This window comes from Haemaphysalis longicornis, unplaced genomic scaffold (genome assembly GCF_048455015.1).
Source record: "Haemaphysalis longicornis isolate Haplotype H1 unplaced genomic scaffold, Haemaphysalis longicornis Haplotype H1 scaffold_5, whole genome shotgun sequence".
Lineage (NCBI taxonomy): Eukaryota > Metazoa > Arthropoda > Arachnida > Ixodida > Ixodidae > Haemaphysalis > Haemaphysalis longicornis.
In genome coordinates this window covers 57,647,107-57,718,675 of record NW_027526385.1, presented here as the reverse complement: position 1 = coordinate 57,718,675, position 71,569 = coordinate 57,647,107, and the positions used below count along the sequence as shown (strand labels likewise).

Sequence of the window (71,569 nt, the reverse complement as noted above, 5' to 3'; positions counted from 1 at the left end):
AGAGGATAGCGAGTAGAAGAAAAAGCATCAAATCAAAGAAATCAAGTCAGGATTCACAGAATTAAACATTTGGTTCATCAAGATCTAAGGTTTGGAGGTAATCAGAAGGCAAGTTATTCCATTCTGTGACGGTTCTCGGGAAAAAGGAAAACTTAGATAAATTTGTCCGCGCAAAACAAGATACGACATGAGAATAAAAAGTTTGCCTGGTCGAAACTGGGGCAACGTAATCGGATGGGTCTAGCCCAAGTTTGTTGTTAATTAGTGAGTTCAAGAATTTTAGACGGAGAAGCTGGCGTCGCGATCGCTGTGTCTGGAATTCATTATCTCGCATTAGCTTAGTAACTATTCATCTCCTCCCCCTCTTTCCCGTATTAAGTTCCTCCTCTCCCCCTCATGTGTTCTAATGTAAGGTAAGGTAAGTGACTTATTGGAATAGAAAGTGGAAAAGAAGTGGACGGGGGATATTTTGAACTAATTTGGGAGTTCAGCCGCATACAACCAAGTCCGGAGAAGGGGAGAAGGGGAATGAAAAGGTATAGGTGAGAACAAGTGGGGACAGAGAAAGAGGGAGAGAGAGAAAGAAAGAGATAAGGAGTGCGTAAGGCTGGCCGGAAGGTATTGGGCCACAGCCGTTGTATGAGGTCGGTCTCCTCGAGGAAGGCCAGGACAAGTCCGAAGGCTTCCCGCCGGATGGCGTTCGGACCCGTCGGGAAAAGCAGGTTCATCAGGGTGTGCAGGGCAGCCCGAGACTCCTCGTTATGCGCGGCGTTTCTCTCCCTCAAACATCGCGCAATCTTCGGCGGCCCCCTGCGCACTAAACCCTGAGCCGTGATTGGCGTAGCCGCTGCCACGCTACAATTAAACCTCATTGTCTCTACGCACAAGTCGTGGATAGCCCCACTGTGCTCATTATTGAACATGGCATATCCCCAGTATAGCGAAGTCCCAACATAGCAAGTCCCCAAGAGCGCCACCTTCGCTTGACTTCCCTCTTCACCAGATAGAAGGGCTCTGGAATTTTCTCGTTGTCAACAAAAACGCATCCCCTCTCTTTCAGTAAGAAGGCGCCCTTAGACAGCCTTGGCTCTCTCAATTCTCCTTATTGACTGAGAAGATCTTCGGGTCTGTGTCGTGTTTCAAACGGGCTATCATTTCGATAGCGACAGCGCAGTTGCAGCAGTTGCTTTCCTCAGAGAACAAGCTCGGGGCAACGACCCGAACGCTTTGAGAAAGAATTTGAAACAATTATGGTACTTAAATAACATTAGGAAGTGTTCCGAGTGTGGGACAGACATCACGGCTACCGGCCTAATCATGGTTACCGGCCTGTGTTCCGCGCATTATTGCTCTACTTGTGCGAAAAACGCCTTGCGGCACGGCCAACTTTATTCGCAAATGCCGCAACCCTTATTAAAAACCGCCAAATTATATCTCTTTGCAAAGACGAATCTGTCATTACGCCGAGCTTATTTACGTGTCATAATAGTTATTCCAAAGTGAAGTTTTAAGACTGGATGAAAGCCCTAAGAACGCCCTCGTGCTCACGAGTATATTACATCTCTATCTCTATCTTCCTGCCTTTATCTCTCTTTCTCTCCATTGCTCTCTTTCTATCTCCCCCTCTCGCTCTTTCTCTATCTATCTATCTATCTATCTATCTATCTATCTATCTATCTATCTATCTATCTATCTATCTATCTATCTATCTATCTATCTATCTGTCTGTCTGTCTGTCTGTCTGTCTGTCTGTCTGTCTGTCTGTCTGTCTGTCTGTCTCTCTCTCTCTCTCTCTCTCTCTCTCTCTCTCTCTCTCTCTCTCTCTCTCTCTCTCTCTCTTGCTCGCTCGCAACGTCAACGTTTACTGCGATATCGTTCTCTCTGCACCCGTGACTAAATTTTCAACGTGCCTTTGCAAATACCAATAGCAGCAGTACTGATGATGATAATAGTAATAGTTACTAGCAATAACACGGCACTGTAGCTGGTTTGCATAGAAACGCTGGGGCCAGTACTCTGAGCGTCGGCTAGGCAGCCGCGCAGAGCAAGCAGGAACTTGCATGACATGACATGGAACTGTGATTAAAAGTTGTTCCATGCAAAACGAAAATCCTCGCGAAAACCACTGACAAACGCGGGACTTTCGGAAGTGTAGGCGTCGGGGTTTGGCAATGCCACTAAGCTACTATCATCGTTCAGGATAGAGCTTTCTGTCTTTGAGACTTCTTCGGCGGCCATTGCGCATTCATTTGTGCCCGCTAAACAAGCAACACTCCCTCCTCAACCTCCAACAGCGCTGGTTACCAGGGGCCAGGTGGCGAAGGCAGCATATGGAATCCTGTGAAGAGGGATCCACTCTCATCCAGCGCGTTTTGCGCTGACATGCTGTGCAATTAAAGTTGTTCCTCCTCCTCAACCTCCAACAGCGGGATGAAATCAGAAATGAAATCAGAATCACGCACATGGTTACAGATTTTGGATGTGTTTATTTTTCTCAGCATTGTTGTCAAGGCGGGAAAGAATGCTTGGTGATTTGTTGAAGAAACTTACAAGGATTACCGCATTATCCTAGCGTAGAAATTTGGTGTGGCAATCCAGTTTCCTCGCGTAGAGATAGAGAGAGAGAGGGGGGAGAGAGAGAAAACATTTTAATGAGCTGGAAAGTGATAGTGGAACCATCGTCCGAAAATCCATGCGTTTCCCCAGCCGTCTTCGCCCGTGTAACGAGAGTTTGGTCCTCCAGTTGAAGCTGTACTCAAATGTCGGTCGTTCCGTTCAGAAATTTGCCTTGGTTGTCTGGAGCGGCTCGTGTTCATATAACAACGCGGCCTTGATTCAGTGTGAAAAAAAAATTAACGGTGCAGAAATTCCTAATGTCGAATATCGAATTGTCGAGTAAAAGCTTTTCTGAGCATACACCACACTCCTTAATGTCGGCATCAGTGCCACAAATTTCATCGCTGGGAAAAGATTTCCACGCGCGGCATATAACAATTCTGATGGTGAAGTAGGAAGGCCTTGGGGCTTTTTATTACATATCTCCATAATACTCCATTTATAATCACGGCGAACGGCGTAGTTGGAATGGGTTCCTCTTGCAAGATAACGCACGCAAATGAAGACGAGAAAGTAAAACACGGACAGGCGCTTCTGGCAACCGATAATTTAGTCGATAAAAATATACCTTTTTATACCTCGCACCACTGCGCACAACAATGCAATAACAATCGACAGCGCACACTTTAACACGTGTTCACTCCCAATGCTTCATGCGGACGAGGACTTCAATGATATCTCCTTATCTGACAACGATAACGATGGGTGGCTTACACAGTGAAGAGTCTTCACAAATGTGCAAAGCCTCCACAATTTATCCTTGATGTTTTATTACAACGTTTGAACAGGATGACAGTGTTATCAAAGAAGGGTGTGCCTCCACACCTTAGCAATGTGAGTCCGAATGTGTGAAAGCGGGCTTCCTTTTAGGTTGGACAATTGTTCTCTGCCCGTTTGCCCAACGTACACGTGACCGCACGACATCGGCACCCTATACCTATACGCGACATTTTTTTATTGTCATGACTTTATTGTCATGACTTATAGAATATTCATCCTTTGCTTCATTCTTGTTCTCATTTTTTTGTTTTATCCTGCGGCAAACACTTACTATTTTGTTCTTGTTTTTTTTTTTGCTGAAAAGGTCACTCTTAGATTGCAATTTCATGCCGCCTTCTAAAGGGACCCTGCAACATTTTTTTCAGCTTTTTTTGAAATCTTAAATGCTAGCAGAACGTAGTCACCCAACACACCCAGTACTTATATATAGATTAGGGGGTCGCAAAGTACCCCAGCCAAAAATTACTGCTCTATGCCCATCAGATAACTTGGAAACTCGCTCGAAAGATTTTAGATGCAAAGCTTCTCTTGCTCTCGGCTCCGTCGTCCATCGTCCGTCGTCCGTCCATACACCGGCCCAGGAAGACACCGGCAACACTGTCGCTCCAGCATCTCATGGCCGAGGCTATGTCCCTCCCTTGTTGTGGCGCCGTCCACACCCCCACTGCGCATGCTCGGCTCATCTCGGGCCGGCCCAGGAAGACACCGGCAACACTGTCGCTCCAGGAGCCATTAAGGGGTAAGACACCACCCGGCGTTCAGCAAGCCCAGCATGCGCAGTGGGGGTGTGGACGGCGCAACAACGACCAGGGAGGGACATAGCCCCGTCGCATCTCATAAAATTACACCGTCTTCCCGTAGGGGCACCCTGAGTAGTATGCGAAACAGCCATGGGCTCAACGCAATTTCCCATTTCGTAGTTCCGGTAAGTGAAAAGTGTGGTAGCTACCATGGAAACAGAACTGTAAATATAACGGTAGCTACGTACCTCAACCTAACGGAAACGACGAACTGAAAACTGATGGGCACTTGAATCGACCCCATGGCTGCTTTGCATACTACTCAGGGTTCCCCTACGGGAAGATGGTGTAATTTTTTAAATGCAGAGCATTTCTTTAACTCACGATGTCATCCGTTCTAGTTGTCCATCGTCGTCCGCACCCCTCCCCCTACACTATATATAAAAAAATAATACTTACCGGCGCCTGGTTTCGATCCCACGACTCTCCGGGCGGAACGCAAGGGTACATGGTGCTCTACCCACTGCGCCACAAAGCCGACACAGAATGGAGGTCTACGAACGCGCCTTATATCCTTGACTCATTCAAACTACGTCAAGAAGCTGCTGATACAACGCATTCACTACCTGTGGGCGGAACGCGAGGTACATGGTGCTCTTCCCACTGCGCCACAATAATCATACCCACCTGCTAATAAATGATGTCATACCCACCTGCTAATAAATGATGTCACGTGACCACGTAATTACGTCTCCTCATTTAATTACAATACAACAACCAACAGCAACAAGTGCAACAAAACGTAACGCAAACTACTTAACGTCGTGCGCCCCCGGAAATGCTCTGCATTTGATCGTGCCCCTCGCGAGGGGGATGTCTAGTTTCCTGCCGCAGCAAGAACCAGGCGGCCTCCTGCGCAGTTTGTGTCACATACCCACTTGGGGGATTGGCCAGGATCGTTTCACTTACTACATGCCGGTTACGGCAGGATTTACCCCGTGGATGGAGTTGCGACACCAATAATACCGCACTTTTTTAAATGCGAATGCATTTCTTAGTCGAGCCATGTCAGGCGGCGTGCGGCGTCCACGCGCCCGCAGGTGTTATCTCTCCGCTCTCACCCCCTCTCCCATAGCAACAGCTGCGAGCACGCGCGCTCCTCCTCTCCCCCTAGCAACCGGAACAGGTGGTGCGGGCGGATCAGCGGCGAGTGAGTGGAGAGGAGGAGCGCGCTCGGGCGTGTGAGGGCGCTCGCATCGCGGGAGCTCGCCGGAGCTCCCGCGTGGTGTTAAATAAATGGTTACGCTACAAATCACCGTCTCCTCATTAATTATAAATTCCGCGCACTCTCGCGCAAAAGAAATGCATTCGCATTTCCTCACGATTCCCTTCGGGGAGGTGGGGTGAATTTTTCCGGGACGCGTTTCCAAACGCTCCGCTGCACAGCGCCCCACGTGACATGTGCGATGTCGCTGCGTGTGCTTTTATCTCTTTCCCGATCTTGACGTTCTTCGACGGCCCGAAATACGTCACTGAGGCCATGTAGCGGCTTTTGGCCGATTTTCCTTCACTTGCAGCAATGAACGCTTTTCGATAGCAACTTTAAAAATAAAGCCACAAAAACAATGCAGAAACGGAAGGCGCATCTGGAGCGACGAACAAATCATGCAGTGTCGCTCCGTACTGGCGATAACTGAAGCTTTCGTAGTGCTTCGAGACGCAAAGGAAAGAGTGAAAGCGTTTATCGAAAGTATTGCACGGTCCTTAAAGGGACGATGAAGACAAAACACAATTTCCGTACAATGGTATTAATTTCATTGCAAACTCCAAACAAATATTAGATATATTAAAGAAAACATGTGAAGCTGTGGCAACTCCCTAGACACTTTGCAGCAACTTTTCTATGACGTCACAGAATCTTGTTTGTGCGATTGGCGGCCGTCAACCTAAAACCTAAATCCGCTAAAACACATGACTGGAGGACTGCAGTGAGGCCTCTGCTTCCGTTTGATCGCATCACTTGAATGCTAACATTCAGTTACCACACTGATAAAATTTTTGTTAGTGCTGGCCCATATGACGTCACTCCTGCCCATAACACGTCACAGCGCGAGATTTGAAAGTTTCTTGACACCTCTTAAGTTTTTTCGGTTAAAAAAGACTTTTGTGGCTGGAATGGAGCTGAGTGAAGTACTGATCAAGCATACTTCTTTCAAATTAGACCCCGTTTAGTCTATGAGATAGTCCATGCAGTACATTGACTATCCCAGTACATGATAGTACATGGCATCGTTTAGTCTACAGTCAAACCCGGCTATAACGAACCCGGATAGAGCGAATTATGCTATTTATCTAACAAAAATATTTCAGTTACGGAAACACATGGGAAACATATTCCTTATAACGAAGTTGACATCAGATATATCGAACTCTGTGCGCCTAGAATGGCCGCCGAAATGCATGGTCTCGAAGCGGCGATTGAGATGTTGATTGGCCGCGACCACGGAGCAAGAGCCGCGACTGAGACATTGCGCCTCGCACGGAGCGACGTGACGCCCGACACTTTCCGTAACTGTTTCCGACGCGCGGGACTCACGACGGAACCCGCCCAGTCAGCGAGTTCGGACCAAAACAGCAGCATTGGTGAACTGTGGGAAGAGCTCGCCAATGTTCCCGATGATGTCGCGAGTGAAAGCCGTCCGACGCTTACAATGAGGCGCTTTCGGCAGTCGATGTGCTCCGCCAATGCTTCTTCGATTTTGGAGGACGCGGACTCGAACTGGTGCAAACAATGTTTCGTGTAGAGAATGCTATGCTAGTTGAAGCCGCCAAAACAAAAGTGAAAACAAAAATCACCGCTTTTTTTGCAAAGTAAGCAATTGGGGCAGAAAGTAGCTTTATTACTTGCAATAGATGGATTATTTTGGTACGGTAATGGCTACATTACTGTGTTCGTTTCTGCATGCGGGTATGGTGGAGTTGGGTAGGGGGCAGGGCTCCCGCGGATCATGAACTCGTAACAATCAACTCGTTATAGGCGGGTTCGGCTATATCGAATTATTGGATATATCGAAGTAATCGAAGTGCATATTGCAGTTCGCTATAAACGGGTTTGACTGTATAGGATAGTTTATGCACATACGGAACTACATTAACCTTCGACCGTTCTTCGCTGGGCCTACTTTCCTCCGTTGTGGGTTGTTCTTATTCTTGTTTAAACTTCCTCTATAGCCGGCCACGCCATGCCTGCAAAACATTTCGCGGATAACCGGCGTCCCGCAAACGGCGCATCTCTTGTCCGAATGCCTGGTTGACCGAGTGAAAACAAGACTTAACCGAATCTGACCGCAAGCAACCGGACGCTATTCCATTCTTGACCAGCTTAGAGTGGTCTGAGGCATAGCTAATAAGGGGCTTCCCCGTACGGGGAGAGTAGACCAACAAATATGATTCTGCTGAAACGTCCGTTTGACGTCGAAGAATCGCAGCTTGTTTTCAGCGGGTACTTCAGGTACGAACGCCAGCTCCTTGCCTTTTAACCAGAATGCTTCTAGCACACACCCCGTGAACTATTCGTATACGTTTGTCCAGTCGTCAACGTGTCTGAACACGTTCGCAGCGACGCCTTCTAAATCCCTCGCCAGTTCTCTGTCCGCACTACTCAAAAAAATGGTGCTGAGGACAGGGGTCACCTTCGAGCCAATGCACACACCTGTTGTTTTCATGGACGTCTTGTCACGGAACCGACGTGTGCGCTGTTCAGGTAAAGTAGCTCTAAAAAAGATTCCACCGTCCTTTCACAAGTGATGCGGGAAACTATCTTATCTTCCGTGTTATGCCTTCATTGACGCAGTACGTTAAAACATCATGAGGAAGTGAATAAAAAATTGGCGCAGCTTGCATTAATGGTGCAAGGCTGGAGAAACAGCAGAGCTGGCGGCCCCTCTCTCTTCGTCGGAGACCCGGCTGTTGCACTTCACATGGATTTCCGAACTTACCGCTGCAAGTTCTCCATGACTGGCACGCCCGGGTCTTTTTGTCCGCAGCCTTTCACATTTCTCACAAAGTGGACCGCGTCAGCACGCGCTAGAACCCGCGGCAACCGGCTTCGCGAACTCGGCGTCTGTGCTCCCCACTTCAGGCGCGAACTCATGTGAACTGGCGAGGAGAACAGCACGCGAGAGATCACGTCACGAACGCTGGGCAGTGTTTCCTCGAATGTCGAGGCGGCCGATGCCGGGCGCCCCTCACGAGGCGCACCGTCACGTGCGCCCGCTTTTTCGCTTGGTATTCTTTGCGAGCTCCTCACGTGACGCAAGCCCACACGCAAGCCTGGAAGACGCTGCTGTACACGAGCCATTATATCGTGTGTTTCGCAGTGACGTCATGTCTTGGCGGGAGCCGGTGAGGCTCGGCGGAGCCATGCCGAAGCGACCGCGAGGCTTAGCGCAGCCGCGCCAGGGGTTAATAGGCCACGCGAGGCGACGTCATCGTTCCGGGAGGTTTTTTGGTACGATGGAAGAATAACGCTCGGCTTAAACAGCTCTGCTGCAAAAAACAAATCTTGTGCATCAATGCTAAAGCACCAGCTATTATTTGTGCAACCGGCCGTCAGAAACTCGACCAGAGCCTCGGAGTTAGCCACTTCGTACGGGTCATGTGCACTTAACGAATTCAACATTTTCTGTAGAAACCTGCAGAAACAAGTATACTTGCCATGACCCTCGCTCAAAAACTGGCCTAAACGGAACATTTTGCTTCTGTGTTTTAGCGGAGAAAAACCCATCCAGCTTCTTTCCTTTCGTGTTCTTTACAGATGATGCTATAGTCTTTCCTGGTTACTTCGTTTCAACAGCTTTACCGCCAGTGTTTTCCCACGTTCCACGTTGACATTACTTTCGCTGAAGCATTTTTCGACAGCCATGGATGAAGAAGAAGAAGAATATGATGATGATGAGTGGCTCTCCCTTTGAATCGGGGCGTCGGTTGTCAGCAACCGACTTGCCTGTTTTATTCCGCTTACTTGCCCTACTCCTATCTAACCTAATAGATTTGCTTCCTCCCCCTCATCTCCCCTTCACCCCTAATTTAAACTCTCATCGCTCCCAGCCCTCTCTTTTTTTCCCTCGCTGTTTTAAACTCTCATTCGTACGACTACTCCGCCTGCGTACCCATCCCTTCCGAAGCCTTTTCTAAGTACACGCCATCCGGTGGAACAACGAGAAACCATTCTTTATCAGAACAACACGCAGGTAGTTCTCGACCAATTAGCTACCTTACCAACGCTAACCCGGTCCTAACGCGCACTGGAGCTATTACCGCTACATCAACACATTCTACCGCACATCTGTCTGTCTATTTTCAAGGTACCCGCCGCGGTGGCTCATTGGTTGTGGCGTTGTGCTGCTGAGCACAAGGACGCGGGTGCAATTACCGGCCGCGAGGGCCGCTTTTCTGGTGGAGGCGAAAAGCAAAAACGCCCGTGTGTTCGGGATTTCGGCGCACGTTAAAGATCCCCAGGTGGTCAAAATTTATCCGGAGCCTTCCACTACGGCGCGCACCATCGCACGTGTAGCGTCGGCGCGTTAAACCTTACAATCAATCAATCTTTTTCAGGCACATACCAAGCGACGTTCCTTTTTAGTGCCAGCCCGTCGACGATGTCAAATTGTGGCTCCACACAAAATTTGGGTCCTAACCTCAGGACCTCATGCCGGCGCTCTTCCACCACCGCGTCCGCGAGCGCTAAGAGGCGTCCCTCGGTGGTCACTTTTGTCTGCTTCTTCGGCATAGTTGGATGCACGTTGTTTCACAGAGCCTCGGTCAGAACGTTTCCTGCCTACGCCACTCATGGGATGTCTTCATGTTCGAGCGTCCATCCGAAGGAGAAGCGCACATCACCTTAGGCACTGTGTGAAATGGTTAATGTCTCTGGCACTCACACGTCAGGGTTTCACTCATCCTTCACCCATGCCCATCGGACGGCGGCTATGCTAGCCACCATACGGCGGCGGCCACCCGGACAGTAGCTGGATTTCCAAAGGGAACTTCCCAATCCTTGAATGAACCCTGCAACACTTTCTTTCAACTTTTTTCCAATATCCTAAATTGTTTTAGAGCATGGTCAACAAACACATCAAGTCTTTAGAATAAGGGGTCACAAAGCACCTCTGCCAAAATTTACTGCTATATGCCCATCAGATAATAACTTGGAAACATTCGAAAGAATTTTTTCTCTTTCCCGAGTCTTGAAGTTTTTGAGCGCTCGAATTACAGTGACTCCGTGTTTGTGCTCGCCACCTAGCGGCCGTAGCGAGAATCGCCCTAATCAGGTCCGGTTGCGGACTTCCCCATGGCGCACCGCACTTGTTCATCGCCGTAACTGCGTAGTTGGCGCGAAACCGCCGAAAGAAGACCCGGAGACAATTAGGCGGACGCGTATGGAGTTTTGTTGCATCCCCTCCGATGTGTCGGCGCGATGAAAGTAAAACAGTGGATACTTTTACCGCTTCCCGCGAGAAGCAGACGATGAGCCTAGCAAGGCGTTGTGGTGACGGAGCCTACGCATTGGGAAAAAAGTGACGCACGCCATGCATGTTTTCTCAAAGCACTTCGCTCAAGACGACTACTACCTTTCAGGTCAGTAGCCACTTGCTTTTTCATGTAATGGAGCCACATTGCATGCTCGCGCCGTACTTTCTGTCGGCGCGCTTCCCCGTGTGCTCTGCTCGAGCATGTACCTGCCCTCTTCAGATATTTGTAAGGCGCTAAAGATATCTGTTAGGTGCTAATTATGACAAGATACTTGTTTGAAATGAAGCCTTGATTTCAATTAGCTGGGAACATCGTTTTTTAATCCGTGCTTGAAGCGGGCCTCAAATGCCCATCTGCGCCGTAGTCCCGCGCGCAGCTCGACGTACTTCACGCTCAAGTCAGTGGTGCTCAAGTCAGTGAATGGCAGGACTCCCGCAGCCTCGACAGTTCCAAGCAGCGAGCGGACGACGCTATCTTATCGGCGCACGCTGTGTCGCCTTTTAAATGCAGAGCATTTCAGTAACTCACGATGTCGCCCGCGTTGACGTCCGTAGTCCGCACCGTCGTTGTCCCTACTATATAAAAAAAAATACTAGCCGGCGCCCGATTTCGATCCCTCGACCATGCGGGCGAAACGCAATGTACGTGGTGCTCTACCCACTGCGCCACAAAGCCGACACAGAATGGGACGCTACGAACGCGCCTTATATCGTTGACTCATTCAAATTACTGCTGACGAGCGCTCTCTCGTCAGCAGTTGCCACAAGTGCAACAACATTAACGTAACGCAAACTACTTAACGTCGTGCGCCCCCGGAAATGCTCTGCATTTGATCGTGCCCCTCGCGAGGGGGATGTTTCACTGCGTCTTCTCTCGGTCGCGGGAGCCGTGGCGCAATCTGGCGGAGGCGCGGCACAACTCGTAGCACTTTTTTGTTTACTCTTATCGCACGTGAGCTTCTATAGTTTAGTCGTTTTAGCCGGGAGTAAATTGTGCATGTTCCAAACGCCAGCAGTGATTCGCGCGCCTGCTAACCAAGTAGTACGAATTTGTACTTATTAATTAGCAAACGTCGCGGGCGCCTGCATATGAAAATAGTTAAACTTGAGTCTCAAAGCGCAAAATTACGAACATGCTAGCAAAAAATGTGCCGGAAATTTAACGTGCGCCCCGAATGTCGAGCCATTTAAAGCACGGCCCGGTTGCATATATCCTGATTTCACCGGCAGCTATACCCAACGCCCTAAGCAATTATGCCACTGCTTAAACAAGATGTTCGGTTCATAAGTTTATCCAGCACATGTAAGCTGCATGCTGTAATCGTTGACACAACAAGCCACATATGTTTGGGAAAAACGTTTACAGCAATTCGATATAAGCTAAGTTGTCCTAAACCGACCTTTTTTCAGTACTCAGCAGATATGGGCAATAGCCGCGTTTACATGAATGCGACAGAATGCGATGGGTGCGCGTCGCATTTCCAAGCGCATCACGAGTAATGCGATGCGCTAGCGTGTACATGTAGCGCATTACCCCTGGTGTGATGGTGGCGCCATACGGTGTCGCACACCGAAGGTAAAGTAGCGTTTCTGGCGCTTCCAAAGCTTCCGGCACGGCTGGTTTTTGTTCTTTTTTTCACGACTCGCATTTTCCACCGTCTTACACTCGATTTAGACGTTTTTAAATGCAAAACTGCGTTGGCAGGGCTTACTTTTCTTGTCGGCATAATTCCTAATGCGATGCGCTCGCGTTTACATGCACTTCGAAAGTCGACTTACGCGTCTCAATCCACGCCTCTCTGGCGCATTAGTGCGACGCGCTTTCCTAGCGCATTAGCCCAGTTTACATGGATGCGATGCGCTAGAAAATTGATGCGAGGCGATGCGATGCGCCACTTGTCGCATTCATGTAAACGCGGCTAATGGTCTGTATTTAAATTTGCGTGTTGTCGAGGCTAATGATATCCTGCACTGGGTTTTCATGCTAAGAATCGAAAAAGAAGGTTAATTCATAAAGCTACGGCGAAGCTCTATCACAGCCCGAACAGTGGCAGTCAAAACTGTACGTCTTAACAGTTGATGAAAGCCGCCACAAGGTGCTTGTACTTTTCTGAGAGCCTTGGTGCGTGCGAGCACCGCCCTTTCTCGATTTTTGGCTCCCTAGAGAGGCAGCTCATCTTGAGCGAAATGCGATGCAGTGCCTCGGTCGGCCCCAACGTTTGCACGCACATAGCGATGATCTTGGCGTTTTCACCGCTCCGGTCATTGGCCCCGATCAATATAAGATCGTCGGCTGAAATCCATGCTCTCGTACTCGCCAAAACAACGCGAATCAACGCTGCAGTCTAAGAATCTTAGTACGGCCGCAAGCGAAACTGCGGCGGAGGACCTGTTTTTTGACGCCATATTGAGTGTTTTGACTAGTGTTGCCAGACTGCTTCGCGGAACTTGGAGTTGCCGATTGCAGCGGTGTATATAGCAGCTATTGGGCGCTTCCTTTCTTTGAAGTAACAAACGCATTAAATAGCCACTTTAGAAAAAAAAAAGCCCCAAAGCAAAGCAGAAGCAGCAGGGGTATCTGCTGCGACGAGCAAATCACGAAGTTCCGCTTCGTGCTGTCGATAGCTATTGCATCGACGACGCTTCCAGATGCGAGGGAAAGAGCGAAAGCGTTTATTGGAAGTGTTGCCGTGTCCCTTTAACGATGTTCAAGCATAGCTTGTAATAAAACTTCAAGAGAAATTGTAGGTGCTTTGCAGATTTTCCGTCACAATGATGAAGATTGTGTAAGCCATACGTCGTTAGCATAGTCAGATAAGAAAATATCATTACTGCCCTCGTGCGTATGAAGTACTAGAGCGAACACGTGCTGATGTGTGCACCGTCGAATGCCTTTGTATTGTCGTGCGCAGCACAGTGGGGTGTAAAAGAGTCTGTTTTTTTATTACATTATCTGTTGATAGGAGCGTTTGTCCGTGTTTTGTTTTCTTGTCCCCGTTTGTGTGCGCTATTTTGCAAGATACGTACCCATGTACGCCTATGGAGTGCTAGATACCGAGCCCCTCAGGAGGCTTTACACAAATGATTTGCTGGGAGGTCATTTTTTAAAGACAAGATAAGATGGGTTATATAAGCCCATAAAAATAACTTCCAATAAAAGCTCATAAATGTATCCTTTAGAGACGCTACGCCCCAACTCCTTTAGCATCGGCTTCAATATCAAATACGAATGCATTGCTTGGAAGCTAGGCTATTTTTAAGGGCATAAAAAATATCAAAGCCAGCTTATACAATGGTGCAAGCATGATGTCACGGCAGCGCTGTGTTCGTCTCACTAGGCTAAACTCGACGAGCGCTATATGTCCCCCAGAACAGTTTACCTTGTGTGTAAATAAATAAATAAATAAATAAATAAATAAATAAATAAATAAATAAATAAATAAATAGCGCTCCTCTGCAGAAGACCAGATCAAACGCGAAGTAAACTATACAAAAGGGTCATTTGTACAGTGCCCACCTCAGTCCTAGTATACTTCATCGAGTTCAGCCGCGAAGCCTTCGTCGAGCGCTCCCTCACCGTAGAAGACGCACCACAGTCACTTCTTGTTCTGGGCGATTGCATTCTCGCCTGGCAGCGCAGCGCGCTCCTGATAAGCCGCCTCTTCTTGGGGCATCCGGATTTTCTTTTGTCGTCCCATATCTTTGTAATTTGGAGTGGAAAGCGGCGTACCCACTTTTGCGTCATTTCCAGGTGCAGGACTAATGCTCTGCGAACCACGTTACCTAGAAATTTCTTGCCGAGCGCGGCACGTGGTGGGGAGGCCTTTGGGAAAGGATGTACGTTGATCAGTCAAAGGCTGCCTCCGGAAAATGCTAGGGAAAGGTTGCTTCAATTTTGAGCAGCTTGCTACCATTCTCACAGAAGTTAAGAATGTGATAAATCCTAGGCCGCTGACCTACATCTCGACGCTACTGAGGAAGTGGTACTTACGCCTTCACATTTCCTAACTGGTAGGAGGCCCGCTGCACTACCTTGCTCCAATACTGCTGAACCATCTTCCAATCGCGCTGATACCCTCAAGCATGGGAAGTTCAGGCAACAAAAAGTTATCGACTTTTGGAAGCGCGGGTATCAACAAACAATATATTTTGTCCCTTAGAAGCGCGCATATCAGAGGAGTACAGCCTGAGAGCCAGTTTAAAGGGACCATGAAGATAAAATAGAAGAAAACAAGATACAAAATACAAGCGGAGAGACCACTTGCTGCATTGCCTGCGTGACTGGTTCCAGACACTCCCCTTTGCTTCTTTCCGAGGTTTTCTTGCCTGCCAACTCTTATTTCTGCATTATCTTCAACGAGCCCTTCATTTCCTATTCTAATTCGCTATATACATACATATATATATATATATATATATATATATATATATATATATATATATATATATATATATATATATATAAAGACATAAATAAGAGTTGGCAGTCAAGAAAACCTCGGAAAGAAGCAAAGGGGAGGCTGTGGTAGGTCATTGAAACAGATAGAGAATTTGGAAATTTGGAAAGAAAGTGGAGAAAAAATTCCCGCCAGGTGGGATCCGAACCCACGACCTCCACAATACCGGTCTGGTGCGATAACCACTACGCTACCGGCGGGGCGATTTTCCCCTCCACTTTCTGGGGTATTTATGTTAAGGTATTTTTGTTTCACCCGCCGTGGTGGCTCAGTGGCTAAGGCGTTGCGCTGCTGAGCACGAGGTCGCGGGTTCGATTCCCGGCCGCGGCGGCCGCTTTTCTGATGGAGGCGAAAAGCAAAAACGCCCGTGTGTACGAGATTTCGGCGCATGTTAAAGATCCCCATGCGGTCGAAATTAATCCGGAGCCCTCCACTACAGCGCGCCTCATCGCCTGCGTTGCGTCGGCGCGTTAAACCCCACAATCAGAATCAGTATTTTTGTTTCATGTGCTTGGGGTAACTTTGCAGTAATTTTCGACGGTAAAACTTTAAAAAAGCACATAATATAACATGTGCAGCACGACGTTGTGACTTTTGAAAAAAACTATCTGAGGTACAATTTTATGCAGGCTTCTTAATGAATGATCAATCAATTAAACCTTTACAAACAGAATCACCTTAGAGGTGCTGGAAAATTACGCTGTCAGTAAGAATTTTTCCCCACTGAAACTAACAGAACGTTAAAATCCTCAGCTCTCACTGTTTTGGAGCAGTTTGGTGCAATTTTTACAATTTTCAAGCTTTTGGAGCAGCCTGGCGCAGGAAAACAAATTTGTATCAAATCTGCGCAATATGCACAGCTGTCTCACCCCTGTATGTGACGAAAACAATTCTTCAGATTTTCTTGCGTTCCCAATCTGTCTCAGCTGTATGCACTACGTCGCTAGCCTGGGATGAATGTAGTTTGCTGGTAGCAGTAAAGTCGACAAAATGTTTCAGGCAATAGGAGTCTTTAATACCCACTTCTTCAGGTGAAAAGAAAACACAAAAGAATCACTATTGCACACTGACAGAAAAAAAATGTGAACAGGCTGAGTCAGTCGAAACAAAAGGTTTTTTTTTTTGTTTGTCTTAACAAAAAGAAACTGTATCAAAGGCTGCTCAAAACAACCTAATGCAGAATTCAGTGGTCAGGATTAAAGTAACAGAAGCATGACGTCTTGACTACTAAAAACTGCACAGTAATAAGCAGCAACATCTTTGTTCGCTTAAAGTTAAGTACAGATGTAGCACACTACGTCGAATGTCAATAACAACCTTAGCAACAGAAGAAAAATTTTTCATTGGGCTGTGTACATTAAAATGGTGCAAATGGTGTACTTCACGGCCCACATAAAACTTCCACTTATGACAATGCTCTAACAAGCCTATATTAGCTGCCATGGCTTGACTCCAACACAGAGCAGATAATTATGCTTACATCCCGATTCAATTTTCTGAGACTTTCACCTCCAGACACCCAGAACACTGCAGAAGCTTAAAAGTCTCGAAAAGTTCCCAAAGCACTTTTCCAGAAATTCTGCCGTGTTTTTTTGCATAACGAGCTATCTTTGTAGCTCTGATATCAAATAAACTGAGGTATGGCTTGTATTTCAAAATACTTCATCGCACGGAAAACTGACAAAATTAAAAAGGCTGCATATTTGTTCACGTGGCTGCGTGGTATCACAAACGCACCAGCAAACCCCGACTCTTCTGCAAATACGCCTGACACGTGTTTAACCCTTTCACTGTCACCGACGTACCGGTATATTTTTGCATTTCCCCTCCGCAGTGTAACTGACGTACCGGTACTTCTCCATTGTGCGTTCCAAAAATTCGCGCCATAGCGCAAAGTGGGTGCGTCCGGACTGTTCGCGCCACCTGTCGAATCTTTCTAGTAGCTCGTATCTTAACTCGCTAGCTTTTTTCGACGGTATATTGAAGAGTATGGAGCGAGTGCGCCCATCCTTCATTGCTGGGGGTATCGCCGCTCCGTGCGCTGTACTCTGTTGGAATGAGTGACCATGCGGCATGCATGCGATTAAGGGTGCAAGGATTGCTGCGCCATCCGCAATGGGTTTCTAGGTTGTTTTTTTTTTCCCCTGTTCCTGTGTCTAGTACGGCACACCAGGTTAGCCCAGTGCGCCGTTGCCTCTCCAATAGACCGAAACATGACTCAATCGCGGCTTTCGCTCGTTCATTTCTGTGCGTTGTGCGGGCTCCCTCCATGTGCGTGGTTACTTTTGGATGGCTGACTGCACGGGGCCTTAAACTGCAGACAAAAGCAATGGTTCTTCGATTCTAATCCAATGCGAGCCAAGCTCGGATTCGCATTCTGAGAGTTTTGCATCCGAGGAAGGGGTGCAAGTTCCACATCGTCTGATTCTGATGTTGAAACGGTGGGGTCGCTGTCCCGGAAACGTGCACGGCAAACTGAAAATATCTGGACAAAGGCGATTTCTCACCCGCACTCTCTCCTTTCGACGCTTTATGTTCCAGACGCTATCATAGTCAAATAAATCGCCATGTTCCTTCCCTCATATTTCGGAAACCAAGCCGACACTGGGGGAGCATCACAGCCAGAAACACCCGGCAGTGAAAGGGTTAAACGACCTTCTACTGTGTCTCAGTCAGGCTGACTAGTTGCATCGCGCAAATGTACACACATCATATCAAAGTCACATCGTCAGACCAACATTTTTCCAAAGCACAAAAACCCGATTTATCCATACGTCACCATAAAAAGTTCAAAACGAAGCGCGTTCCGCAACTAAACGACAGGGTGCGTAAAAAGCTTAAAAACCGAACATCCAGTCACTGACCGCAAGTGCTACAAAACTACAATGTTGCGTACGTCAGAAAATTGTCCAATGTGGTGGCCCTGAAGCTTAAACTACTACACGATCTGAGATGGCAAAATAATGGCAATCGATTGGCAACGCAGTCACAGCGAGATCACTTCGCGAAATCGGGCGAAGCCGGCATAACGGTATGTCACAACAAGTTGAGCATCAAAAAGATGCACGGGATAACAGCAGTTCCTTGGTCCCAAAGGCACGGTGTTCATCAGTGCAGCACAATATTGCAAAAAGAAAAAAAATATGTAGATTGACGTTGGTTCAGAACGACGGCATTGTTCAGCTCAGCCCCACGTCCAAGGCCATCATGACGATAAAGCCAGCCACAGTGGTCCACGATGCCAGTTGACCGTTAGAACTGCGGGCGAAAGGCGACCGTCAGAAATCAATGCCAAGAAAGATGTCGAAGCCAAGCTAAGCATACACACTTCAGTAGTGCATTAAAGAAGCCATGAAGAGAAAATACAACTTCATTTAATTTGAAGGAACTAGGATTCAGTATTTCACTCAGCTCCATTACAGCCCCAAAAGATGTTTTTTTGACGAAAAAAAAAAAAAGCAAAAAGTATTTAAAAACTTTCAAATTTTGCGCCACAGTGACGTGTTATGAGCAAAAATGATGTCATACGGGCCAACAATAAAGCATAATTTTCAGTGCGTTAACTGTGTGTTAGCATTCAAGCGATGCGGTCAAATGGAACTAGAGGCCCCATTGCAGACGTCCAGTCATGTGTCGTCACGACAGGTCAGTTAGGCGGCCGCCAATCGCACAAACAAGGTTCCGTGACGTCATAGAAAAGTTGCGTGAAATTGGCTAGGGGGTCGCGACTGCTTCACACGTTTTCTTTAATATCTCCGTTCTTTGTTCGAAGATTGCGATGATATTGGTATCATTGTTATCGGGACTAAGCAGTCTTTCTAATAAACCCAACTTGTATTTTGTTTTCATGGCTCCTTTAAGAGGGCACACTGGTTTTAAACCAAAAAAGTTTATATTTACAGTTATGATGATGAAAGCTGGGGGGGGCTGGGTAGTTTTTCATTCTGATTGTAGATACAAAATTTGTTTTTGCGTAAAACGACTACATTCAAGTTTATTTGGATTTTTATACTTTATTTCTGACAGCCTTTGTAAAAAATCTGCTGGAGGGATGCAGCTGAACAGTTCCACTGAACTGTGCACAAATCAAGGAGCGCAATAAGAATAACCGTATCATTCTATCTGGCCTGTAGCAGAAGTTACGACTGTTTGAAGTTTGGGCTTGGAAGGCAAAACCAGTTTTTCTGGTTCCCATCTTCCAAGCCCAAACTCCAAATGGTCGTAACTTCTGCTAAAGACCAGACAGAATGATACGGTTATTTTTATTGCGCTCCTTGATTTGTTCCCAGTTCACTGGTATGATTTTTTTTAAGCTACACCCAAATAAAATTTGAATGTAGTCGTTCTACACAAAAACAAATTTTATATCTGCAATCAGAATGAAAACGACATATGTCCTCCATTTTTATCACCATAACTGCAAAAATAAACTTTTTTGGTTTAAGACCTTTTTTTTTTTTGAAGGTACATTGCACTTGCTGTGAACACAAAGACTTGCACGGGAAAAAAAACATAGACTTTCACGAAAAGATGGCGCTAAAGTTTAAGACCACTGCGCCCCGTTAAAACACTGACAAAAATGTTCTTAATGCTGGCCTGTAATACATCACTTCTCCTCATGTGACGTCACTGTGGCACGAAATCTGATGTTTTTCTGTAGTTCTAGCATCTTTTGGTTAAAAAAAAAACATCTTTCAAGGCTGGAATGGAGCTGAATGAGTTACCAAAAGCTAGTCCTTCCAAGCTGAACAGAGCTGTATTTTTTTACAAACTGCAGGTCATCTATACTACCTAGCTGAAATGAACACAGTTTAACGTGAACTCGATCATTTGGAAAAATGCAGAAAATTGTTTATGACAAGATTTTAGCTCAAAACATTTGCAGGTTAGTTATACTGGACTTTAGAATTTGTTTCAGCTGAGCAAAACACAAAAATTTTTGCTGCAGTCTTGCAGCTTCCGTATAGGCTCAAAAAAAAAGACACGCACTCAAGCAGTAGCAGTTTCCAAGAATGCCATCCTGAATAGACCACGATTTGTTCTTCACACTTGGAAGTGTTGGAAAACAATAAAGAGCTGCTTGGAAATATTCATCGGTTTCGATTCTTGTAATATATGCACGTATACGATTTATTGAGTTCGTTAGCGAGTATATCAAGCCTTAAACGGCGTAACCATGTCATAATTGTTCGGGTTGAGAGTCAGTTCGTTATGATAACGGTGGTTATGATAGAAATTTGGAGCACAAAAGCCGCCTTCAAGTACTCTGGACAACGTTGTCTTGGGCGCTATCACGGTGGCTTAGCACAGACCTCCTCATTGTATTTGCATCTGAATGAACAACGCACACTGAGGTTATGCACCTTCTTGCACGCAGCCACAACGAAAGCTAATTTGTGAAGAAGAGAATGTATGCCATACAGCCTGAAGAAAATATCCACATGATCTTTGTGAGCCTCCCAAACATCTGGGCACAGAAAAAAACAAAAAAAAAACATTAATCTGATACAAGTACACAACCACGAAAGAATAGAAGAGAGCCGTTTTATTTCCTGCTGTGCGATGCGCGTGTAGGGGCCCGCTGCTTGGTTCGTAGCATTAGACTGTTGAGTCTTCATAAGAGCATCTCAAAAATACTGTAGGGAAGCCTACACATTTTGAATACTTATCGAGGATCTCCGAGTGCTGAACCTCGCGAATACGCTAAAAAGTACGAGTTACACACGATCTTCTGATCGATGCTCTGAAAAAAGTTGTTCTCTCTCTCCTCGTGTGTTGCAAACTTGTGGAGGATACAGCTTGAAATTATTCAGATATGTCACAAGCTGGCCAAAATAACTGAATTACAAGAAATATGCTATTTAATGCACTAAAGCATCAAAGCGGGCGATTTCTAGCACAGGCACTACTGCCCCTCACAAGCAGAGTGTGGCAGCGGCGCAAGTCCCTAAGCCGACGTCAGAGCCAGGGGGCGCCACTCAAACATCTCCCCGCAAATTACGATGTCATGGTAGCTGCTGGGATGCACATCCCTTTAGACATCGAATTCATGGAATCAACTGCTTGTAAAATGACAGACCCAATTTTATGGAGTTTCTCGAACGTAATATTTCACAATTCCTGGTGACTTTGTTAGATCACTGTTAACTGTAAATAAGTTGGTAAAAAAACAAACAAACAAATGAATAAACAGAAGAATAAATAACTGAGGCCAAATTATCGTGAACAAACCACAAGGACCCTAGAAACAAAGATGTGTAGCAAACCTTAGGGTACGCCACTCACAGGGACGAACTCCCAGGCAGCATCGCAGCAGCACCACTATACCAGACAGCGTCCTCTAGAATTGAGTGAGAGTTAAGCAGGTGTGACGACGTACCAGGCCTGTGCCTCTGGCACAATGTCGTCGACCACCACGTACACCATGGCCCCGGCGGCAAAGGCCAGCGCATAGGGCAGCAGGGGCTGAGCCATGGTGACTGCCAGGCACCCAAGGATCCCGGCCGCGGGCTCCACCACGCCGCTCAGCTGGCCGTACCTGTAAGTGCGGAAGGGTCAAGTGTGAGCTAAGGTTAGATTTGGATGCCTGGAAGCTACACCAGGAGCAGAATCCGGAGCTGTGTCCATTTAAAAAAAAATTAAAGCCGTTCCCCTCTACTTGAAAGCCGTCGGAAGTGCAAAGCAGCGATTCACCATAATAGGCTGCAGCGCTGTTATCCGCTCACTGCTATCAGACAATGCAATTCACATTTCCCACTCTCACAGTTCTCGAGCACCTCCCGCCAGAAACTGCGCCAGCGAGAGTTCTGTTCTTTTTGCGCTTAGTTTTCCCCCCGCACGTGGTGGCGTTGCACTGGCACTTTTTTTCACTTACTATCGTAAAAACCAACCGAACAAGCGTTCCTAACTAAATGAGCGGGGGCGCTGCCGGTCAGTTACGTATAGTTTGCCTCAAATGTACCTGCATTTTTTTTGCGCTAAATAACGGGGAGATGTATGACAAGCACCAGCAGTTCACGAGTTTCGAACGCTTAGGACTGTATAAATCGCTTCGCTTTCAAAGCCTCTGTGGGACGCCGCGACGACAGAACACCGTGTGGCTCTACTTGAATTCAGCGAGCGAGCTACAACGACAAGGCGAGCCCCTGAAGTGCTTTGCATTTAAAACTAAACCCAGGGTGGCACAGTGAGCAGATAGCGCTGCAGCCCGTTATGGCGAATCACTGTTCTGCACTAAGGACAGCTTTCACATTGAGTGGAACGGCTTTAATTTTGTTTCCGTCATCCTCGTTCCGTTATTCACGGCACATACCCACTTGGGGGATTGGATTGGCAATGAATCAGAAGCTCTGAGGAGCTTGTGCCCACCTAACAAAATTCACAAAGATATGAATTGGAGTTCAGTAAAGCTTGATGTCGGGCTAGTTGGTGTAACATACTTTTGAAAGTGAGTTGCACTTGTTGTTTACACAGAGACGGACACGGGAAAAACACGTATACTTTCACGAGAAGACGGCGCCGTCTTCTCGTGAAGAAAGTTGCGTCGTGTTCCAGTCTGCTTGGTGACGTACCTTACACCGTCATGTGAAGAAACAAAATCGAAGGAGGAGAAGCATGCATAGTGTAGCAGAAAAGAATATGATTGAAGTAATTCGCTCCAGAAGACAAAGAGACGTAACCAAAGCAAGAAAGGCAAATACAATGCAGCGGTAGTGAAGTTTTAGGAGCACCGACAAGTCGGCAAATTGGTACGGAGACACAGTGACTGAAAGTGAAGAAAAACACAGGACAAAGAGAGGAACTACACAGGGTTTCATTACAGGGGTAGTGACACGAAGTTTCAAAGCTGAGATAACTATGTAAAATGCTTCCTTTTTATCAGGAGATATCTCCCAGCAAGTTTCAACAGTACCCGTTCAGTATAACATATTTTAATCAAATCCATTTTAATCTCCGCTCGCAGGGGAAAGCCCAGAGCGGGCCAGCGTGACATCATCTGCTACTTGCCCCAAACTGCCGCTGTCGGGTCTCCCATGACGTAGCCGACGCCAGAGTCCTTCAATGCTTCTCTGGTCATGAAACTCCCGGCCAAGTTTCGTATGGGGACAAAGGCTACTGCGAGTGGCGCCACCACAGATCGGAGGGCATCGGGTGGTTGCTGCTGCTCTGTACCCAGACCGGCAGGCAGGAACGCAGTAGCAGCATGCCTGTTCGCACCGAATTTTTTCGCCACTCACAAAATGATAAGTCCCTTTGAGCGGCCCACGACACGTAAACCGAAAGCGCACTGCTGATAAGGTGGCGAGCGCCTGTTTTATCTTACTCTGTGGTCCGTTCCCTGCCAAACGCGCTATGACCACACCCCCAACTGCCCTTCGATCAACACCAGCGTCGCAGCGCGGCAGCGTACGAAGCTATCCCATAGCGTGATGGCGAAGTTTCATGACCAGAAAGGCACTGAAGGACTCTGCCAACGCACTGGCTGCGGTTAGCGCGCGCTGCTACACCATGAGTACACGTCATGGTTTTGGGACTGACGTCATGCTGCCCTGGCGCGCGGGGATGGCGAAGACCTCGGCCAGGTCTGGGTGAGCGCGTGCGCTCGCTCGCGCATTCAGACTGGCCACGGTGCGACAAGAATGGTGATGTTAGGTGCTACATCCTGTCATGGCAGCCACTCGGCGTTCGTTTTGTTGAAACCGAAACTGACGTGAATAAACTACACCATAAATGACTGTTTATGCTGCGATCGACCGTCTAATGTGCCATTCTATGATTAGTGGGCTGGTAGGCACCCATAGCAGCAAAAAAAAAAGAGTAACAAGAAAATTTCGTGTCAGTACTCCTTCAAAACTCACTTGTTAGTAAGCGCGTGCCCTGTGTAGTTACTCCCTATGTCCTGTGTTTTTCTGCGCTTTAGGTCACTAAGTAACAAAGTTGTTAATATGTATTGCCAGGCTTTCGTCTTCAAAGCACAAAAGCAGACTTGGTTCCACGAGTAATTATTTTTCCTCAGTTTTCACCCCCCCACACACAGTTTCCCCTCAAATTGTTGACTACAGCTAAACCCGTTGATTCCTTTCTGGCCATTCCTGAATGAATTTTACCGAATGACAGCCCAGCAAAGTGCCATCCTCATAAAGGCACGGACAGTTCATAATCAAAACTATTGGTAAAAGGCCAAGGCAAACCAATGCATCATTGCAAAAAGGCCTTCAGCGAGACAACAAATCCAATTCCACTCACCAGAATGACTTCCACTTTGAGAAGCCTGCCCCTCGCAGAGGTAGGCTCACTGCCAAGCCCTCAGGGAAGTTCTGGATCCCTATGCCCAGGGCCAGGTTTCTTTTGAAGCAGACAGGTGGGGGAAAAGGTGATAAAAGCAACAGTTATGCAACTGAGACTCAATACCTGTTATACACTGCAAGTACACGAGTGTAAGTTCAAACATCTCATCCAACAGTGCATGTGCCGAGGCACTCCGTGAAACCAATTTTGCATCAATTTCAAGTTGTGCTTTTCGAGTAAGGCAGAAAAGGTGAACTGCACAAAAAGGTTAAAAAAATGCACTGACTGCTATACAACCTGATACGAAATTTGCGTGCAGCGCAAACTGAAGCTTTCTCGTGGTCACGGCGCATATCTGCTGCGTCTCTGGAAGTGATCGTGTGATCAGCGAACGCATGGCGGTGCACGCTACTCTGCAGACATCTCAGTCAATATTTCGAGGCCACGTACTGCCAGAAAAGGCTGCGATTGAGTTAAAGACCCTTCAAAGCCTTGTTCGCAAAATTCGCCAGTTGTTCCTTGAGTACCAAATGCACATATAGTCAGCACAAAGGGAAATCTGAATGGATGGTGGCAAACACTGCTTGAGGGAACTGCTCAATAGCATTGGGTTTAAAATACCTCCCTGAGGGACACCTCGACGCAAGTGTGAAAAGCTGTGTCCCCATCTTTTGTGGAGACACAGCTTCCGCCCAATACCACACAAGCAAGGCCTCAACCAGGCCTGAGTAATTGTAGCTTCATTGTGCACACAACAGATGTCACCCCTTTACTGTTCACCAACACGTAAATTGGATGTACTCTGCTGATACGTGCAAGACCAGGTCGGCGAGATGAATCAGCGTGGCAGTAGCTTCCAGCGTTACGAACGGCTCGAGATAGAAAAGAAACACGCACTCCTTTGACACGTGGTTATTGCATCCACAGAAGTGGTTACTTGCAGTGTAAACTGTGCCGTGCAGCACTCTGAGTCTTCAACGCTACCAATGGAGGGCGCTCGTCTAACTCTTTCCTTACCACGCTATTGAAATTGACCATCAGTGATTGATCATTTCAGTCTTTTATTTCGTCCCATTTTGGCCACATCTGTTAGCTCATAAAATGCTATTTCAGGAACAGCTTAATTTTTGTTTGTGCAACGAAAAACGTGATGTTTTTTTTATTGCAATGCAAATTTTATTGCAATGCAAAATGCAATGCAAACACTATCATTAGGTTTATTACTGAACTTTCTTCTCTACGAACGTTCCACTGCTGTCGAGGCTACTCATTTGGCTGCTGAATGGGCTCCCGAACATCGTCGCCAAATGACATTTGCCTCAAATGTCATTCGGTATGCTCGTGTGGCGCCAAATTAATAACATTTAGAGCGAATGACATTTGCTCTAAATGTCAATAGACCTGCCGTGTGACATGGGGTATTAATAGATATCCTTCAGGACAAATGATAAATCTATGCACACAAATTGCACATCCTTATACCCATGCTACACTGGCGTCACAATGTAATTTGAACCGAATGTCATTCGACTCAAATGAGGGGCTTTGAATGCCATTCAGAATCTGTTGTGCTCCACTACAATTTTGGTGGCATTTGAATGCTTTCACAATTGCTCGCTGTGCTGCATGGCACTGCTGCTGTGAAGTTCTGTTTTTGCATAATAATGCAACAATCAAAATTAGCAGCAGTCTATGGCATTACAGTCGAATCCAGCTACAACGAAATTGACGGGACGTGCGAAAAATAACGTTGAAGCGAAAATTCGTTGAGGCGAAATCTGCCCCAACACACCACGGAAAGGCCAGAAAAATAGCCCCGTATGTTTCCGCATCATTGGCAGCATAATACAATGTTTAGAAAAAGGAGTGACGCGCAATAATGTCATGTTTATTCGGATAACAAACATACCAATGGTTATCTGCTTTTTCACAGCACCCAAGGTTTTTCACAGCACCCAAGGAACGCGTTGCGGAGGGGGGTGGAGAAATGCAGGCGCAAAACGTATTGCTGTACAACAAGGCATGTCCACCGAGCTGATTACTTGGAGATAGCTGCTAGGCCGTCGGAAGCCCCCCTCTCGCTTGTGGCAGGAGCAGTGCCATTACCTTATCCCCTGACAGGGCACGGCAGCTACTGACCTTGGCAGGCAAGACGCGCGCGCTTGCATTTAACAGGACCGTGCGCTCGCGACTAAGATAGGATGACTTGGCTTCAAGACCAAACACGCAAACATGATTTTTGCTCTTGGCTATGAAGAATGGTAGAAGGAAAACGGCAAGGACAGCTGCTCACAACGCATACATGATGGCGCCGCGCCAGCAGCGGAGCACATTCGTGCGATTTCAACTGGATATGGATTGGCTGTAGCTCCGGGGCTCCAGCTTGGTGAACCGGGCCTGCGCCTCGTGTAAAGACGGCTAGCCACATCGTTATCACCATCAAACAATGGCGTACACCTCTGAGTTTTTTTTTGCTTTGTTTTGGGTGGCGGTGTGGGCGCACCGCGCATGTTTTTGGTGAACTAAGCATCCTAAATGTATAAAAGGCTACAAATAGCTGGCGCTATGCTTATTTTATTGTAAAATAATTGTTCAAACCCAGCCCAAAACATCGAAAATTTCATTGAAGCGAAAGAAAGCCTGACAAATGGTTCGTTACGGCGAGGACTTTGTTGCATTGACTTCTACGGCTAGCTGACGGGGAATTGGAAATATTTCGTTGAAGCTGCGTTCGTTGTAGCGGGGTTCGACTTATAAATAATATATATATATATATTATATTATATAAATAATATAATATATATGTATTATAATTATAAATAATACAAGCTTTGACACAATTCTTGCTTAATTTTGAATCGCAATCAAGGATTTTTTTGCGCTGTTTTGTGCTGTCTGGCCACACTGTTTTGTCGCTTGCTGGCACTGGTGATGAGAGTATTAAGTGAATGAGAGGTAAAGAAAGTTCCACAATTAAGAATATTTTGTTTGTCTTAAGTATGCCAGCAATGCATTTGTTTATGCTGACTTGGAACGCTGTGCGCGAGAGTGCTAGAAATGGCATTCGAGAGCCCCAAACGTCTCGCTGGGGGCTCATTTGGCTCAAATGTCATTTGAGCCGAATGGCATTTCAAAGCCCAGTAGCAGGGGTATTAGTCTGCTAAGATTTCCTTCTAGGCAGTGAGAAATGTCCCCATCAGCACAGACGCTATACTAAGCTAGGACTCACTTCTAGCAAGAGCGCTACTGATAGTCACCCACCTGGCCGTTTCGAACGTAGAATGTTCCGAGCTCCCGGCAGCGCCAAAGCCAACACCGACGGCGAGCCCCTCTGCACAAAACCAAACAGCGCCAGCAATCGGGGTGAAAATTCCAGCCTTCCGCTTACTTATAGACCAGACTCACACGGTGAAATCTTAGAACAACGGTCATTAGCAGCGAATGCCATCAACATAGTCATTATCGCAAAAGTGCAGGCACTCCAGCTCTAGATGCCCACAGACCCCCCTACTAAATGTTGCTTACAAACACAGAGCACGGTCCACAGACAAATGGCAAAATGTGAAGTTGAGCTGGTGCGGCAATGCGCACTGCATGTTTGAAGGCAAATTTGCAATTTCTTAAAATATTTGGCATGACTTTGGAAAGAGCTTTAAAAGTATACTAAGCCCCCAAATACCGTAGTCTGTCGTATTTCTTTTTTTCCCGAGGGGCTGCTGAAAGGCACCAAAAGTAAAGGAGAAAAAAAGAGAGGGACATCATTGCCTTGTGAAGGAGTGTGCAGGCTGGTCCATTATCTTTATGCACCAGTTATGTTTATTAATAACTGCTAAAAACGCCAGATACAACTTGTGGTCAATACCACGTGGCGGCCACCGTGTGCCAGGTGACAACGATAATGTGGAAAGTGACACGAGGGGGGCTGGAACATGGCGGACATCATGGGACTGAGCTAGTTCGTGGCGGGAGTCGCGGGACCTGCTAAGGGTCAGACCTTGGGGAACTGGACTGTCAGTAAAGGCGTCATTTTTCGAGGACTTGGGTGTCGTTATCGGGAACCACAGCCGGGTGCTAGGAACCCGGTACCACACACTGTTAGATATGCTTTTCGTTCGCATTCATGCGTGCCCAGCCCAATGCGCAAATGGCACCTCAACTACAAAAGCACAAACAATTTTCGATGCCAACACATCTCGGCACCACGCTTACATGTTGTTTGTCTGTAGGTAGCCAGTTTGGAAATCAGTTTACCAGCAGACTGCCTCACTATAAGCCAGTTCGTACTTTTCATACATATTCAAAATATGAAATGGAATTCTAGATGTCTTGAACTTTCTGCCACCAACGAGAAACATGACCGGGCGATTGTAGTCGTGCCTCTCATTCTGTTCGATCGTATCGCTTGAATGCTGAGGTGGAGTTAAGGCACGGATCATTCTATTTTTATTATACCCTCAATGAAGCTACTGGTGAAACCACGAAGCACAAAACTTGAAAGCTTTTCAACATTTGTTTTCTTTTCATTAAAAAAAAAAAACGTCATTCAGGGCTGGAATTCAGTTGCAGTGAGTTCCTTTCCATTAGCCCTTTCACTGTCACTGACATACCGGTACGTTCTCGCATTTCTCCTCCACAGTGTCACTGACATACCGGTACGTTTCTCATTGTGCGTCCCAAAATTCGCACCATTGTGCAGAGCGGGCGCGCGCCTGGACTGTTCGCGCCATCTGTCGAATCTTTCTAGTAGCTCATATTTTAACTCGCTAGCTCTTTGCGGCAGCATATTGAAGAGTACGGAGCGACCGCGCCAACCCTTTGTTGCTCTGGAGCTTGGTGCAGAGCTCCACGCGCTGTACTCTGTCGGGATGAGTGACCACACGGCACGCATGCGATTATGGGTGCAAGGGTTGTTGTGCCATCCGCAATGGGTTTCTAGATTTTTTTATTCTGTTCCCACATCTGCTACGGCGTGCCAGGTTAGCCCAGCGTACCGTTGCCTCTCCAATAGACTAAAACATGACTCAATCGCGGCTTTCACTCGCTCATTTCTGGGCTTGTGCGGGCTGCTGAAAGTGCTCCCTCCATGCGCGCGGTTACTTTCCAAAGGCTGACCGCGCAGGGCCTTCGGCTGCGGACAGGAGCGATGGTTCTTCCAATTCCGATCCGAATATGAGCCGAGCTCGGATTCGCCTTCTGAGAGGTTCTCATCCGAGGGAGGGGTGCGAGTTCCACAGCGCCAGATTCTGATGCTGAAATGGTAGGGTCATCCCGGAAGTGTGCACGGCAAACTGAAAATACCTGGGAGAAAGGTGATTTCCCATCCCACTCTTTCCTTTCAACGTGTTACGCTCTGGACGCTATCATAGTCAAATAAATCACTATGTTTCTTTCCTCATATTTCAGAAACCAAGCCAACAATGGGGGGTGCATCACGGCCAGAGACACCCGACACTGAAAGAGTTAAACAAAGCCGTAGTTTGTCTTTATGGCTCTCTTAAATGGCACCAGACATTTGGCGAACAAGTATGCTCGTATTTCACCTTTATCAGACGCAATAAAATTTTGTCCTCAGCAGAAGAACTCCTCCCCTCTGACATACGGAAGCAACGGAGGCTGCAGGACAGGGTGAAGGCAGAACACAGAAAACCTCCACTCCGACTGATTTAGTCCGACACACGTGAGGACTGAAGCGGGCCCCTTCAAAGCAGAGACTGTCTGCACTCACCGGGAATGTTGTGCACCGTGACGGCGACAACAAGCAGGAAGATGCGCTTCCAACGCTTGATATTCTCTTCCGTCTCGTCCGGCACGGGTGGCAGGGTGACGCGCGTCGTCGTCAGCGGCTTCTTGCGCAGCTGGACATTGGGGTCTGGCAACGAGAGAGGAGCAGGGAGTGCATAGCTTGGCGGCACTTGTCACCGGAAACATGCCACAAGGCAGAGAGAATTCTCGGTCGCTACTGAACTGAACTAAACAAGTTGGTCACACCTAAAACAGATAATAAAAATTGTTTAAATCCTGCAGCATTCAGCCACTCTCTAATGAGATGGGAAACAACAGGACATCAGACATAACGAAGGCAATGCGATTTCAGTTTAACCTTTGCAAAAAAAAAAAAAAAAATCTTGGAACACTCATGTATCTAAATAAGAGAGGTGTTCAAATAGTAAAATGTTCAAACCAAAATCCACACAAAGAAAAAAAAGGTGGCTTGGAATATCGCATTAAATGACGACTTTTTTTTGCTATTGCTATATCATCGTATTTTTCCAATACACAATGGTCTGCACAAGGGCAGGTATTCTCGGGCCGCAGTAAATGAGAATGGGAGATAAATGAACTAGAACGTGTCTCTGCATTCCCATGTTTGCCAACGTATGGCGACACTGGCACAAATCCTTCTCGGGCACTGAGGTTTGGGTTTCCAACGTGTTTACCTGTTCACGCAAGCCCAGAAACTTCTATTCGACCCAATATTCAAAGAGATAGGGCATCTATGTCTCAAACACAAAGATAAATTGAATAATTACCTATTCAACTTGTACTTGAATTTTCAAATACTCACATGACTATGATTCGCCAAATTTCATTTGCAACAGACGTACAGAAGGGTTTGCACAAAATGTATGGCACGCATAAAGGGATGAAACGAGGGTAACAGTATGCTAGGCTAATTGTTGTTACCCTTTTTTGTTTCATCCTTTTTATGTAAATGGAAAACCGACTGGCTCAGTGCTCAATGTCAGTAAACTAAGCGAAAACAAATAGCCAATGAAACATGGCAACTGAACGACAGAACGCAATGGCTGCTTCAGATCAGTGCACATTCCCGAGGAATTCGCACATGCTCAACCGGCCCAAAACATGACGGCGTGAACTTCTTGCTGCTGGGCTAGTTGGTGAATAGTTGCCATGATTTGCAACCGAAGCGTATTATATCGAGAAGAGAGCGAGTGAGTGTAAGTAATACCTCGATTTCTCTGTACAATAGCAAAATGGGCTTTCTGTAAAACGTGCTGTAAACATGTCTATTATTGTTATCATCTGTGTATGCGCACATCCTCCTTTCTCACCCTCTCTTTTCCTAGGGGATATAAGCACGTGCGTAGCCGAACAAAGTAGTTGGAAGTTAGCGCCTGCCTCGTCCATTCTGTTTCTTCATCCGTGTTTTTTTTTTGTTGCACTTCAAATCATGGCAGAGTGATGGAGTGAGGGGCACTGCATGCGTGCAAGACACAGGACGTACACATAGTGCAAAAAAACCAGCACCTAGCCCTCACCAGAGCTATGCATTCCAAATCGGCAAAAAAAAGACAGATCAACAAAAAACTGCAGTTTTGAAGCAGCTGTTCCCACAAAAGGGAAAATAAGAACAAAAAAAGAAAAGTAAGGAGCGCGAATTGGCCACAAGAGCTCGGAATGCGGTGTACACATTCCGAACATTAACCTCGTCAAGTAATTTGACAATGTTTATAACATATTTTAATGCCCCTTTAATTAACATAGGCTTTCTTTTTTTTTTACAAGTTCAACAACCGCCACTACAGAGAGCAAAAGAACAGCAGCAGAGCTTACTTCTGCTATTTAACTTTCCCTCCAGCAAGTTTATTGGAGCTGCCACTTTTGTCCAACACTCACCCGAATACCCGTTTCGGAACCCGACCGCCGACTCCTCGCCGGTCCGAATGTGGCGCTTTAATGTGGACTTCTTCTCCATCTGCATCGCCAGCGCCAAATCGGCCTTGTGGCCATCCTGGAAGAAATACGTCGGCCACCAGTGAAAAGCCGCACAGCACGGCGACTGCGACAAGTGGCCGTCACAAACCGGAGGCCCTACTATTTCTCTTGCTTCAGGAACAGGAATGCTGATGTGTTGCTTGAGCCAAAAAAGCGTATAGGTGGTATTCATTGAAAAGTTTAGCTGTCAATTTCTTCGCTTGGCAACACTGAAATGGCCATGGCCATGGCCGACGCGCCACGGACATGGCACGGCTTGTGCCACTGTGGCCGCATGCTGAAGAAAAAAAAAACACCGGCGTGCACCGTCTGCTACGTTTCAACCCGATTCTCAACGGTGGTGTCAACAGAGTTGTCATTAATCGCACTCACATTGGAGTCGAGGCATTACTTTGCATTCGGCGGGCTAGAGCTTGGAATGTCCAACCCATATCATGCGCTTAGCACGGACAAGTACCGCCATCCTGCGGAGCCCGACGTAACCAGTGATGGCGCGCTCACATGGTTGCCTGCATGTGTGCCTCGCTATTGAATACAGGGTAAAGAGTCTTTGTTACATCTCCAGACAGTACTCAGCAGATTGCTCTGTTGTTTACCCCGAGAGTGCTTTATGTTTGCTCTAATGTTTACCAATTTGAACTTGTACACATGTCGTCATCATCATCATCATTCTGTCTACGCCCACTGCAGGGCAAAGGCCTTTCCCATAGATCTCCAATTATCCAATTGTGTACACATGTATACCATGTATAAACCACTCTGCTACATCTTCCATTGGGGCTAGCAGTGTTGCTAAATAAATTAATTTTGGGGGACTAATTGATTACCTTTGGAGTAATCAATTAACACTTTATTTGCGATTGATTTTTCAAACCAGTTCATTGGTTCAAGTCACACGATCAAAATAAACCAAAACCGCACATGCTAAAATTCTTTGGAAGCGTGTCAAGAATTACAGGTGTGTTCATATAACCAGGGGTGGAACACAGTACATGTGTTTGGAAGCAGTCGTGGGAGCAGGCCAAATGGCATTTTGGAGCAGTCTTGGAGCTGCCAGAAAGGCCATTTGGCAGGGGGCTGGCACAAGTGTGTTTTGACAGCCCCTGCCAATTAGGCTTAATCTATTTATCTACTATATTAGGCATTCTACCGGGCAATAGAACCTAACCCGAATCAGGAATGCAGTTCTTGCCCTATATCTGGCAATTTACAACATGCAGAGTTTTTTACTTCGGACCCAGCGAGTGCGCACCGCGTTATCACCGTCCAAAAGGTAAACCTCACACGCACAGTTGAAGGGGATCAGATAACAGGTCTCACTCCACGTCCAGTAGACAGCAATGTTGATTGATTGATTGTAGGGTTTAACGCGGCGACGCAACGCAGGCAATGAGGTGCACCGTAGTGGAGGGCTCCGGATTAATTCTGACCACCTGGGGATCTTTAACGTGCACCAAAATCTCGTACACATGGGCGTTTTTGCTTTTCGCCTCCATCAGAAAAGCGGCCGCCACGGGCGGGAATCGAACCCTCGACCTCGTGCTCAGCAGCGCAACGCCTTAGCTAGACAGCAATGTTAATAAGCGAACTCTTGACGGCATTCCATAAAACAGGGTGTTTGCTTGCGTTTTTTCTATCAAACAATGGTTTCAGTGCTGGCGCAGCAGAACATCGCTTTGTCTTCGCCCGTAATGGGGTTGTGAGAGTCGACGAACGTACGCCGTAGACTGCGTAACAACAGTGTGTTAGAAGGTATAATTAATGCCGGACCATTCTCCAGATAAGAAAAGCTAACCCTTATCGCAGGCAAAAATGTGTACTTATCTCACAACAAATGCAAACCGAATTAACACGCGAGGGCAAAGCATCCAATACACTGTTCAATACATGCAGCTACACTCGTCAAGAAAGGTCGACTAATCTGAAGTTAACCTCCCATAAACTACAACCTTTCATGGGAATATATTCCGTTTCCTATCTGTTTGCCACGCAACACCAAAACATTTTCCTCACTTTCGGCCATTTTCCATTGATTGTCGTGCAGCGGATGGCAGCACAAACAAAACCATGCAAATGCGACACAAATAAATCCGAAGTGAAGGCGGAGGACAAACATAGTGCCTGCCACCTTAGAGCTAAGCTAAAGCCAACTTCCATAGCTGCTCATAGCCCAATAGCTACACATAACCTTGAAGCCGTAACTGCATTGCAACCGAAGACTGTTTCAGCCAAGTTTTCAGGTGCAAGGCACCATGGCGGTCGTATCTCGCAACTCAGTTCGGGCTCTGCGGCGCAGATAAACGAGCTTGGCACAATCGGAGCGGTTTGGCCCAGGATAGCACAGGTAAACAAGTTTGGCGCCTAATGGCGCAAATGGGAGTTCCCTGAATAACCTGTCTTACCCCTTTTCCACCATTGAATAACCGGCCTTACCAGGAATAACCGGAATAACAGGAAATGGTGCAAGTATGCTCAGTAATGGTAGTGACAAAAACCGACAGCTGCATGGTAGTTAGGAGTCCATTTTTGTCAAAATACAAGGACATCCATCGATTCAATTGTACCATTGTGACCCGGTTGAAGCAGTTTGGATTTTGTTCTATGAATTTGACTCAGGATCCATAAGAGAAAGCTTCGCATTTTAACCATATAATTCTTAATTTAAGAAAGGAACTTTGATTTGTGCATCTTTCTTCCCTGTAAACCACTTTAAGTGATTATTCAATCAATCAATTGATTAAAGCTTACTGGTTAATGCTCCTGCCAGCTTGCTACCGTAAAACACTGTAGCCTCACTAGATAGGAAAGCTTGTACGTTCAGTTCTTTGCGCCCTGTCAACTTTTGGCATGGCCTACAAACTTTTGACAAAGACTGTACCACTTCCATTTTCACCCGAACGATCCCCTTTAAAACCAGCCATTTACAAACTACCCATAATCATTCCAATAAGACCACTTCTCTCCTGTCTTTTTCTAACATTCGCTCTGGCTAACTGAAATCCACGCAAACACTCATGGCCACATGCTTGTTCAGTACGGCCCCATAGGGAGATTGACACTTACATAAGAGGGAATAAGCCTGTCCATGGCATAGACGAACAGCGCTCCCAGGAAAAATCCGAAGCCGACGGGCAGAAAGGCAAGTCGGCCATAGCCGCCCGACGACTCGGCTATCTCGATGGCCGGCGCAAGCAGGGACCAAAAAGAGGCCGCCAGCATGACCTGCAACCAGGGCGATGGGGGACACGTCAGTCCCTTACCTGTGCCTTTCATGGAGCTATTTCCTGGAATACAGTCATCAGCAAATAGCAAGAAGCCTCTGATGAAAGGGAGAAATACATCCCCCATCAACATGGTGTGAATAACCCACTAGCCATTGGGTTATGCATGGATAGGGTAATATACATAGGGTTATACATTATTAAGTATATATGCTAATATATAGTTGAGGGAGATCTGCCACATCAATCATGTGCCATTTTGGGTGCTGCCATAGCAACTAGAAGCATTCCTTTGCTACTTGGCTTGGCTTGCCACATGGCTTCTTTTTGGTCTTGAAGTTAAAAATCAACAAGGGCAACATTTTTTTCTTGTCGACTTGCATAAAGCTTGTAAAGAATTCCTCGCAAATAATTATTTTGGAGCTCCACTTTTCTGTTTAAAAATTTTTTTAGCAATAACATTGAATTTTTTGCGGCCACAGACAACTCTTCAGCCTGTTCATGAGCTATGCCGAGGACAAGTAGAACGTTCCTCCCTGGTACATCACAATTAGCCCGCTGAAGTGGCTTGCCTAGACACTGGTACCAGATTTCCCTCCAGTATAAAGCCCAATGCCACTAGATATATGCCTTCATCTCGTCTCGAATCTCTGCGACAGCACACGACACACCTTGTTGAAAAATTGAAATGCCATTCGATCTGGAAGTAGTCCCGGGACGCCGATCTACACGACAATTCTCAAAGGCAGTTGAAAGTTTCCGCGTTGACCCGCCACATTTTGGTAGCGCCACTGCTGCTTAATTTCGTCGCATAACTTGGCAAAAAAATTTTATAATGTCAGGCCAAAAAGCACCTTTGTGAGCAATAAAATAGCTTGCATACACAAGCACATGCACGAAATAGGCAATTTTTTTTTTGCACCGCCGGTGTTGAGAGTACCAGGCTACTCTGTAATCGTAGACTGAGTGATAGTATACAAACAAACAAAAATTAATCGCGTGCTCTTAAAAACAAAGTTTTACTCGCAAATAATTACTTTTGTAAATACGGCATGCAGAAACTGCGTGCAAGAGTACAAACGTTTGCGTTTTAAAGGTCTTTGAGATTCTTAAAGGCTAGCTGCCGTGCTCCTTTGACTCAAATGGCATTTCAATCAAAGCCCTACGAAAAACTTCGTGTAGCAGCTCAAAGGTGTCATTTGAATAAAACGACATTCAAATCTCAAAGGACTTAGATTCGGTCGTGTAGCACAGGTATCAGTTACATTATGTGTCCTTGTGATAACATAAACCAACGGTTACAATGCTCTGGTCACATGCTGTTGGTTGCAACAACTGAATCCGACCAGCGTTATCCGTAATGAACAAAGAGAAAAGGAGGTGTGATGCTTTGAGGCAAACATGAAAGCCCCTACTCCTTTTATTTCCCCAACCAAGTTGAACATTTTTTTTGTGTGCTGCGTGTAAGGTCACGCAGGATGCACACACTGGTGTATTTTAAGCTGCCCACAGGCGCTTCAGGTTCCCCGCTTACTCCACAGTTTGTCTCGATTTCTGCCCAACTGGCCAAACAACTTCAGCTCACTAACCAGAGCAACTGTTATTTCCGATTGCTTTAGACCACTAAGCCATAAAAGACAGTTAATGTTATTTTACGAAGGGCTGACGTTGATTGATTGATTGATTGTAGGGTTTAACGCGCCGACGCAACGCAGGCGATGAGGCGCGCCGTAGCGGAGGGCTCCGGATTAATTTTGACCACCTGGGGATCTTTATCGTGCGCCGAAATTTCGTACACACGGCCGTTTTTGCTTTTCGCCTCCATCAGAAAAGCGGCCGCCACGGTCGGGAATCGAACCCGCGACCTCGTGCTCAGCAGCGCAACCCCTTAGCCACTGAGCCACCGCGGCGGGTAAGGGCTGACGTTGCATAAAACTAATATACTGATGCTCAAACTACCTGAACCATCAGTTTCTTTATTTAGCATAGTGATTACATACCCGATTTTTTTTTTTTTTCAAGTCCCAGGTTCAAAGCCCTATCTTATTGCGTGTGGGTTTTCGTGGGTGTGTGTATCCCTGGCCGGCATTCTGTGACAGCTATATACACCTCACATTTGCTTCACATACGAATCACGGTGGAAGCAGTATGTCTTGATTTTTTTTTATTTTCAACCAGTGAAAGCAAAAGCCATGGCCAGTATCGCCATCACTAGAGTTACATCTGGTCATCTGTAATTATTAATAATGACTAATCCTCATATGACGACTCCGGTTAGTCATTTAGCAGAAGTAGTTTTGCCAGTTTGGTAAAAATAAAGACCTACTTCTGATTGATTGATTGTGGGGTTTAAAACGCAGACGCTTCACAGGTGATGAAGTGCCCCGCAGTGGAAGGCTCCAGATTAATTTTGACCACCTGGAGGTCTTTAACATGCACCGAAGTCTTAAACACACGGGCGTTTTTGCTTTTTGCCTCCATTAGAAAAGCGGCCATCGCGGCCAGGAGTCGAACCCGCGTCCTGAAGACCTACTGCTGCCCTCCCCGTGAGTTGTGAAGCGGGCATGACAGTGTCTCTGGCTACTCACTAAGTGGAAGCAATCTTGCCAGTCAGGTAAAAATCAAGAAAGACAGCTCTTAATGTGTGTTGAGAGGCAGACGGCGAGCTTGAAAAGTGTTTGGCGCACCTTTAAACGCATTGTTTTATTCTTTTAATATTTCAGGGCGGTGAAGGAACACTTATGAGGTGCAGGTGCTTCCATCGTCTGTAGGAAGTGGCAGATGGATCACTTACCCCAGCAGCGAATCCGAGACTGCCATCTAGTACTTTCCGCTGCGACGTAGATACAAAAGAAAAAGAAAAAAAATACGAGTTATTATTTAGTCGGAAAGCCCTACATCAGCAGCAGCGCGTTTCGCCTGACAATGGCGGTGCGTGCTTACAACACGTCCCAATCAAATTAACACACGGCAACTCTTTTATTTCGGAAGAGCAATGCTATGTAATGATTACGTTACGCAGGATGCATTTGTTTTTTTTTTTTTTCGTCGCTCCAAAAATAATGGCACGCGCGGCTGTTGTTGGTCGTCTGCCTGCGTGTGCCTCACGCGCATAGAGCAACAGAGGTAAGTAACGTGTCGAGAGTGCTGTAAGCAAATTGCTTACACTGTAACGCGTTCACGCGAAAGCTAATGAGATCGCAAGGCAGGTAATAAATTTACAACGCAATCTGCACGAACACAGCGGCGCTGCATTAAGCACACGAAAAGCTAAAGCATACAAAAATCAGTTCCCGACGCGATCAAATCGCGAGGTCCTGCTCTCAACAGCTGTACAGCAATCATGCCACACGAACGCCACTTATCACTGATGCGGAGACAAAGCCGGCCCTGCAGATTATGATAAGACGACGCGTGCCAATGTTGCGTCACCGCGCACTCGTCGAAAGCTGGAGCAATCAATATAGGCGACCGATACAGGTAGCGGCACGGAAGCACACAGCACTCACGCAGCCAACAGCTGTTCGTGCGGCGAGCGCGACGGCGCCTTACCCTGGTCGAGTTGAGCACGAACACGAGCGCTGCACCGGCTGCGGTGAGCCCCCAGGTGAAGAGCGTCCCCAAGACCGCCTGGTTGAGCGGCGACAGTCCCTGTATCATCGTAGTTTGCGAATAGGAAGCGTGTTGTTTCGCGTATGGGAACACATGGGCCTCCGAGCGCCCCAGGCTACGCCGCCATCGATAAACGGACGACAGGCAGCGACACGCACGCGCGTGGTGACGCGGGGAACTAGACGGAAAGAAAAAAAAAAAACGGTTATGTAAAAGCGAAACCACACCCAACATCACCTAAAGTTCTTTGAACCGTCTTATAATGTGATACCAATGGCGAAGCGGGACCTGCCACTGTTTTAATACGGCTTAATTCTTAGATGCACTTGACCCCCTGTTTTCCCCTCTGTGGTGTCATCTCCACAGCATTTCTTCCGTCCAATTCACGAAAGTCTGTTTTTATATGTACGCGGTCGAACAAGGTGCATTGTGTAGAACTAGGAGGATCAGACTCATCAGAGGAACTCTAGGACTCGTGGTCGTTGCTAGGCGCATGGCTAGGCGACAGCCGGGAGCTGGGGGCAGTGCGCATGCGCATACTGCCCACCTGTTCAAAACTTCGCCATGTAAATATTCCGGAAATAAACACTTTCTCTCCGAATTCGTGGAGGTGGTTCTTGTCTCGCAACTCTCACGGTACATAAATTTGGAGGCATTAGTTCCGGTCGATTGCCATGAATGAGATCACGTTCAATGACAGAATTTTCGAGAGAGAGAGAGAGAGAGAGAGTTTTCGATAAGCAGTTCCCGCACAACCATGCCATTCTAGCCACCTTAGCATGGGTGCGGCGAAGCGCGAGCTCGTATTTTTTAACTTCATGGTCGGGATAATCATGGTCTTTCTTCTTATTTGTATCCGTGCTAGCTTGAAGTTTTATGCGAAGAAAGTTGCGTCCTTATTTTTCTCCACTTCATGCAATTAAAGAAGTCGTTTTTCACTCATCACTGCAAAAAACTAGCTCCTTGCACGTCGCGCGACTGCACGACAGACGAACGCAAACAAGCGTTATAAGAGTGTCCTCTGCTTATGCTTCATTGTAAAAAAAACTGTTCACATTTACGTGCGTGAGGTAACATGTAATGAAAGTCGAAAAAGTTGGGTGAGATAACTTGGAAGTGTATCTTCAGCCTAAATCTGCGGAGTGCACAACCGTAGCAGACGATCTGAGCATGCGGGAACAGCAGCGCCAACTTTTTCATAATGAAGCGGCGGTACGCTGAACTACGCTCAGCTGCTCACGGGACTGACTTCTAGACTGGCGCACTGCCTCTTCGCACGCTGGCATCTTCGTGTTTTGTGTATGTCGTCTCTTGCTCGAAGTGCATGCGAAGTGTACTCCTCCGGTCTTTCTTTTGGCGTATTTTTGGGACATCCAAATGGTGAGAAAATTGATTTTTTTTCTAGCCCCCCGGATCCTCTTTCCATGTACGAAATGTTCTGCTCAAGGGCTGGCATGTGCTTTGGCTGGTCCTGACACAAGTTTACCGAAGTTCACAAGAAAAATTTGTGACACTTGAGCAAAGTGTGGTCAAAGGGAGTTACGCGGAGCAAGCTGCGAGCCTATGTATAGTTCCCTGGTCATTGCGAGATACGCCACGTGCAGGCAACATGCTAGATTAATAGTGGAAGGTAGTTTCGGCCGACCAGCGCAAAAAGCGCGCCCAAATGAATTCCGTGTGCGACTGTACGCACGTGCATGCGTACATGCAGGTCTTCAGAAAGCGTAAGAGGGACAGCTCAAGAGCGCGTAGCCTGTAGTGTGCCTAGTCTTCGGTCGACCACGACTAGCGCACCCTCTGAAAGGCCTCAAATAAACGTTTGCGGTAAAACGAAGGCACTGGCGCATTGAGGATGTCCTGAGGACACCGCAAAAAAAGTGAGGACGTTTGGATCTTTTGAGGACGTCGCGAGGACATGGGGTTGTTTGGGTGCTCTTCCTGGTGTATATAAAGCACACGAAATAGAAGCTTCTGCCTCGCAAATTTAGTGTTATGCGCTGTTGGAAGCACACTTTATTTGCACATGTGCTTTGGAGCATGCGTAAAATGCACTCACTGAGTTGGCTCTACCTGTCGTGTAATATCTGCACACCCTGCGTGCGCATATGCTAAGAGGTGGAGAGCTGCCAAAGCACAGTGGCATGTCAGTGAAAATGTGTCTAGTTGGACATTCAGTCAGCAGAAGACAGTTTTGCTCGATTTTACACGAATATGTGGTGGCTTGAAATCGTTAGGTTAGCTCGTCATTCTACATTATATATCGACAGTCCGGCGTTGCGTGTGTTGTATGTAACTGTTCCGCGCTTCCTGCTCTTGTGCCTTAATGGGGCCATGGAGACGAAATGCAAGTTTGGTTCATTCAAAAGATTGCCTCGTTAGAATCATCCTGACACCACTTTTAACATAAACTTCGCTCAAATTAGCTATATAATTAGGAAAAAAGGGAATGGCCATACGACCTGCTAGGTCATTTCCCGCAACGGAACCTATGATGTCATACCAGCCAGCTCTGTGATTGGCTGAGGCCGGCAAAAGCAAACGCAAATCAGGCAGAGCTTATAATTAAGCTTGCCGAATGGGCTATTTGCGCTTAAATTTAGGGCACATTCTTTTTATAGCAGTAAGAATAGGGGGATAAACAGTGGAAGTTACGAAAGCACACAGAAGTACCGATGCATACTGATGTTGGTGCTGAGCGCATTATGTTTGGTTTAGATGCACAGCACTGTGGTGCTTTGGGGTTGTCTCAGACGACACTGGGCGGTTGACGTAAGCGACGGTGTCTTACATGACCATTTTTGTCAAGCGAGCGCTATGTTTCACGGAACAATTATTTTCTCCATCAGCAAAAACAAGCCAGGTTTAAATACGGTCACAAACAAACCAAAGGCATAAAACGGCTTGCCGCGGTGTGCTGGCACTATCTAGTTTGACCAACGGTAAACAAAGCTCCGCTCCACACCAAGTTTAGCTGAAAAACCTGTTCTTATGATGTCATTGCAAATTTTCAAACACACATTTTGGCATGAGAATCAAAGTTTTAGCTTACATTTATCAATTTGGAGTGAATGAAGCATCGTTTGCTTCCGGACAATCGCTGAGGGCACTATAGAACACGAAATCTTTCGAATAACACAAACTTGTACTTCGTCTGCATGGCTCTTTTAAAAGTCATTTTAAGGCCAAAGCCTTAAGTGCCCATTCTGCAAAAAACCAACGTTGTTTTTGTCGTTTAGTAAAAAAAACACACATGCGTGATCCAATACGATTTGATTGCGGGGCTCCACAGTGACAGCCCGATGCAATACCACTGTGCTAGCATAATACAAAAGTTGTCGCCATTGTTGTTCCTTGCTCGACATATACCCAATTGGGTGTTGGCCAGGAATCGGGAGCTTTGAGGGGCTAATGTGCCCGCTTCACAGAATTCGCTGAACATTAAATTTAGAGCAATAGTGCATGTCGCGTGATACGTGACTGTAATGGCACGTGATTAGGACAGATGCACACCAGCTCGGCCGAACCCTGATTCTAGGGCAGCCGGGCTGTGTGCCGGCGCAATTCGTGCCGCAAGATGAAGACGCATAAGCGAAGACAGAGATGCAGGCGCAGTGTTGCAGAAAAGAAGCCGGTTGAAGTAATTCGTGCCAAAAGACAAAAAATGAAAGTGGAGAAAGAAAGGCAAAGAAAAAATTGAGGCCGTTCCACTCAATGGGAAATCTGTCGGAAGTGCAGAGCAGTGATTCGCCATAATGGGCTGTGGCGCCGTTATCCGCACACTCTTACCACCCATCACGCTCTTCGCTGCCCTGTCGCACTCCTCTCCTGATGAAGTCAGCGGAGGTTTGTCCGACACATTTCAAATTTCCCGCCTTCGCAGCGCTCGCGCGCCCCCTCCCTGAAACTGCGCCAGTGGGAGTTCTGTTCTTTTTGTGCTTGCTTTTTTCCCACATGTGCCAATGTTGCACTGCCATTTTTTTTTTCGCTGCTATCGTAAAAACCAACCCATCGAGCGTTCCTAACTAAATCAACGCAGGAGCTGCTGGTTAATTACGTATACTTTGCCTCAAATGCACCTGCAGTTGTCTTTGCGCTAAACAACGGGGGAGATGTATGACAAGCGCCAGCGGTTCGTGAGTTTTGAGAACGCTTATGACTGCATAAATCGCTTGGCTTTCAAAGCCTCTGTGGGACACTGCAACCACAGCCGCTACAACGGAACGCCGTGGGGCTCTACTTAGGTCCAGTGAGCGAGCTGCGACGACTAGGCGAGCCCCTAAAGTGTTCTGCACTTAATATGACGTTGCAGCAAACACGTTGTTAATAAGTATTACCAGCCTTCCTCCTTCAAAGCACATAAGCATACTTACATTCCTGAGGAATTTGGGGGCTAGCCTTGTAAAGCACGTGTTGCACATGTTGCACGTTATCAGGTAGCATGTGTTGCACGTGTTGCACCTCTTCGCTGAGCTCTACCATGTGTGAACTTTCCAACCGATTGCCATGTTTTTCAGGCCATGGCCTGTGGGAGTCTCCAACGACGCGGCCGGTACTGCTGTGTGCCGTGGTGCGAGCACAGTGGACAGGTGTACCCTCGTAAGGTGCCTGATGCGGGAACGAGTTTGTTTCGCATCCCACGGGACGACAGGTGTGGTGTGGTGTATGGCCTGATGTTAACTTCTGGCTTGCTGTTTGTCCGGCTTGGATAATAAGACAGGGCCATTTGAACTATATTAACAGCATAATCATTTTTATCGTACCAAACAACCCCAAAACGCACGGAGCAAGAATATATACAGGGGGCAAAAGTTCCAGGGGTTTATCCAGAATTTCGGTTTTGGGGGGTTGTCAAAGTCCTACTCTGGGGGTGTCGGGAGGGAGAGGGGGAGGTGTATAAATGCCTGGGCAGGGTGCTCGTCATTGTGAAATCTTTTTGGGAGGGTGTCGAAATCCTTCTGGAGGGGGGGTTGCAACTCTTCCCTCCCTCCAGAAGGATTTCCTGGGGGGGGGGGGTTCCCTGGGTGTTTCCTTGGGTGAAACACTGATTGCGGCGGGAGTGACCAAGCGACCAGGTAATGTCACAATGAAAACCAATGTGGACTGCGAAGCTTTGCAGCTGTGACAACGAAGGAGTTTTTAACAGCACCTTTTAATAGCGGCCACAAACCATTCTGTGGCTAATGCTGATCACGGCAGCCGTGCAGTTTCTTCTCCCGCAACCGTTGCCGCTGGCTTAACCTGCGCCAAGTTCTTGTGACAAAATCTGGCCGCCCTCAGAAGCGAAGCTTCCCCTCCTGTCGTGTTCTTACACCATGCCTAAACGCTATTAAAACATGTGCCTAATGACCCACCGCGGTGGCTCAGTGGCACTGAGCATGAGGAAGCGAGTTTGATTCCCGGTCGCGGCGGTCACTTTTCTGATGGCGGCGAAAAGCAAAAACGCCCGTGTGTACAAGACTTCGGCACACGTTAAAGACCCCCGGGTGGTCAAAATTAATTGGGAGCCCTCCACTATGGTATGCCTCATCGCCTGTGTTGCATCGGCACGGTAAACCCTACAATCAATCAGTTAATGTGCCTAATCACTGTTACAGGATTGCAAAATCTTGCGTATTTTCATTGTTCCTAACATCGCAGTCACATGATCACTTAACAAGATATAAGAACCCTTAAGTGGTGTTACAAAGACAAGCACATTTTCGACGTTTTCAGCAGTGCAAGAGAATTTTTCAGGTGTTCTACTTGTTGTTTTCTTTCCAAGTTGTGTCACTATTTGTACACCATTAGCTAATCATCTGTCATTGTGAAGGACTTGTGTACTTGTGACTTACGTACTTGTACTTGTCATCTGTACTTGTGTACCATCCTACGCAGGTCGGTGGCGTGGGTGGCTTACACAGGGAGGGACGACCTCAAGACGAAGACTACCGCACAGCTGTTCTCATCGTACCGGATATGCAGTCGCCATTTCACTCCGCGGGACTTCATGGACCCTGGCCAAACACGACTCACAAAAAAAGCTGTGCCAAGTGTTGGCCCAGGCACGCAAGGTAAAGCGGGGGGGGGGGGGGGGGGGGGGTGTTTACAGGGGCCATGTAGTCAAAACAGAAATTTCATTCATTAAAAAGGCTGCTTTGTCCCGATAGCAATGATGTAAGTTTTTATCGCAAACTTCCAACAAATAATCAAGATATTAAGCGTAGAGAAATGAACCAGGGGGAACTCCTCAGTCGCTTTCCAGCGACATCTCTGTGATGTCACAGAACCTTGTTTGATTGATTGATTGTAGGGTTTAACGCGCCGACGCAACGCAGGCGATGAGGCGCGCCGTAGTGGAGGGCTCCGGATAAATTTTGACCACCTGGGGATCTTTATCGTGCGCCGAAATCTCGTACACACGGGCGTTTTTGCTTTTCGACTCCATCAGAAAAGCGGCCGCCGCGGCCGGGAATCGAACCCGCGACCTCGTGCTCAGCAGCGCAACGCCTTAGCCACTGAGCCACCGCGGCGGGTAGAACCTTGTTTGTACGATTGGCCGTTGCCGACCCTAGTCACCGTTAAAGGAGCCACGCAGACAAAGTGCAAGTTTGTTTTATTCGAAATATTTCATGTTTCGTAGTGCCCCGAGCGCTTGTCCATAAGCCAACAATGATTTATTCACTAAGAAATTAATGATAGTTGGCTGCAGAAGGCAGCATGCCTCGTAAGTAGATGTCATTAAGGAAATATAGGCCGGGACAGTGCTGGGGAAAAACGCAAAGAAATTGGCTGGATACGTTTTTCCGTAGACACAGTAAAATGTGAAACGTTTAGCGTAGTTTTTTGGTTCGTCGAGGCTACCGTTCGTGAACGTAAGCACTTGTGACTAGGAGTAGTGTGTGGTGCTCAGTTGTGTTGGTGAATTTTACCCCCTTCCAAAGGTTTTTGTAACTGCTGGGATTATTTCGGCGAAAGCCTCGTGTGCCCTATTGTGCGAAAAAGTTGCATAGTCCAGTGCAGAAAATGGCCGCTTCTGTAAAAAAAAAAAAAAAAAACTTACAAATGCGCTAGAATTTGTGCCGAAGTGCTTATGTGGATTAATTTTGATAAAATCAATGAATTCATTCGAAAAGCTGGGTACATTGCAGTTTGTGTGGGAATCAAACTTTGGTCTTCAGGATAAGAACTGAATGTATCCCTTTCAGCCCTGTTTTTTTTTTTATTTCAAGCAAAACGATATTTTCTGTGTGTTTTCTTAAAGTTTAGAGTCCCATAAGCCCCAAAACAAAAATAGAGCTCGAAAAGCAGGTAATTACAAATTTAATTATGAGACAATTAATTAGGACATCTAGCAATTAAAAATTTTGTGTTGAGCAGAGTCGTGACTTTTGCATATTTACCAAAACCTCATGACTACATGAACCTACAGACAAAAACTGAACTTCGTAGTGCATGCATTTATAGATTTACAAGCTTGGAAATTAAACTCGGACCGCTGTTTTGTTCAGCTTCAATGTCGTAATTTCGTCTTCACCAGAGCTTCTTCTTCTTTGTAGCGTGCAGCTGCTCTAAAATGAAACTACAGTGATATCAATCGCAGTAGGCATCATCGAAGAACAATTCCCTAAAAAACTAGGTGTTTTGGTTTCGCTCTCTATGCGCTAGACGAACTTTTATGTGATGGCGTCAACTGACACCACCAGGGCCGAAAGGGGTATTGCCGCCATGCTACATGGGCATGTTGCCAGTGGCAGCCTCGTTTGTGCGGCGCTGTCATCATACTGTGTGACAGGTAAACACAACGGCACACGAGTAGAGCTGCTGCAGCACAGTCGAAGAACGCTGATTCCGGGGGGGGGGGGGGCAGCAGCGTGAAGTGTTGCCAGTCTGCCTGTCAGAGTGGTTCGCGTCTCCCCCCCCTAAAAAAATATGCAAATACGACGCATAGCAGTGAAAATATCTTCAATAGTATTGCCAGAAGGAGCCATCATGCTTTTGCATTTAAAGCACATGAGCAGACTTAAGTGCACCGAGGAATTTTCAGGCAACAGAACCAAAACTGCCCCCCCGTGCTAACCAACACGGCGTTCTTTATGTGGACGTTGATGGAAGCTGAGTTGAAGGGTAATGGCTTTGCGACTTGGCTTTGTAGTCGCGACCCCTCAACCCATATTGTTGCCCTTGGTGGGACAGCCATTGCTGCCTATGGATACGGGGCTTCAGTATTCTGTGTGACTTCAGACAGGGTAACTGGCATGCTGAATACAGCGGTACCTTTGCCCATAAATGTTAATCATTTCTAACGTTCTTCAAACAGTTGTTTACACATCCGTAGATGATTATCCCAGCACCTATCGAAGGAGGCCTCTGTGGTTATTGTATCAGTTTGAGTTTCAGTTTCGATTTATTGTTGCTGTTGAAATGCTACAGAGCATAAATAGGTCTAGGAGGTCCCATAGTCGTAGACTGGGGAGAGACCTCCTACCAATAGGTACAAGCAATACGGACACAATAGGTACAAACAATACATACTCTTAGTGCAGTTAGCAGTAGTAACAATAAAAAAAAACACAAAGGAAGAAGATGTTTGTACAAACAAGCCAAATATTATGAACAACAATCAGAATTATTACACAAAAAAGCTGTAGAAAGGGGACATTCATCCACATACCACATATACACATATATAATAACATTCATTATGCCAAAGTGATCTGGCGAAGCTGCCTCTTAAATAAATGAATTGAAAGAGATGATTTAATGGCTAAGTGTATCTAATTCCAGAATGATGCTGCCAAAACGTTGGCAGTAAATTTGCCATAATTAGTCCTGGGTTTTGGTAGAAGATAGTTATCGTGGTGAGAGAATTGAGTGGCAGCGAAATGCGGGGTTTGGTCTTTAGATATTAACGAAATAGGTAAATTTCCTTGAAAGAATTTATATGTTAGGACACAAAGAGAATATTTATTTAAATCACCAATCGACAAAATATTAAATCTGCGGAGTAATGGCAATGCATTACATGAGAAAGGGCTGTAAGTAATTATTCATAAAGCTGGGTTTTGTGTGTGCTGTAAAGGTGCCAAGTGAGTTCGATATGTTTTGCCCCATGAAGAAACGCAATATGAAATGTGGCTGTGAAGGAATGCATAGTAAAGCGAAATTAATACGCGTTCATTGAAATAAGGTTGCACTCGAATCAGTATTCTCAGGCCATAGGCCACTTTACGGGGTAATAAAGATATGCGATTTGTCAATTTCGAATGACTGTCAAGTTTGACACCAAAAAATGTGGCATAGGCAATAGCATGAAGCAAATTTGGACCAAGGATAAGATTGGTCAAAGATTTTCACATAGCAATGTTAAAAAATTCTGCATGCTGTTTCACTGTTTAGCAGTGACCGAGAGTTGGAAAACCGTCCTCAAAATCATATCCACGTGCTTATTTTGGCTTCACAAAGCAAAAGCGAATGTGCATTCCGCATATTTCTAGTAATTTTGAAAATTGGTGCTGAAAGCAGGTTTCTACGTATGTGGAATTCCAGCACTAAATATTTTAGCTACGTTGCAAGCATTTGTATTTGGCTTTAAAGCATGTTGAATTTGTCATGTCTACTTTTTGTCTCAGTTCCGTCCAACGCTCCGGCAGGAAGGCCCCTGTTACAGCAGTCCGTAGTGACAACTAAGCCAGTCCCGGTTGAAGCAGCCAGGGACCAAGGAACCACCGCAAGACTGCAGGAGACACTGCCAATTACATCAAAAGTACCGGCCAGAATCCACCCGGATGTCTCAGAAGAGGTATTTAGTTATCCTTCTGCCTGCATGCATTCATTTGGGACCGAGGGATACAGGCGCATGGGTTCCTGTGTGGCTCAAGAAATTCTCTCTACATATAAACTTCCGTTGTCCGAGAGCTTACTGGTTTGTGGCTCAAATTGTTACCTTGCCTACACAGTGGTCACTCAGACAGTGGCCAGCTAACGTTCAAATGACACGTTCACATGACTGGGTCAGTCATTGGGTCAGTTGCAACGCGCGCTCACTGTGGGAAGGAGCGTAATTGTGTATATTCGTTAATCTTCAAAGACATAACTTTAAAAAACTTTACCATCCCTCCCCAAAGAAAGTTGAGGGAAGCGCGAAAGCTTTGTCCAATCCAATGAAAGTGCGTCTAATCGATCGTCAAACTTTCAAAAACCCAAGTCGGAAACTAAGATTGAACCCACGTGACAATTTTTCATGCACTAAGTAAACACATCTGCGACAGATCTAAATGCATACTGGCACGTGGTTTATAAGACAAGGGTATGCTATTGTTCTCCTCTTTCATGATCTATGCATGTATTGCCTTATCTCGAACTGTTCCTTTTTCGCTACTTTTAAGTAACTTTTCTCACACAGTGGAAGCCTGGTTTCACGCATGAGCTGTGTGCCCAGAGATCGTATCAGAGCTTTTCAGTCGACCACAACCGGTCTGTGGGGAAATGCATTGTTTTTTTTTGTTTTTTTTTTTTTTTTTCGTTGGACGCCGTAGGTCCCACTAAGAAAACTTTCGTTTCGCTATAAGCTTGGCATATAACACACAGGTGTGTAGTTGATGGTACTGAGCGGTCGTCAACCGTTCCTTGCAAAGCCAGGGTTGCCCTTCTGGCCGGTATTTCTAGGTAGGTTCAGCCACTGGCAATTTATGATGGGGCGCACGATGACCTTTTGTTGTACATCATTTGCTGGCTTCACTTGTTGAGCTTCTTGAGGATGTGAACAGGTCTGTGAAAGCTGTAGTTTGTGGGATCGAGGTATGTCTTATGCGAGTCGCGCTTTTCAACTAGACGTGACAAATTTTGTTTATTCATTTACCCAAAAGGCTTATGTAATGGTGGGGGTAAAAAAAAAAAAAAATTATAGCACGAAAACAGCAACAGTCATGGAAATACAATACAAACTTATTCAAGTTGCAATGCGTAGTTGCGCAGTAAGGGTCACATAAAGGAGGACAATAGTTATCCAATTACATCATGCCCATGTGCAGGATCGAAAAGGGCGTAAACATTGAAAAATGGTTTACACAATTTATGCATTGAGGATTAATTGTAACTTTGATGAATGAGTCGTGGGCAATGGGGGTGATGATGTTACTGGGGAGCTGATTCCAGTGACGAATAGCAAGTAAGAGCAGTGAGAAGAAAAATAGCTTAGTACGCGCGAATAATGGCTGGGCTTTGAATGCATGATCTAGATAAGGAAAACTCCTGGTCCATCTCCTCTAACGGGAAACCTGGTGAGGGGCGAAGCATGCAGAGTAGAAGTGTATTCTTGGCGCCTTGGTGTTTTTGCGAATGGAGAAGAAACCGTTGAGGGTTAGAGGTATACAGCTTTGCTGTAGAAGTCTCTTGTTTTTGAAGCACGAAGCTCTCAAGCGCAAGGCGTAAATGTGTGTCCTGGTATTTTTTCAGTACACGTTACGAAGCACCCCAGCGCGAAGCGTAAACGAGTGTCCCGGTGTTTTTTTAGTATGCGTTACGTTATAGCGCGAGGCGTAAACGAGTTTCCCGGTGTTTTAGTACCGTGACTACATGAGACGAACAACGATTACGACGACAACGACGACGGGATATGCCAACAGCCTGAGCCCCTAAGGGTCTTTGCCCCTAAAATGCGATTAGCAGGTTTTATGTGCGATACAACGAACGAAGCCTTTATTTAAGATAATGGGGCAGGTGGACGTATTTGTCTTTGGTGTACCTCGTCTCATTGAAACACTCGAAACAACGTCTAGTTTCACAAGTATATTTGCACCATTTGCAAAGTATATTTGCATCATATATTTGCACCATTTGGCAATGAATGGAATTGATTCGCCGTGAAATAACGTGCTGCAATAATAGCACCACTTCACGAGCTATGTTTGAGGTGATGTGATTTCATTCATACGGCTTTCATTTTTAGTCCAGCAGCTCAAACAGCGTGCCACCAGCAATTGACGGGCCTGTGGAAGAGGTCATCTCGCAGCCGCAGACCCCATCTGAGCACACGGCCTGTTCTGTCTCCGAGAATTCCTCAAACTCGGTAAGCATGCATACTTCATTTTACCCGCATAGTACGTGGTGTTGCTGTTGGTGGTTCTTTTTCATCCTCGGAGCTCATGTCACATTGGGACTGTCACTGAGGAAGTGGAATTGGGGTTCGCAGTGATGTTTACCGGACATGTTGGCATGCACCGTTCCTCAGAAACCCCTTTAATAAGACCCTGTGGTCCCTTCATTTTCTTAACCCTTTTGCTTTCACTGACGTACCGGTATGTTGTTTATTGTGCGTTCAAAAATTTGCGCCGCCTTGACTGTTCGCACCATCTGTCGAATCTTTCTAGTAGCTCGTATTTTCACTCGCTACCTCTCCTCGACAGTATATTGAAGAGTATGGAGCAACCGCGCCCACCCTTTGTTGCTGAGGGATGTGCTGTACTGTCGGGATGAGTGACCATGCGGCACGCGTGCGATTACGGGTGCAAGGTTGTTGTGCCATCCACAGTGGGTTTCTAGGTATTATTTTTATTCTGTTCCCGTGTCTCCTATGGACTGAAACATGACTCAATCGCGCCTTCCACTCGCTCATTTCTGTGCGTTATGCGGGCTGCTGAAAGTTCTCTTTCCGTGCGCGCGGTTACTTTCGGATGGCTGATTATGCAGGGCCTACGACTGTGGACAGGAGCGATGGTTCTTTGATTCAGATCACAATACGAGCCAAGCCCGGTTTCGCATTCTGAGAGTCTCTCATCCGAGGAATGGGTGCGAGTTCCACAGCGTCAGATTCTGATGTTGAAACGGTGGGGTCGTCATCCCGGAAGTGTGCACAGCAAACTGAAAATATCTGGAAGAAAGGCGATTTCTGACCCACGCTCTTTCCTTTCAGCGAATTATGTTCCAGATGCTATCATAGTCAAATTAATCACTATGTTCCTTCCCTCATATTTCGAATACCAAACCGACACTGGGAGTGCCAGAAACACCCAACAGTGAAAGGGTGAAGGTGCATTCTTGTTGTTTGGTCATCAAAGCAAGTGAAATCGGCTTCCTGACTACGAAAACAGTTAGGCAGGCTTGATCGTCAAAACGAGTGCAGCACGTGCATATTTGCATCATTCGGCAATGAATGGAATTGATTCGCAGTGAAATAACATACTGCAATAATAGTGCCCGTAAGCTATGTTTGAGGTGATGTAATTGCATTCATACGGCTTTAATTTCAGTCCAGCAGCACAAACAGCGCGCCTCCAGTAACTGACGGGCCTGTAATAGAAGTCATGTCGCAGCCGCTGACCCCATCTGAGCACACGGCCTGTTCTGTCTCCGAGAATTCCTCAAACTCGGTAAGCATGCACCCTTCATCTTACCCGCATACAACATGGTGTTCGTGTTACTTACTGTCGCTTCATTTACATCCTCGGAGCTCATGTCACATTGTGACTGTCGATGAGGAAGGGGAATTGGGGTTCGCAGTGCCGTTTACCGGACATGTTGGCATGCACTGTTCCTCAGAAGCTCCTTTAAAGGAGCCATGAAGACAAAATACAAGTTGGGTTTATTGGAAAGACTGCTTAGTCCCGATAACAATGATACCAATATCATCGCAATCTTCGAACAAATAACGGAGATATGAAAGAAAATGTGTAAAGCAGTCGCGACCCCCTAGCCAATTTCCCGCAACCTTTCTATGACGTCACGGAACCTTGTTTGTGTGATTGGCAGCTGCCTAACTGACCTGTCGCGACAACACGACTGGACGTCTGTAATGGGACCTCTAGTTCCATTTGACCGCATCACTTGAATGCTAACGTGCAGGTAACGCACTGAAAATTATGTTTTGTTGGCCCATATGACGTCATTCTTGCTCAAAACACGTCACTGTGATGCAAAATTTGAAAGTTTTTAAATACTTCTTGCTTTTTTTTTTTAGTTAAAAAAACATATTTTGTGGCTGTAATGGAGCTGAGTGAGATACTGAATCCTAGTTCTTTCAAATTAAACAAAGTTGTATTTTCTCTTCATGGCTCTTAACTCTTTTGTTACCGTGGGAAAATTGACAGTTTTTTAGGGGTCCAAGAAAACGTTTTTTCTGATAAAAAAATTTGTTAGGCACTAATTCCAGGAACATAAAATGCAGATTATTTAACGCCATTTCTAATAACACCAGTTTTTAAAATGTTTTAATACATCATAGTTGCGAAAAAAAATCAAAATTTAAATTTTTGTCAAGTTGCCGAAGAAAATAATAAAAATATGAGTTCTGTATAACAAACCACCAATAGTAGAAAAAACTTCGGATATAAATTTTGTAGGGAAACGTTTCAAAAACGCGTCCTAGACAAAATGTTGACTTTCGCGGAACAGTTTGTCAGATATAAAAAAAATTGTTAGCCCGCGTAATGCCATGCGGTGAAGCCCAACCTCTATTTCAAAATCTACGATTTATGGTTGTTTCTTGGAAGAAATCTGGCGGTGTGTTATTATCAGAGGCACCAATTCGCCCCCACGGGACATAAAAACATCTTGTCAATGACTGACTTTGCATTTACAGCCAGCACAGTATTCAAGACAAGCACGCGATGCGGAAAAAAATTCATGGAGTTGAGAACGAAACTCCATGGTTGATGCTTGTTGACGTTTACTGTCAGTTCACTCAACGTTCACTCAAAACATAAACTTGCGGTTTATTATCATCTTCTGACTCGCTATTGTAGCCTTGCTTGCAGGAATGAGGTGTGATGTGCTAGAATCGTGCCCTACAATTTTTGGCCAAGTAGCTGTTGCGCTATAGAAAAGATCAGCACTATGAGCCTCCGGCATTGCAGCGCCACCTAACATTTTTGAAATGAAACAGTGCAAATCTTATTGGAGACTCCGTCCGAATAGACAGTTCAACTAAGGAGCAACGGAGCAACACTAGACCTCCGGGGATACCCTCGTATGGGAACAAAACTGGTCGGCAAATAGCTTGCGTTGTGTAAGGCTGGTTTGAAGCACTCTGCTTGTCGAAACTGATATTTGGCGACTGGGTGTTGTCTTTTGTCTTGAATCGGAAGTTTTTATTGCAGAAATCGGGTTAGGGTGGGGTGAAATTTGGAGCAGCATGCTTTCTTCGAGGATCAGTAGCGGACGCTGAAGGCACCATGGCAGGTAGACTTGAAGTTGGGTAACTGCGTAGTAGTGCCAAATATGAATTTCATGATGCAGAAACGAAACTGAAACTCTTTTAAACTGTTTGTGAATGGTCATACAATAAGTCGCACTACAGCACAACTTAGATCAATGTGCGTAAAGACAATAAGTCTGCCTAAAATCATAAAGTAATTTTGCAAACAGGCACTGCTTGATATTTTCAGCTGATTTCAGGGATTATTACCGTCAGAGTGCAAACCTGACGATTGAAAATCATCTTTTGGTTCACCATTCATGCCCTGATAACAAAAACCAATATCCAGAGTAATTACGAGTGGCACGCATTCTTCTTCTTCTTTGGTAGCAGTGATGCGCGATGACCACGCCCCTTTTCCACACCCAGGGGATGCAAACGCGTGTCAGAAATCATGTTTTTGTTGCAAAAATGAAAACAAAACTAATTTTGAAAAGGCATTTTCTGAGCTAACCCCAAATAGCTTTACTTGTTCCAGAAACGCCGGGAACACTATGAAAAGGGTTCCCAAGGTATCGTTCAAATTGAACGATTTTGAATAGGCACGGTAACGAAAGAGTTAAATTGGCCTACACAAAGTGTGGCTTCTGTTTGTTTTTAAAAGGGTGGCATGTGGACATGATACTACTATGGTCAGGTCGCACGAAATGACCGTTCATGAGCATGCAGTCGTTTGTCAAGGAGAGTTGTTGTTTTGTTCCAACAATGGCACTTGCAGTAAGCGCGATGCCGAATGCGAGCACTGGAGATTGTTTCGCTGAATAGGCCAGCATACATGCCGTACAGCTACGGAAATGGCGGCATCACATTGTTCGTCTTAAAAGTGGGGTTGCTAATTATCTGTGGCAGTGAAGGGTATGAAACTCGGCATGGCCACGGAGTTGATGTAGTAGTCAACCAAAGTGTGCTGGGTTTCTCAAGCCCGTGTACTAAATCATGAGTGTGCGCTGTTTTTTGAGAGAATACTTTTGCCGTGGAAGTCCTTGCTGATCCGCATCCATCGCAGTCCAAGAATGCGTTTGTAACACCAGGAATTTAGTCCATTGCAGATAGTTTTCTTGGGCCAAAAATGTTTCAAATTCATGCCTTGAAGTTCAAATAAGCCATGATTGTATCATCGAAACTGTATCGTGTGTACTAGAAATAGGCATGCACAATTAGTTATCAGGTGTTCTGCTAATAAAATTGGCGTTGTAGGTAACACATTGTGAATCTACCCACGAGGCCGTGGACTCGACTTTAGAGCAGTGTATGTGATGGGAACGAAATGCGAAAATTCCTGTGGTTACAGGGCCCCGCCTACACTAATTGGTGTCCTTCCAGTGTAGTGTGAGATACGACATCAGTGAATTAACTCCGATTTGAATGAAACCGTTGTAAAAGCTGAAGCTGTGTCGAAAAATTTTCGTTCTATTCCAGCTAACTTGCCTCATCCACTTTGTACCCAACATAGCATCAAAATCTGGTGGCTCAAAAAAAACGCTTTAGCAGCGCTGTGTGTCTGCACCTCCGTAAAACTACGTGCACCTCTGTAAAACTACACAATTTTCTATGATCGATACAAGTCTTCCAAATTCACATTTGTTCATTTGGCATTGTGGCGTGCTGTGCACTACACTGCAGTACATGCTTTTTTCTTTTCTATTACCAGATGGGTGAGCATCGGATCACCACAGTGCCCATCAAGGAGGAGAACCCAGCTGAATCACCCACTCGCCTCGAAAGCTCCGTGAATTCGTGCTCTGGCCCAGTCAAGGAAGAGGCAGTGGTAGTTTTTGTGCCTACGGTGTCGTACAGGTTTTACAAAGGAAACGAACAAGACCTGCTGGAGACTATCAATGAACAGATAGATACTATCAAAAGCCTGAAGACGAGCATCAAAGCAGTGCGGGACTATGCCGCAGGACTAAGAGCGGAACTTTCAAAGAGTAAACAGAGTTTAGCCGAAACTCAGCAGCTTTGTGAGAGGCTTCAACGAGAGAACGCTCGGCTCACGCGAAAGCTGTCAGCTCCACAAACGGAAGCGGAGGACATTGATGAACAGCCGTCGCAAAGAAGAAAAGTTAGGGTGTTGTGTTTCTGAGCAGCATTGGAGGTGGTTGATGTGTTATACGGACCCTGGAAGATGTCACCAGCTGTAGTTACTGTTGCTGATTTAAGCCAAAGGACCTATGTTTTTAGCCAAAAGTCGTGGCTTTATGTGGAAGGAGAGGTGAAAAGTTCCTGAAGAGTTCTTCTGCTGCGGGGATCCCAGCAGCTTCAAATTTGGCACTGGCTGGAGGTGAGTTCCTGCCTCCTGTAATTACTTGCATTTTTGGAAGATCAGAAAGTAAGTCCCTGGTGTGTCCAATGCGAGAATGTTGACCCTGCATTGCAGCTTTCTTGCACACATTTAGGCTGGTACTACCGTATTTATTCAAATTTAAGGCGAGTTTTTTTTTTTTTTTTTAAGGTCCATTGTCTCAAAGTCATACCCCGCCTTATTATCAAAGCTCAGGATATATACAAGGTGTTTCACCTAACTTTAGCAAGAGTTTAAAAATATGTTGATGCACTCCAAGACGACACAACAAAACGCATGTTGCTCTATTTTGTATGTAGTTTCTCACGCTATTTTTGTATTTTGCTTAATTAGATAATTAGTCAATTTTAATTACCCAACTTTCAAACCAACGAAGCTAGGCAAAAAATCCCAATTAGAAAGAGTTGCAGGGCGGTTTTCAAAACACCCGAATAAACAGTTTCTCTCTTTCTATCCAATAAATATTAGTGTTTTTCAGCTTATTGAAGATGCCCGCGAAATACAAAAAACACCACGTGACGTGCCAGCTTGCACGTCTTGATTGCAGTGCTCCCAAATGTTCGCACACAAACTGCCATAGGCGCACTGCCGCTTAAAAGGCGACATTATTCGGTGTTTCGCCACTGGCAGATGTCATTCGGACTTGTACATCCGTTTCTGGGTGTCTACTGTACGTCTGAAAATATACGTCCAAAGATGGACGTACAGTGGCCATCCAAACTTGGGCATCGGATGTTCTTCGGACGTCCCGCGGACGTCCGTGCTTGCTTGGGCATAGAAGTCTAAATATAAAGAAGCTGTTAATTTGAACTTGGGTAGGCTCCGCCACGGATAATTTGAACTACACGCCACCGCGCGGGTGCATTGGTGCTTGTCACACGCCAGAAAAACACACCCTGTGCCTACAGACTAGGCTGTATAGGATGGAGAAGGCAGAATAGGGTAAAACCAATCTAAATCCCACATGATGGGCGTTATGGAAGACGCATTCTTTGTGCACTCGCTCGATGAGGACGCTAGTACAGTGGTGTGTGTGGTGCGAAGACAAATGAGGACATCATATCACAAATCACAGGCCAGGTGAGAATTGAAGCGGAGAGTTGGACGAGTTGGTTACTGACTAATGAACTCATACTTCCAGCAAACTTTAACACAGGATGAAGACGGAAAAGACGAAACAAACGCTAACACACGAAACACACGTTGGCTAATGAAATGGTGCAAAACAGCTCCAGCATACGAAATTAAAGCGAGCACAAAAAGAACAGAACTTCCGCTGGCGCAGTTTCAGGCAGGGTGTGCGCAAGCACTACGAAGGCGGGAAATTTGAAATGCATTGGGTGGCAGCAGTGAGCGGATAACTGCACTACAGCCCATTATGGCAAATCACTGCTGTTACATTGAGTGGAACGGCCTTTAATTTTGGAACGGCCTTTAATTTTTTCTTTTTCTTGGGTCCTTTGACTCCCCCCCTCGCCTTATAGTTGTTACTGTCTTATAATCGAACAAATATGGCATTGCAACTGGCTGTCTTATTTTTTTTTATCAAAAAATTGTGTGCTACGTGCAGTGTACAATCCGCACTGCTTAAACCCTTTGCGCAGGTGTCGGCACGGCCTGAACGGGCACAGCAAGCACAGCCCTGTGATTGCAAGCCTGCTGATGCAAGCCCCTGCGAACTGCAACAACGATGGTATCATGCACTGCCGAGCGATGTATGCTTTATCGTGCAATCTACACAGTCAAACCTGTTCTACATGGGCAAAACAAGGGACCAAAAGGGGCTTAGTTGGGCCAAGCACGTTTTACAAAGTTATGTTGCTCCTGGGAGGCTTGGAGGTAATTGGTTGAATTGGTAAGTTGGCCAAGATGGCAGCCGCAGTGCAGGAAGAATCAGCAATACAGGGCAAACGTTAGTAACGACTTTTTGGGGTAGGGAATCTTCAGCAGAATAAAAAGCCTGGAAGGGGGTTTTTTTAGAATGTTGAGAAAGAAGGTGCTTTTTTTAGACGAGGAATCCAAAATGTCTGCCCGCATGTCAGCACTGTCGTGCTGCTTGAGGGAAGGATAAGGGAAGGCAGAAAAGGCCCCGTAAGTAGAAAGTAAAAGTGAAAAAAGAGCTAAAAACAATCTCTTCAGTGTTCAGTTTGTGAGAAAAGTTTGACTGAGTAGTCTCTGGACATTGCGGTGTTCTGTTAAAGCATATATGACACTACTGTCTTCTAGATCGGGAAACAGTGCCACCTGTTGCCGTGGGTCAGTGGTAAAGTGCTGCGTTGCTAAGCCTAAAGATGTGGTTTTGATACTGGTTGCAGCAGCCACTTTTCTGATGGAAGCTCAAAACAAAAGTGCCCTTGGGTTGAGATACTGGCACATGTTAACAACCCTCAGGTGGTTGAAATTAATCCAGAGCCCTCCACTTGTTCAGGCGTTCACGAATAGGAAGGCCTAAAAACAGCTTGCAATCTTTCTAGTCCGGTCAATCTCCGCACTAAGACGTTTGTTCCTGAATCGGAAGTATTCCCAAGGACAGCTGGCAATAGTCAGTACTAGTCATCGTCTTGAGTTGCTGCTGTAATTCTCAGATCTAAACTTGTTTTACCAACTTTTACCGGTCTGCGCACTTGACTTTCATACTTCATTGAAGGACAGTTGGGTCAGAATAAGGTAGTGATCTCTTCCTCATGTTTTAAGTTCTGTGCACCAGGAAAATATTCCAATGATCATTGAAACAAATGAAGCATCAGTGCAACTTCTGAGTGATGTTTTTTAAAGAACACAATACTGCCATCACTAAGAGGTTCAATGAATGTTTTATCGTGAGCTCGGTGAGTTTTGCTCCTCGGGAGTTATGGTACACTACAGTCAAATCCCGCTACAACGAAATTGACGGGACGTGCGAAAAATTTGGTTGAAGCGAAAATTCGTTGAGGCGAAATCTGCCGCAACACACCACGGAAAGGCCAGAGAAATAGCCCCGTATGCTTCCGCATCATTGGCAGCATAATACAATGTTTAGAAAAAGTAGTGACGCGCAATAACGTCATGTTTATTCGGATAACAAACATACCAATGGTTATGTTCTTTCACAGCACGCGAAGAAGGCGTTGCGGAGTGGGGTGAAGAAATGCAGGCGCAAAACGTATTGCTGTACAACAAGGCGTGTCCACCGAGCTGATTACTTGCAGATAGCTGCTAGGCCGTCGGAAGCCCCCCTCTCACTTGTAGCAGGAGCAGTGCCGTTATCTTATCATCTGACACGGCGCGGCAGCTACTGACCTTGGCAGGTTAGACGCGCGCGCTTGCATTTAACACAACTGCGCGCTCATGACTAAGATAGGATGACTTGGCTTCAAGACCAAACACGCAAACATGATTTTTGCTCTTGGCTATGAAGAATGGTAGAAGGAAAACGGCAAGGACAGCTGCTCACAACGCATACATGACGGCGCCGCGCCAGCAGCGGAGCACATTTGTGCGATTTCAACTGGATACGGATTGGCTGTAGCTCCGGCTTGGCGAACCGGGCCTGCGCCTCATGTAAAGACGGCCAGCCACATCGTTATCACCATCAAACAATGGCGTCCGCCTATGATTTTTTTTTTTTTTTATGGCGGTGTGGCCGCATTGCGCATGTTTTCGGTGAAACTGAGCGTCCTGAATGTATAAAAAGTTACAGATAGCTGGCGCTATGCTTATTTTATTGTAAAATAATTGTTCAAACCCAGCCCAAATCATCGAAAATTTCGTTGAAGCGAAAGCAAGCCTGACAAATGGTTCGTTGTGGCGAGGATTTTGTTGCATGGACTTCTATGGCTGGCTGACGGGGAATTAGAAATATTTCGTTGAAGCGGAAATTTCGTTGAAGCGGCGTTCGTTGTAGCGGGGTTCGACTGTATGTGCTTTCCTGAATTTCATTTTCTGAGCTGTCAAGTCACCGCAGATTACGTGCGGCAGGGATGTACTGGGGATGTTTGCAATCCCGGAAACATCAAAGGCAGTTCGTGGCTCTAGGTGCCCAGCAGACGGTGTAAAGGGGGGCATACCACAGTCTTGATGTAATGTGCCCACCTCATTCCTTGGTGTCACCGGGTGGCTAGGAGAAGGCGGCGTGAACAAGGACAGGGGCTGAAGGTGGTTGGAATCAGCGCAAAAATGATTATGATTGATCGTAGGGTTTAACACGCCGGCGCAACGCAGGCGATGAGGGGCGGCGTAGTTGAGGGCTTCGAATTAATTCGACCACCTGGGCATCCTTAACGTGCGCCGAAATCTCGTACACACGGGCGTTTTTGCTTTTCGCCTCAATCAGAAAAGCGGCCGCCGCGGCCGTGAATTGAACCCGCGACCTCGTGCTCAGCAGCGCAACGCCTTAGCCACTGAGCCACCGCGGCGGGTATCAGCACAAAAATGAAAAAATTATAGTGCAGCTAGGATAATGAATTTACCAAACGGACTTCTTTCTTTTCTTTTCCTTTTCTTGGTATGTTCTCAAGTTTATGTGCTGCAACCAAAAACTGAAGGAGATGTGTGTTTTCTTGTAAATGTTCCCATTCTGAACTGTATGTTTGAACTGACTTGTTTGTAATGGCTGCCTCCAACTGTTGTTCAAAAGTAAGGGGCCATGCAGACAAAGCACAAGTGTAATTCATTCGAAGGATTGCCTCATTAAAATCTTATTGACATCACTTTTAACATAAACTTTGCTCAAATAAGCTGTATAATTAGGAAAAAGGGAATGGCCATGCAACCCACTAGCTCATTTCCCGCAACAGAACCTATAATGTCATATGCGACAGCTCTCCGATTGGCTGAGGCCGCGTAAAACAAATGCTAATTAGACAGGGCTTACAAGCTTTCCGAACCAGCTATTTGAGCTTAAATTAAGGGCATTCTTTTTATAGCAGTAAGAACGGTGGGGTAAACAGTGGAAGTTACGAAAATACACGTAAACACAGAAGTACCGATGCGTACTGCTGTTGGTAGTGCACGCACTATGCTTGTTTCAGCTGCACAGCACTGCGGCGCTTTGGGGTTTTCTCAGACGACCCTGGCTGATAGGCATAAGCGACGGTGTTTTGCGGGACCATACTTGCCGTTCGAACACCATGTTTCACGAAACAATTATTTTTTACCTTAACAAAAACAAGCTGAGTACAAATACAGTCAAAAACAAAGCAACGACAGAAAATGGCCCTACGCGGCATGGTGGTGCCATCTAGGTTGACTAAAGGTTAACGAGGCTCCGCAATCGGCTGCAGAGAGGTTCTTGTTATGTTGAAAGTTGAAAGTTTATTTCCAGTAAAGCACATACAAATCTTTATCAAGGGAAATCGGGAAAAAGTTGCTCAATTGTAACTTGACGGGCCCGAAAACCCTTGTAATGGCTGCCTCCAACTGTTGTTCAAAAGTAAGGGGCCATGCAGACAAAGCACACAAAGCACACAAAGCAGACAAAGGGGCCATGCAGATGTCGCGAAAACACACGATTTGGCGGGAAAATCAGAATTTTAACTTAGCTTGAATAATTTCTCAGTGAATACAGCATCGTTTTCTTCTGGACAAGCGCTAGAGGCACTATGAAACACGAAATTTTTCGAATAAAACAAACTTGTATTTTGTCTACATGGCCCCTTTAAGAGTGTCTGGCAGTCCTGCACAAAGTGAGCATTGCATATGAACCTGGCATCCACTCCTCTGCGTACTGTGCATATGATTTCATAATGCCCATACATGATAATGTGTCTTTGAGAGGACCACACTTGATGATGCGGGCTCTTTTAACATGGCGTGCCACACCTGAAGTACAAAAAAGAGCAAAGTTCTATGCCTCCTGTAGTCATATGGCTGTGCGAGGATGACTAGTTTTCAGCGACCACAAATGTCTGGTTGAATAAAAGTGACTCAAACTTGTGTGCGATCCTTGTGGCTTCCGGCAGGTCAAGAAGACACTGCCACTGTACCTTCGCACGTTCGACCGGAAGTGGTGGGTGCACGATAGCTTGTCATCAAGCAGCGACTCAAAAGACGCTATCTTATAAGTGCAGAGCACTTTAGGGCCGTGCCTTGTCGTTGTAGCTCGTTTGCTGGACCCATGTAGAGCCACGTGCACAGCATTCCGTTGTAGCGGCTATCGTCGCGGCGTGACCGAGAGGCTTCCAAAGCCACGCTGTTTATATAGTCGGAAGCGTTCGGCACTTGTGAACTACTGGTGGTTGTCATACATCTCCCCATTGTTTAGCGCAAAGAAAACTGCAAGTACATGTGATGCAAAATATATGTAACTAACCGGCAGCGCCCGCGTTCATTTACTTTAGAACCCTCGTTGGGACGGTTTTTACGATAGTAAGCGAAAAAAAGTGGTAGTGCAACGCCGGCACGTGCGGGAGGAAAAGCAAGCGCAAAAAGCACAGAACTCCAGCTTGCGCAGTTTCAGGCAGTGCGCGAGCACTGCGAAGGCGGGAAATTTGATTTGCACTGGGTGGTAGCAGTGAGCGGATAACTGCGCCATAGCCCATTATGGCAGATCACTGCTCTGCACTTCTGATAGCTTTCACATTGAGTGGAACGGCTTTAATTTTTCAGCCAGCTCTGCTGCAGGAGGTATTGTAATGGGCATCCATAGACTGAATAAACTTTTCTTGGGACGAGTGTATGGTGCTGATAGGTGGGACTAATACCTGTGCTACACGGCCGTTTCAAAGGCCTTTTGAAGGCCTTCGAGCCAATTGTCTATCGAGCGTCCCATTGCAAATACGTAAGGTGCACATTTAAAACTGGCGATTTAAAGTTTCTGTGTAGCACAGGCGTAAGTAGACTGGGATGCCAAGGCCTGCACTGGTCGCTCGTGCCCTCTCTGTTGGGTTACGCTGGTGCAAGAGGTCAGCTGCGCCACCCACTGGTTGTAGGCAAGTTTTCTGGGTTCTTCCTGAAGGTAGAACTTTCTGAAGGTAGAACTGAAGGTAGAAGGTAGAACTTTCTGAAGTTCTAGGTAAGGTTCCTGAAAGATTGATAGGGACAGTCGACTGCACTGCAAAAGGGAAATAGCGGACGTGGAAGCAATTTGTAAATATTCGCAATGCAGACGGTTTTCTTTTTCTTACAGTTGACAAAGCGCTGTATGTCTGCATGTCTGTCCTGGAGACGTTCCGCCTAAACTTCAGTAGGGCGGAAAAAATAAAGAAAAATACAGTGAACTCCCGTTTAGACGAACTCGAAAAGATCATGATAATTTGTTCATCTTATCGGAAGTTCATTTGATCAGAAGCCCTCCCAGAAAAAGAATCGGCAACACGCCCAGGTGCATGCAAATATCTTGCTTCAAGACAGTGAATGAAGTATACTTACAATGGAGGAAAAAGACAGAAAAATTATTTATTTGAGTGCGCAAATTGACAGAAGACTGTATTCAAGTTCTCTTGCCTGGCTTTATCCACTCCAAACGGCGGCGGAGAGTGTACACCCGCTACCTCAAGCGACAACGAAGCAGAGACAGAGAGGGAACACCTCGCTTTCTCGGCGGTGACGCGGTGGGACTCGCGACGCGAATCGACGCGAACTCACATGCTCCCGCGGAGAAACGGCATTTGTTAGCAGAGCTGCTACGTTCGCGCATAGGAAGTCTCCGTCGTCGCTTTTTTTGTACTTTTTTATACTCCTAGCTTTGCGCCTCTCTCTTCCAGACCAGAGCGGCCACAAAACTCGCCCTCGTTCTTTTTTTAACACGAAAGTGTTTTATTCCCGGATACACGAAGATTTCGCTGACGTCATATCCGTAATGCAAATGGCGCCAGTGCAACGAAGCAGCCTGTAAAGGGTGCACCCCTGCACACAGGGTCTTCTTGCGGGGAAGCAACCTTTAACGAGTACGTTATACTTCAGGCTGTTCGTTTTTGGGTTTAATCTTCCGCTTTTGATCTTCATAGACTGAACCATAATGTTTTTCGAAATTCAGATATAGAAGCATTGCATAGGGACATGCTTGAACATCCTCAACACCTGGTGACCTTAGCCCAGTTCTGCGTTGCCAGTGGCCTGGCGAGCGTGATTTAGTGGGTGTCTACCTCCCTCCCTATTCCCCCTCTTCCCCCACCAGCGACCTTCGGTTCTCCCCTTCCTAATAAAAGAATTGATCATCATATTTTAACACGAAAGTGTTTTATGCCGGGATACACCAAGATTTCACTGACGTCATATCCGTCATGGAAATGACGCCAGTAAACCGTCACCGAAGCGACCCGCCAGCAGGACGTCGCTCACCAAGCACACCCACAAGACAGCCGCTGACCCGAAAATCATGCTCAGCTGCAGATTTGGGAGGTTCCCGTTTGAACCCGTTCCCATCAACCCGGCGCAAAACGCCCATCACGTTTTGCCCTTTCCCACTTCGCCTGTTCCCGTTTGAACACATTCCCATTTCAACCTTCCCGTTTGTTCCTTCCCATTTCAATCCGGCGCGAAAGAACCTTCCCCTTTCGTATTTTTCTATTCAGCCCGTTCCCAGGAATAACGTACCCAGTTTATGAAACGCAATAAAAACATTTTCATGTTGCTCTTCCTTTATTTCCGTTTGTTCACAGCCGCTGCGATAGCATGCTCAGTACAGCCAGAGTCGTTGACTGCTTTTCAAACCTGGGGTTCACTTTTTGAATCTGCAGACGACGACAGTTGGTTACAATTCAAGTCATACCAATTAACAAATCTCCACAATTTACTCGAAAACGGCGAAATACCTAAACTAAACATATTTAGGTCGCGAGGGTCTCCCGGCGTCTGCCCTCCTTTGCTCTTGTTCGGTCGACTGACCCTCGTCTCTAGCTTCTTTGGATCCACCCCAAAAATCCCAGACACTTAAGGTTTATTGCATTAAAACGACGCCATCATGGCCGTGTCCCGAAAGAGTGTGAGGAGGGCTACTAACACACACGACCACGGCAACCAGAGGTTTAGACACAAACAATTATTTTATCCACACTCTAGAGCTAACTTTAACTCAAGCTTCAAGGTAACCGGCAAAGGATGAGTAAATAACTAATAGAGAGTTATAGCAGATCGGAAAAACGGTTCCGGTGCGGTAACGTCTACCGTCTGGACGCCACCGCGCATGCGCAGAACCCTACCGTATACCGGGGCGCCTTGGCCGCGCGGTACCGAGACATACCGTGTCCGTCGTTCGAAAGCGGGCGGCCGCTTTGGAAGAGTTTAGGATACGTTTGATTGGCTCACGCCTAGTCGAACGGATTGTAAATATGAGATCGTTTAAGAAAAATGAGGTTGCAACAAGTGAAATCCACGCGATTCTGACAGCTCAAGCAGCAAGCGAAACACGGTCCCGGCCCAACCGCCGTGGCTTGTGTCGTCGAACGACGCATGTCCGATAGCTTCTTTTAGGTTAAATAAAGGCGATACGGCTACATAACTAGTATTAAAAGCAACATGGGGCCCGTCTACAAATCGGCGAGTGACGAACAGGCGGTATCAGTGCGAGGGACTCTTAAATAAAACGAAAAACTAGAAACAGCCAGCCGTATGTACTGAGCTTGACCTACTGGTCAAGCTCAGTACATACTGAGCTTGACCTACTGGTTAAGCTCAGTACATACATACTGAGCTTGACCTACTGAGCTTGACCTACTATTGAAATGGCGTAGATTTAAAATGCCGCTCCATGTTCACGCAGTCGCAGTTCGAATCTCCGTGGGGGCATTGGATGTTTTTTTTTTTCTAATACTGTCTTTAGCGCTTTTGAGAACTGAAAACTAATATTTCATCACAGGAAGCGCCACAGACTCACGAAAAATTGCCAAACGACGTACAACACAAGTCGCTCCCAGTCACGGTAGCATGGCCGGTAGTTACGGTCTGCTATAACTCTAAAAACGAGCCTTCCCGGTACGGTCCCGTAGCGGCTACCGTGTACCGCACCGGAACCGTTTTTCCGATCTGCTATAACTCTCTAATAAGAACCAACCGACCCATACCAACTCCGAGCGCTGGCCATCGACCCTCGGGCGGCCTCTATAAGTATTGTTCCTGCGACGAGCGCCGAAAATATGCTCAGCGCCGAAGACATTCCCGGCTTTGTCAACCAGGCGCGTCCATTACAAAAGGAGCTGTCAGTCTCTCGTCACATATATCTGTTGTAGCAGTGACACTGTAGACCTGTTACGAATTCGAACCTCACTGCATACCTTGGCCGGTGCAACATTTAGAAGCGCCGCGGCGGGCCTTTCTCTATTCATCTCTAACCCCACGAATGACGGCGCATCGAGGATGACCCCACCGACCAGGACGCACCCGCTCTTTGCACGCTGTAATGCGGTAATTACCCCCGGCAACTAGGGGGACCTTGTGCCAGCGTCATAAGGTACCCTCGGCGCCGTATAGACGGGAAACAACAAAGGTGCGGCTCCCCCCAACAGGACATTAACCACCTTTCCCTGGCTGGGATTATTTTTATCGGCTAGACGCGCTACCCGGCTTCCCCAAAAAACGATGAAAAGCGGAAAGCGCTTCCGCGGTTGCTCCTAGCACCCCTCGAACACTTCAGCGGTGCCTGCACAAAGAAGCCGCGCAGGATTTTATGCAACAAAAACGCAGGACAGAAAGCCCCCTGCGTTCTCGCAAAATGTGTAATTGGCTGAATGAGCGCATTCAGTGGTTATTTTTGCTTTTTTAAGTCCCTCCTATGGACATATTTGATCTATAGATCTCTCGAACCCGAAGACAAAGCTACGCTCGAAAAATGAGCATAAGAACAGCTGTTAAATAAATTTCGGCCACGTGTACGGACACCAACTGCATAAAAATCCAATGCGTGAATTGCCCTAGATATTGGGTATATTTCTAGTACACTTTCGCAGCTACAAATATTGTGTCAAGAGGGCAGTATTAAGGCATTCGGAAACTTTTATCGGCCGGAAGTATCGGTTGATTCCGGATAAATTGCTGCATACAAGTTTTTAGTGCATGACCCATTGCTTGTAAGCACATTTTGGGGGACAATTTTGAAGACGGTAACGCAGATTTTTAGATATTCAAATGGGTTGGAACGATGCGGGTTAAATGAGAAGGGCGCTTTGGGAGTGGGTTGAAACGTGAAGGGCGTTTTGGGAACGGGCTGAAACAGGAAGCGCCCAAACGGGAAGGTCGTTACGGGAGCGGGCGCACACGGGACGGGTCAAGCGGGAAGGGCGTTTCGGGAATGGGTCCAAACGGGACGGGGTCAAACGGGAATGGGTTCTTTCGGGCTACACCCGCAGATTTCGCTGCACATTTCACTTTCTTGGGTCACGATTCCTAGGACAGAGGAATCAACCAGGGTTTTTTTTTTTTTTCTTTGCTTTGCCGTTGGGTCCGCGGGTTGAAGGGTTGAAGTGAGGGAGGAGTGGTAGCTTTATCCGCGTGTCTTTCTTTCTCGCTCACTCCCTTCCTCCTTGGCGCGAATTCGCTTCGCGCTGTGGTTTCCTTTTACTTTTCTTTCCCTCCGATCGCGTAAATGCCCTACCGCACCCCGCCAAGACTGCCGTGTTCGCTGCCAAGAATCGCCAGCAGTTGACGTCACACCGAAAGTTGTTCGTCTTAACCGAAGAGTGCGTGCGAGGCTGTTCGCCTTAAGCAGGTGTTTTTTTGCATTTGTCTATGAAAAACCAAACAAACGTTCCCGTGTCGTTCGGCATAAGCGAGAATTCGTTTTAACCGAGTTCGTATTAACGGGAGTTTACTCGTCCACGAGATACGACACTGCCACGTTACGTACGGTTATTGAGTGTTTTCAAACTGCTTTATCTTTTAGAGGAAACTCAATTATGACGCAACCATTCACGAGATTGTATCTTTCTCTCGGGACCGCAACATATATGTTCCTTTTAAATCCACTGAGAAGCCTGCAAGAAAAAAAATAATTCCCCCCCACAAAATTCAAGCGTGCAATCGTAATAGCTGTTAGCGGGAAGACGAGAGCGCGAAGCACGAACGCGCATGCGCGTGCCGATTAAACGACAACGGAGATCTTTACTCCGCCATACGCACGATTACAGAGATGTCTCCCCACACATGCGCGCCTAGACACCAGGCTGCACTGATAGTCCATTAATTACGTGATAAATAACTTGGGAACGACTGAAAGCGACGCTCGCACATCGTCATCATCGCTATTATCATAATTGTCACCTCATTCGTCTGGCGTAGCAATAGGCATCTTTGCTCGGCCGACATCGCTCGCATAGTTCTCTCTCCCTCTCTCTCTCTCTATCTCTCTCTCTCTCTCTCTCTCAAGAAAAGTTTCGGTAGCCTCCCCCCGCGGAGCTTTCTGTGTGCGCGACTTGCCTGCCTTTCGAGGTGGCCCAAAATATAACGGGCAGGAGGTGGATTATAATTGCTTCCGACGCTCGCTAACAAGATCGCGCTCGGTGGCAAATTGAAAAATTTTTGCCAACGCACTCGCAACCCAAACCAGCTTTGGACACGTTTCTTGCGGCAGCAACTCGTTTAGCACGGTCGGAAGCGTTTAATAGTCCGAAAGCGCATTGACGTCATACAAAGAAGGACCGCGGTGCTTGCGGAATAGAGAGTTTTAGTTTGGCGTTTTTACGCTCCGCTCAGCAGCTAAGCGGAGCGGGAGTGCGACTGCGCATGCGCTCTCCGCTTAGCGGCTAAGCGGGCTAGCGGAGCGAGAAGCACGGTCCGCTAAAACGCAGCCTTAGCGGACCGTCGCGGCCCTCTCCGCTAGCGCGGCGGGGCGATGCGGGCGCACTCTCGCGCGCGTGCGACGACTTTGCTTATTCTAAGATGGCTAACACGCCTCCGACGAGCGCCGCGGCTTCAAGGTCTTATTTGACGCGCAAACCGCGAAAGCGGTTCTGCATCGACGAGGGCTTGTGTTTGCTTCGAGAAGTGGCGACTGCGAACCGATTTAAAAACTACACAGGACTATTAAAGTTCACTACAACAAAACGCCGCGTTGGATCCTTGCCGTCGAAAAGGATTCGAATGGATCTGGAACGGAACTTTGTTGGCTATTTTGTGGCTATCATCAAGTCGAAAATTTATTTTCATTCATTGTAATTGACCAGTAACGCAATACGATTGCACGTGTTAATACTTAATAAAAAAATAAGCTATAAGTACTGGTTTTACTTTGTTAAAGTGGCGAAATGGTTTTCGGTTCTGTTTCATTACGCCAAACTTGGCCAGACGGCGCTGCTAGTCCGAAAGGACCGGTCCGCTGCGCATTACGCGTAACTAAAACGAGAAAATCGCTCGCCGCTCCGCTGCAGCTTAGCGGGGCTATTCGGAGCGGAGCGGAGCGTAAAAACGCCAAACTAAAACTCTCTAATGAGAGTCGCGAGGTGGCCCGTTTACGGTGGACAGCGAAAGTAAACGTAAGCGGATGAAGAAAACGAATCCAGATGGGCTGACCGATGGCTAGCACTATATAAAGTAAGCAGTGACTGCCTTGGCGTACGTGAAGGACCCGGAATAAACATCTTGGTGGAGCACTCAGTCCTGGGATCCTTATTCCAGGACCACTTGAGTGCATCCGGCTTCTTAGGCTCTTTTTACCAGCCAGAGCTGGTCACCAGAGTCCGAGCTGGAAAGTGCTTTCCAGCGCTCGGGGAAGGGGCCTCAAGAAGTGATATAGGTCGGGGGAAGAAAGAAAAAAATATTGAATACTGATGCGGCTAACATGACCACCAATGAAGGCGACACGATGCGACATGGGATCGCGCAAGGCGTTCCTCAAGGTGGCGTTTTGAGCCTCACCCTGTTGAGGTTCGTTTTAAACGGTTGTCGGGAAACTTGAGTCCGGATTAACGGGAGATTTCTTTTTTCAGGTGGAGCTTGTATTGGCTGACTTGCGTCGGCGGTGGTGGCGTACGCCGAAACGCCTTGCGGGAAAGCCAAATTTATCCGCGTGCTGTAGTGACGATGACGACGATAATGATATGATACCCTTGCAGTGTTTGGCACGGACCCACTCGGATGATTGACCAAGTATAAAGAGTTGACTGTGGCGTTGGAGCCCCTCTTGGAGCTTGGGCGCAGCTCTCGCGCGCCGTTCGCACCTGGCGCAGGCGCGCACGCACAAGTGTCGCGTTACGTCACGCCACAATGGGAGCCAATCAGTGTCGTCTGTCGCATGTCACCACATCGCAGGTGCGGTGTCATTTGCGTTCGGGTATAGCTCAGCGAAATGAAACGGTTTCGTTTTGGTCGATCGATGGTTTTGCGTTTTCATTTCGGTCACTGCGTTTTGATTTTGGCCGAAGTGTTTTCATTTTCGTTTGGCGGTCATTTCGTTTCAATTTTGGTCGTTTTCGTTCCCAAGGCCAGGCTTCGCGTGCATCCCTGTTTCCGGAGGGATGGGGTTATCATTTTTTTACATTGACTTAACAACAAAACCAACCGACTGCGAGGGGCTTGTTCCGTTTTAGCGGCAGTTGCGTTTAACCCGTTTACGTTTATCGAACAGTCTATTGTATAAAATATCCAAAATCGTTTCAATCCATGTGTATGTATATATTATAAAGTAAGCGTGCGCTTTGCGGGGTTGTTTTTGACAGCTGAAGCGGGTGTTTTTAGAAGTGGAGTTAAAATCTCTGAATGCAGTGCGGGTTCTAAAATTTTGAACAAAACGAGCACCAAAAAATTGTGGTTGATTCATCTGTCATTGGAATCGGTAAAATACGAAAGTGAAATGTGCAGCGAAATCTGCAGCTGAGCTTGATTTGCAGGTCGGCGGCTGTCTTGTGGGTGTGCTTGGCGAGCGACGTCCTGCCGGTGGGTCACTTCGGCAAAGATGTACTGGCGTCATTTCCGTGACGGATATGTCGTCAGTGAGATCTTGGGGTATCGCGGCATAAAACACTTTCGTGTTAAAATATAAAACCTGAAAACGAACAACCCCAAGTATACCGTACTCTTTAGTGCTAAAGGTTGCTCCCCCGCAAGAAGACCCTGTGTGCAGGGGTGCACCCTTTACAGGCTTCTTGCTTCGTTGTACTGGCGTCACTTCCGTGACGGATATGACGTCAGCGAAATATTCGTGCACCCGGGAACAAAGCACTTTCGGGTTAAAACAACAGCAACAAGAAGGACAATTGTTTAGGCAAC

The 71,569-nt window shown here is 46.6% G+C and overlaps 2 protein-coding genes across 4 annotated transcripts; one reads left to right on the top strand and one right to left on the bottom strand.

Annotated features, from left to right (window-relative positions):
- Positions 1–16,119: 16,119 nt before the first annotated feature.
- Positions 16,120–39,138, bottom strand: Zip48c (Zinc/iron regulated transporter-related protein 48C). The gene is made up of 9 exons (XM_077670451.1): positions 38,925–39,138; positions 38,167–38,205; positions 35,215–35,373; positions 32,053–32,167; positions 30,140–30,283; positions 27,676–27,745; positions 24,373–24,471; positions 21,506–21,664; positions 16,120–18,384 (listed from the first exon to the last, which is right to left on the bottom strand). The coding sequence occupies exons 1-9, from the start codon at positions 39,030–39,032 to the stop codon at positions 18,306–18,308; spliced, it is 972 nt and encodes a 323-aa protein (XP_077526577.1). The 5' UTR covers positions 39,033–39,138; the 3' UTR covers positions 16,120–18,305.
- A 1,015-nt stretch (positions 39,139–40,153) lies between these two features.
- LOC144138263 (uncharacterized) lies at positions 40,154–62,368 on the top strand. 3 transcript variants are annotated; one of them, XM_077670449.1, is made up of 8 exons: positions 40,154–40,283; positions 43,499–43,632; positions 44,859–45,034; positions 48,593–48,762; positions 50,911–51,030; positions 52,211–52,330; positions 55,805–56,434; positions 58,060–62,368. In XM_077670449.1, the coding sequence occupies exons 2-7, from the start codon at positions 43,502–43,504 to the stop codon at positions 56,234–56,236; spliced, it is 1,149 nt and encodes a 382-aa protein (XP_077526575.1). In that variant the 5' UTR covers positions 40,154–40,283; positions 43,499–43,501; the 3' UTR covers positions 56,237–56,434; positions 58,060–62,368. The 3 variants fall into 3 exon arrangements, with proteins under 3 accessions (XP_077526575.1, XP_077526576.1, XP_077526574.1); XM_077670448.1 differs by having other exon boundaries at positions 40,207–40,364; XM_077670450.1 differs by lacking the exon at positions 50,911–51,030 and having other exon boundaries at positions 40,206–40,364.
- The last annotated feature ends 9,201 nt before the right edge of the window (positions 62,369–71,569 follow it).

Coding starts and splice junctions, on each gene's coding strand:
- Zip48c (XM_077670451.1), bottom strand. CDS start 39,032: ATGATACAGGGACTGTCGCCGCTCAACCAGGCGGTCTTGGGGACGCTC. Junction 30,284..32,052: donor GTTCCGAAACGGGTATTCGG/GTGAGTGTTGGA, acceptor TCTCGTTGCCAG/ACCCCAATGTCCAGCTGCGC. Junction 18,385..21,505: donor GTGCCAGAGGCACAGGCCTG/GTACGTCGTCAC, acceptor TTTCGCCCGCAG/TTCTAACGGTCAACTGGCAT.
- LOC144138263 (XM_077670448.1), top strand. Junction 43,633..44,858: donor CGCATCCCACGGGACGACAG/GTGTGGTGTGGT, acceptor CATCCTACGCAG/GTCGGTGGCGTGGGTGGCTT. Junction 48,763..50,910: donor ACCCGGATGTCTCAGAAGAG/GTATTTAGTTAT, acceptor TTTCATTTTTAG/TCCAGCAGCTCAAACAGCGT.